The sequence below is a fragment of the Pelodiscus sinensis genome, chromosome 21, assembly GCF_052426305.1.
Source record: "Pelodiscus sinensis isolate ZL-2025 chromosome 21, ASM5242630v1, whole genome shotgun sequence".
Taxonomy (NCBI): Eukaryota; Metazoa; Chordata; order Testudines; family Trionychidae; genus Pelodiscus; species Pelodiscus sinensis.
In genome coordinates, this window is record NC_143072.1 from 17470054 (window position 1) to 17541665 (window position 71612).

The window sequence follows — 71612 nt, forward strand, 5'->3', positions numbered from 1 at the left end:
GCTCTTAAAGGGGCAGGTGACCATTATTTATTTATTTATTTTGCTCAATAACTTTCCGCCCTGACTTTTTTTTTCTTTGCCCAAAAAGAAAAATCCGTGGTGTTCGTCATAAAAAAAATTATTGTTTGGTGTTCCTCGGTCTTAAAAAGTTTAAGAAACACTGGTCTATATGGTGTTTGATCCTGCCACGAGTGCAGGGAACTGGTCTTGATGACCTCTCAAAGTTCCTTCCAATGCTAGGATTCTATAATTTTTGTTGGCATTTATTAGCATGGTTGTCTGCAGTTATAGCCAATGCAATATTTATTCATTCCAGGAAACCTTTGAGAAATGGCCACATCTGTATTTCAGCCAAAGTGATAATCTGTGAGAACTGCAAATTTGCTGTAAATCTGGGTAGTCATTAGTTTTGAATAGGAATCTGAAAAAAGAAAGAACCAAATGGCCAAATTTCAGAAATTAGTGTTTGAGGAACATTCTACCTTAATCTAATATCTTTTGAAGCTTCAAGAGGTAGCCGAGTTGGTGTCCAGTTTTTAGGTACTTAGATACTGTTTGTTTTTCCTATTACATTCCAGCTCGGCTTTCCCCTTGATATTTTTTACCCACTGCCTCTTCTTGTTTTCCCCTACATAAGAACATAAGAACGGCCGTACTGGATCAGACCAAAGGTCCATCTAGCCCAGTATCCTGTCTGCCGACAGTGGCCAGCACCAGGTGCCCCAGAGAGGGTGGACCGAAGACAATGATCAAGCGATTTGTCTCCTGCCATCCCTCTCCAGCCTCTGACAAACAGAGGCCAAGGACACCATTTTATCCCCTGGCTAATAGCCTTTTATGGACCTAACCTCCATGAATTTATCCAGCTTCTCTTTAAACTCTATTATAGTCCTAGCCTTCACAGCCTCCTCTGGCAAGGAGTTCCACAGGTTGACTACACGCTGTGTGAAGAAGAACTTTCTTTTATTAGTTTTAAACCTGCTACCCATTAATTTCATTTGGTGTCCTCTAGTTCTTCTATTTAGGGAACTAATAAATAACTTTTCTTTATCAGCCCTCTCCACACCACTCATGATTTTATAGACCTCTATCATATCCCCCCTCAGTCTCCTCTTTTCTAAACTGAAAAGTCCCAGTCTCTTTAGCCTCTCCTCATATGGGACCCGTTCCAAACCCCTAATCATTTTAGTTGCCCTTTTCTGAACCCTTTCCAAGGCCAAAATATCTTTTTTGAGGTGAGGAGACCACATCTGTACACAGTATTCAAGATGTGGGCGTACCATATTTTATACAGGGGCAGTAAGATATTCTGGGTCTTATTTTCTATCCCTTTCCTAATAATTCCTAGCATCCTATTTGCCTTTTTGACCGCCGCTGCACTCTGTGTGGAAGTTTTCAGAGAACTGTCCACGATAACTCCAAGCTCTCTTTCCTGATTTGTCGGAGCCAAATTAGCCCCCATCATACTGTACGTATAGTTGGGGTTGTTTTTCCCAATGTGCATTACTTTACACTTATCCACATTAAATTTCATTTGCCATTTTGTTTCCCAATCACTCAGTTTGGTGAGATCTTCTTGGAGTCCCTCACAGTCCCCCCTCTCTCCCATTTTTTCCTTCCCCTCCCCCATCTCTCCTATTTATTTTAGTTCTGGACATCCAAAACTCTGGTCATCTGAAGAAGTGGGTTGTGCCCACGAAAGCTCATGATGCCATCTACATGTTTTGTTAGTCTTTAAAGTGCTACCAGATTATTGTTTTTTAAAGTTTATCCTAAGATCTATTGTCAGTCCCCAAAATAGCTTTAATAAATCACTGAGACCTCACTTAAGAAGTTTCCACTTTGGGTTTTTTCCCCTCAAAAATTCATGTGGAGTGAACTATGCAGAGGTCTCCATAGCCTAAAAAACTGAAATTCTGTGATGTCCTATTTAGCCTTCATGGTAATAGAGAATTAGATCCCTACTATTGCATTCTAGAAAACCTTTCATGCCCTATTAAACTTCACAGTATTCTGAGCTGTTTCTGTAGTATTGGTTTCAACCCTATTCAATTTTATAGGATTTTTCTGATGGGGGAAAATAACTGCTTAGGAGTATTTTTTTAACATACTAGTGGAGTTGCAGTTGTATTGTGAGCCTAAAACCACAACTGCGGCTTTGAAATCTTTGGGTAGAAAGCACTGACTATAGAAACTCAAAGGCTGTGTCTACATTGGCACCCCTTTCCAGAAAAGGGATGCTAATGTAGACTTTGGAATTGCAAATTCCACGGGGGATTTAAATATCCCCCGCGGCATTTGCATTTACATGGCTGCCGCTTTTTTCCGGCTTGGGGATAAGCCGGAGAAAAGCGCCAGTCTAGACATGATTCTCTGGAAAATAAGCCCGTTTCTGGAGGATCTCTTATTCCTACTTTCAAGGGCTTATTTTCCGGAGAATCACGTCTAGACTGGCGCTTTTCTCCAGCTTATCCCCAAGCCGGAAAAAAGCGGCAGCCATGTAAATGCAAATGCTGTGGGGGATATTTAAATCCCCCGTGGAATTTGAAATTCTGAAGTCTACATTAGCATCCCTTTTCTGGAAAGGGGTGCCAATGTAGACATAGCCAAAGCGTTTAAGGTTGGAATTCAGTTTCTATTCTAATTCCTCTTTTCATACGACACTTATGTCATTCCTCAACTCCCTCTTGTGCTAGGATCTTCCATTTTTGTTTAAGGGATATAATTTTTGATTTTGGAAAATATGCTTAAAATCTGTTGATTCAGATTTGACATCCTTGCTGATGAGAAATTTGGCTGATCATGTAAAAATTAAAAAAAGATTCATAGATTATGACTCACTGCAGGGTTCATTATTCATTTTACTGCTTTACTTCACAGGGAGCGTGTTTGCAAACTTTCTAAGCCACCTGCGGTAGGAAAAGTTTCCCTTCTTACTCATGGTGCCTTGTTGACAGCTTCCTTCACAATACAGCAGTTGTACAGCCTGAATTTCCACACACACAAAAAAGAAATTATGAGGGCAGGCGGGATATGCGTCAGAGAATGTCCCCAAGATTCACAAATAAGACACAGTAGGTAATTATTGCTTCCCTAATGAGAAGGGCCAAAGACGGAGGGGGGCAAAAAGCAGACTACATAAAGGAGCATGCAGACCTAAATAATCTCTGGGGTATGGGGGTAAACCAAGTTCTGGGGGGAGGGGTACACCAACATATGAGGGGAAGCAACTACTCCTATTGCCCGCTGATCTAAGAATGAAGCCTCCGTCTGTGTGTGCTCTATAGACTATGTCAGTTTTCCTCATGTGCCAGCCAGCCAGAGATATCCTAAGCAGACATCTCCTTGATGGGCTAAACGTGACAAACGGTGTGAAGGTGCATAGGGGGGTAGACTGCAGTCCAGCGCATACACATTCCACTGATTTACCTCTTGGCACTTTACAGCTGCTGTTAAACCTTTTTGGCTGCTAATGGATGGGGATAGCCATGCCACAATGAGTCAGTGCATTTCCTAACACACTTCTGCACCAAGGAGACGCCCAGTCAGAAGAAAAATTGTACAGTGGCTTTTTTTTTTCCATCCGTTACTTCTGCATTTGTGCCTGCAATGTAGACAGACGGGAATTCCAACCTTGCTGGCTGGTGATGGGATTTTATGTTATTGCTGCATTTCTGAACATGACCCATGCGTTTTATAATGCGCAGACAGGAGTGGAAAGACTTCACTGTTTTAGGAGGACGCTATGTTCCTTCCTGTCTCTCTCTCTCTCTCTCTGGAATCAGACTTCTTTCTTCACAGCTTTCATTCTCACTCACAGAGCTTCAAGTTGGGGAATTTCCCACTCATCGAACTGTTACAAACATGCAGCATTACACCAGCTGGCCTGGCTCTGAGGATGAGCATTGGTGCTAGGCTTCTGATCAAACTGCATTAGCAGGGCTTGTTTTTCAGCTTTTACCACCACCCATGTTCAGGTATTAGTTTTTGTTTGTTTGATGTTTCCAGAAAACTGAAAGGTGCTCAATGAAACCCTGTCCCCCTCCCCCAAAAGAGTAGAAAATGTTTATTGAGAATAAGAAAAACCATTTTTCATTGGGGAGGAGGATTTTGAATTTTTGACCAGCTCTACTTCTCTCACAGATGTCAAAAGAAGATGCAGTGGAACAAACTTAGAAATTGAAGAACAGCACAGGTCTGCTCCAAACCCTTTGACATACATGGAAAGAGGCTCATTGACTTCAGTGGGTTTTGGATCAGGCTCCAGTCAGGGTCCATGTGGTATATCTGCAAGAATGCTGAAAGAACGTCAAAGTGGCTGAACTGCAAACAAATAGATGTAATCTCTCATTAAAACACCGCTATACAAAAGCATTAGACAGTAGCAAATTGGTACACGTATTTTTCAAAGGCTCTGGGCGTGATCCAGGAAATTATAGACCTGTGGAAAGTTGTCTGAAGCAATGATTAAATATCAAATTATGAAACAGATGCTAGGACAGCACATTAGCTGTACAAGAAAATTGTACCTCGCTAATCTTGTAGAACTTTTAGAATGGATCAATGGATTTTTTACACCCTCACTTGATGTAGTTATACTGAAGTTATTCTGTAGCAGTTATGGCATGAGAAGCCAAGTGCTGTTATGGATCAGAAATTGCTTAAGGGCTTGTCTGCACAGTGTCACCCAGGAAAATTAAACCAGATTAGGTAAAGGTGTGAATTTGAAGTGGGTTGGTTAAACCACATTACATTACTACATGGAGAGAAAACTTACAGGACTGAATGCTCAGTTTTCATCATGGCAAAATGTTAACAGTAACAGTGGGATGCTACAGGGTTCTGTATCAGGATTGATACTGTATAATATATCTGTGCTGATCTGGAAAAGGGAATGAAAAATGAGGCGGCAGCATTTGTAAATGCCACAAAATTATTTAGATTAGTCAGAACTATAGGGAACTTCGGGGAAATCTCACCCAACTAGCTGAATGGGCAGCATGCTGGCAAATGAAATGCAGCATTGAGGACTGCCATTTAGAGTGAACAAATGAGGAAATACAACTGTTCAGTTCAAACAATAGGAGAAGATGTGCAACAGGGCATTATTACCATTTTTAAATGAACAGAATTAAAAGGACTCTGAAAATAGCACAGGTCCTCAAGGACCTCTTAAGTCCATTGGAAACAACTGCACTCCAACTGCTTGGAAACCTGCACTCAAACCAGAAATGCTTGACGACGATCTGAGAATTAATGTGGGAATTTACAATTGACTGTACAGTTCAAAAAGGGAGAGCAAAAATAGCATTCCCCCATTGTGCACGTGAACAAAACAGTGTCTCACATTCTGTTCTCAAGCCAGAATCAGCATAAACCCAAGTCCATTCTTCTGATGGAAGTATAGTTTTGGAAGGGTTGTCTAGCAGTTAGAGCAGGGGGAGCTGGTAGTCAAGATTCTGGGGCAAATCACTTCAGCTCTCCATACGTCCGTTTACATATTCACAAGTAGTGTTTTTATAGTCACATCACATGATCCTTCCTAGCAGAAGGGTACTGATTGCCCTGGCTACTTGGATCACAGCAATCCCCATGGTAGATTTCCCCACTACAAATTGAGCCCCGACTGACCAGCAGCTGTCTGGTGTTGCAAGCTTCCAGAAGGCTATTGTCACTCACTTCTCAACTCTCTGAGCAGGTCTCATACTGGTACTGCTGCGCTTCCAGGCAGGGATAAGCCATTCACAAAGTTCCATAAAAGTGGCCATATGCATGCAAAAGTTTTCCAGCCAATGGTCATCATCGTCCCATAGCCGCATCACTGTGTGGTCCCAGCAGTCTGTGCTTATCTCACAGCACCAGAATCAGCATTCCCCTGTGTCAACAGGATCGACTGCCACCAGCATCTGCCAGTTGCTCCACTTAGAGGTTTCATGCGTGTGGGTTTTCGTGACCTCCTCACATTTTTCCTCGCTCCGGCAGACTCCTGGCTAAGCTCTGGACATTTCACAGCATAACGCATGAGGTATTGGCAATGTTTGCCACAGCAGTGTGCAAATAAGTGGGGTCCATGCTTGCTGTGCTACGGCACCTGCATGGACAACCAGGGGGAAAAGGGTGTAAAAAAAAATTGTTTGCCTTTTCTTTCAAGCAGGGAGGGAGGCAGGGTGGAGCTAAGTGCATTATGGGAGGCTGATGAAATGTACCTCAGAACTACCTACGGCAATGTCTAGTAAACTAATCTACATGGCTCTGGCGACAGAGCCATGTAGTCTAGACATACTCAAAGAGTGCTGATTACACTCTTGGGATAACACCCATGGAGTGCATAGAATTAAACACTCTGGCTGTGTCTAGACTGGCCAGTTTTTCCGGAAAATCAGCTGCTTTTCCGGAAAAACTTGCCAGCTGTCTACACTGGCCACTTGAATTTCCACAAAAGCACTGACTTCCTACTGTAAGAAATCAGTGCTTCTTGCGGCAATACTATTCTGCTCCCATTCAGGCAAAAGTCCCTTTTGCGCAAAGCTTTTGCGCAAACGGGCCAGTGTAGACAGCTCAGATTTGTTTTCCGCAAAAAAGCCCCGATCGCGAAAATGGCGATCGGGGCTTTTTGCAGAAAAGCACATCTAGTTTGGCACGGACGCTTTTCCGCAAAAAGTGCTTTTGCAGAAAAGCGTCCGTGCCAATCTAGACACTCTGTTCTGAAAATGCTTTTAACGGGAAACTTTTCCGTTAAAAGCATTTCCGGAAAATCATGCTGATCTAGACGCAGCCTCTTTGTAGTGCTGCTACCATCCTCCTTCTGGGTAGCAAAGCTGGGCCAAAACAGCCACTCTGCATGGCTTAGCAGCGCTCCTTGGATTGCAAGGCAGTTTCAAGATTCGGCAGCTCTCTGCAGCTTCATTTGCCGTGAAGAGGTTCTTTGCCTCTTAAGGGTGGAGCAGCATCGCAGCAAACACAAGAGGGAGTCACTTTGCAAAGTAAGCGAGACCAGTTCTGTTAAATGATTTTCTTGTTGGTTTCTCAACACACTACCATAAACTACACCTAAGTCACAGATAAGGAAATCCATCGTTAAACATTTTCCCCAACAAGGAAACAAGATGTATTTCTGTGATATTATTTCTTTGGCACTAGTCATCAAGCTTAGAGATGCTCTTGTAACGTACATAAAACATAGACATTGACCCTGCAGAATTAATGATGGTTGAACATTAAATAAGAATACAATATAATTCAGTTCAGCATCCCTGGGGGATGCTGCTTGGTGACATTAAACTTTAGATCAAGGAACTGCCAAACAATGAGGAAGCTGGTCAAGAAAGACCTAACATCAAGAGTGAAAAAGCTAAAGTATTGACTGGGGCTGGAGGGGTCTTAAAGATGCAGTACAAGAGTCGCAGAAGGCATGCACACTTTTAAATACAGGAAGACAAGAAATAAACCACATGGCAAAGGGGCAAAACTCAAGAGTTTATCGGCGCCAAACAAATATCCGTTGGAAGAGGGAAATCCAAGCCACTAGAAAGGAACAGGCCACGCATAAGTCTGACATTAGGAGACCCAAGATGGCATTTAAAGAGCAAGTAGCTAAAAGTATGAAAAGGAGCACCACTACAGCCCTTCTAGTCCTGCAGTGTAGCCACAGAGCTGTAGATGAAAGTTGCTGGTTGAGACACTACTCAGAGTCAATCCATGCAGCCCCGTTACCTCCTATCTTAATGGATAGGGCTTTATAGCAAAGTGAAGAGCCAGAGGCAGCAGTGCTGCAGAGAAACTGAGCTTCACTAATCAACATTTGCAGTGAAAGGGTAGCCACACAGCCTGGACAAGGCACCCAAAGTCTTGCCAACGCCTGCTCATGACTCAGTGTAAAGCCAATAGGAACTTCTGGGAAACTCTCATCTTGAAACACATCCCAAGGCTCTGGCCAACAGTGCAAAGGGGACGTTTCAAGAGGGGTTGCGTGTTCCTTGATCAGCTTGTGAGTGACGTGCTGCCCCCTCCCCCACCCCCCAAGCCACAACTGTCCCACCCTGGGCGGGAAGGGACACAAAGCTGGAAATCAAACCAGTGCTTCCTCCCTTGGCTGGCAAAGCTCCTTGTCTAACCTCGCAACTGGTTTTAAAAATAAGTATTTGATTAGCAGAATATCGAGACACACGTCCAATAATAACGTCATGAAATGGGTGTGGGTTGCATTGTAAACCTCGAGGGCCATGTCTACACTACAGAGCAGACTGAGGCAGCCGCACAGGCAATCTTCCAGGGCTCAAATGTGCAGGTCTAGTGCAGACATGCAATTCGAAAAGAGAGGGAGCTCCCGTCGATGCCCGAAGTCCTGCTGCTATGAGGAATAAGGGAAGTGGAAGGGAGAGTGAGCTTCCTTTGACTTCCTGCAATGGGGATGTGCCAAAATTCGAGTTAAAGTGCTTCAACTTCAGCTACGCAATTAACATAGCTGAAGGTGAGTATCTTAATTTGAACGTATCCCCTAGTGTAGACCAGGAGTAGCTGTGTGACTCACCAAACAGGACAATAAGCATTCGTTAAGGTAGCTCATTCTGCATGCAAGGTGGCTCATCAAGGCATATGATTGCATTCCTAACTCCTTCCTAGAAGGGGAAACCTGCCCATGAACTCATCCAATCCGCTTGGATTCTGGAGCAAAAGGGGTAAAAAGGCCTGACCAGAAAGAACTGAGGTCTCTTTATGCTGTTGGGATGCTGAGGGGCAAAAATAAACATAAGCAAGAGAGCCCCATGCTGCTAGTCATGGGTCAGCTCTGAAGGATGCATAGACCTGCTGATGTTACCTTTTTAAAGCGCAGACTGTAACGTGTGTGTCTGTGTTTCCTGTTATCACCTGGTAAGTAACTCTCATTGCTGTTCTCGGTGAATAAATATTTAGTAAGTTGGTTACAGAACTGATGTTCGGTGCTGTCTGGGGTTTGAGTTCTGAGTACAATTGACCTGAGGTACAATTAACCTGTTGTGGTTTTTGCTGAAAAGAGTCCAGCTTGCCTGGGTGCCAAGTAGTGGGGCCAACAGCCCTGGGGCAAGGTAAGGAGGCAGCTCTGTACCCCTGAAAAGGGTGGGGCCTTGGGCAGACAGCCATCATCACCATTCGGACTGTGGCATGTGTTCTTCCCTCTCAGCGCCGGGCAGAGCGGCACTCCAGCGGCAATTCAGAGGCAGCCAAGGCTCCAGCCACAGTAGCCGCGGTGGCAGCCTCAGGCTCCTCTGAATAGCCGGGCCCTGGGGCAATTGCTCCCTTTTCCCCCCTTGCCCCTTGTTTGTGGACATGGTGCCAAGACAGACTGGAATGTCAAGGGGGCTGTCTGAGACTCCACTTGCAGGCCTAATAGAGCCTGAAGAGTTTTCACTTGGTGGAATCTAAGTACAGAAATCACGGTGCCTTTGGAGTGTCTGCCCTGAGGCTGGTATTCTCACTCGTGAGCCAGTCCAGACAGCGAGACACACCCTCGCCTTAATTACGGCTTCCCTCAGAGAGCCATAAACCAGAGACGGGAATCCCACATCCAGTCACGCAATTGCCCCATTCAGCTGCGCTGCCTCATTATCCTTCGCACTGATGGCCGTCTCCCCCTATGAAAAGCAACTTGGGATCAATGTTCAGGTTGGCGGGAAACTCCTGCCAACACAGCAGGTGTTCGGGTTCAAATGATTTTCAGCATGAGACATACCAGCTTCTCTCTCACGCTGCTGGTCTAGTCTCCCGCCTCTCAGGATTCGGGTTTTTAAGAAAACGACGCTCCCAGGTGTAGTGGTTACAAAGAACCCCTCAAGAAAGTGAGTCAAGTGTAAGTAAGAGGAGTGTTCAGGGAGCCTAGCATGACAAGGGGCAACTAGCCCCATCTATCTGAGGTCAGATGCCAAGTGACAAACAGCGTTGCCAACTGTTTCATTCCTTGTGTGAGAAAGAAGAAGGTGGGTCAAAGTGCTGCATGAGTTAGTGAGTGATATCTTAGACTGGGGCCAAAGGCAGGTGGCATGTGAGATAAATCACTATGTTTTTTTTTTAACCCAATCAAGATTCAGCTGGTGGAGCCTGCAGGTGTAGATTTTGAACCTCTGCATGGAGTAACAGGAATAGCACTTCATTTTCATGACTTGCATGTGCAGGTGTGGTTTTGCAAACAAAACACAAGGAACTGGGAAGTACCAGCTGCTTTCCCTCCCTAAAAGGAAACCTGTGATAGCTGAACGATTTTTGTTTCGCTTTATTATTTAAATGTTGAGTACAACACACGCGGGAGTATTTCTGCAAGGCAAAAGCACTTCCTTTCCCAGGAACACGCGGCATAAACAACCACTCCCACGCAGACTGAGAGAGGGATGCTGTCTGTACCATATCACTCCTGGGCTATGTCTAGACTGCAAGCCTCTTTCGAAAGAGAGCGTCTAGACTGCACGTTGAACTTTCGAAAAAGCGGCTTGCTTTTTCGAAAGAAAGCATCCAGTGAGTCTGGATGCTCTCTTTCGAAGAAGCCCTATTTACATTGAAGAACGCCTTCTTTCGAAAGAGGAACTTTCGAAAGAAGGCATTCTTCCTCGTGAAATGAGGTTTACCGCCATCGAAAGAAAAGCCGCGTTCTTTTGATTTAATTTCGAAAGAACGTGGCTGCAGTCTAGACGCAGGGGAAGTTTTTTCGGAAAAAGGCTACTTTTCCCGAAAAAAACCCTGAGTCTGGACACAGCCCTGGTGCCCACACAGGCTGAGGGAAGAGAAGACCCAAGAAACCACAGTGGGCATGTCACCTGATACAGCAGAACACTTTTTAGGGAGCTGTTCAAACAGCTGCCTGGAAAGTTATTTCCTTCATTTCTGGCGCTGTGCTTGAGGCTTTCTGTAGGCAGATTTGGAGCTGAGGTTGTTCCTATAAAAGTCACACAACGCTTCTAGGTGACTTCCACGGCTGGAGAGAGACAGCGCCGTAAGCAGCCTCTCCAGGCGCTATCCCAATACTGACTATAGTAATAAGGCAGATGAGCTTTCTACACAAGAACACACCCCTCTTAGTAACATCTTTTGCTGCTTGCAGTGCAAAGGGCCCCTCCCCCCCCCCCATCAGGGATGATGGCCCCATTGTGCTAGCACTGTAGACACACAGACCAAAAAAAGTCAATCCGGTCTCAGACACACAGTACAAAAGATCTGCTCTGATGATCTTATTAAAAGTGATACATGGCAATGAGGTTTCTGATGGAAGGTATCTCCTCTCCAGACAGGTAACCACTGACTTTCAATCAGGAATGAACTCCCAAACCTAATGAACCTAACTGAGCTAAGATTTCCCCAGAGCAGTGGATGGATGGTCTTCACAGAACCAGTGAATTGAAGTTACACCCTTTGCGCCCTCTAGTGGTCAGTTCACCAAACTAAAGGGCAATCTCGCACAATGCGAGCATCCAAGAGGTTGACCTAAGTTGCCGTCTACGATCCTACTTTCTTCTAAATGATTCTATTACCACGTAGGGCAGTAATTCTCAAAGTATGGGTCGCAACCCAGGACTGGGGCCTGGAAGGTCAGTGCCTGGGTCTGTTTGTTGCCGGGTGACCGTGCTGTACCCTGGAAGTGGCCTGCAACAGGTCCAGCTCCGAGATGGGGGGCTCTGGGTATCCAAGCACTGTGTCCGTCCTGAGTACCAGCTCCCCACTCCCATTGGCCAGCTTCTGGCCAATGGGAGCTGGGGAGAACAACATGCAGCGCTGCTTGCACACCTCTGTCTAGGACCTGGACCTGCTGCTGGTCACTTCCGGGGCACCACCTGGTTTGTGGTACAATGAAACCTGCCTTAGCACCCCTGCAACACTGCTGACTGGGAGCTGCTGGAAGTAAGTCTGTGCCCCAATCCCCTGCCTCCCCTCCCCCTCGCCATTCCCAGCCCCACCCCATAGCTCATATTCTAGTCTGGGTCATGAGAAAAAAAGTTTGAAAACCACTGACACGGGGTGCCGCTAAGCGATAACACTTTACATTGTTAGGCAGCTGGTGCACAGAGATGACCGCCCATCACGCTGACCAGCATTGTCTCACTGTTTGCTGGTTCTTCCCAGCTGCCTTTTTTGCCATCTCTTGTCTCTTGTACTTACAATTTTAGGATTCTTGGAGCAAGGTTCAACTCTCTCCCCAGCATTATGTATGTTTGTACAGCACCTAGGACAAAGGGAGTATTGGTCCATCTTCACTGGGAATCCTTAGGGCTACCACAGTACAAATGAACAACAAACGTTTTCAGGTAACCAGCTCCTATCCTGGTCCTATACGAGACAAATTCTGTTCTCAGTCAATAGTGTTAGTTACACCATGTGTAACTTTTGAGCAGAATTTGTCCCTGCATCTCCTAACAAAATAGAAATGAAGACGAGTGTGATTATTTTGTACATATGTCAATGATACACAGCATCCAGTCTAGGGACAGGGGCAGCACGAATTATGTCCAAGGTCTTGTGATTTTACAGCCTTGATTTTTGGGCCCCCAAGTTGAGGCATTTGAAAAGGGTCTGAGATTCAAAGGGTGGGTGCTGAGTCCTTGATGAAAATTGGGTCCTTTTAAGGCATCTCAAGTGCCCACCTAAAAACCGAGGCATCTCACATCACCGGTCACTTGGGAAAATCTTGGCTTGTACAACTGCAGGCTGCATTTCTGCTGCTGGGGCGTGATTTCTTCTAAATGAATTTCTTAACCTCTTCCAAGCATTGCAGTAGACTGGAAATAGCTCTGTTGCATTTCTTCTACGGCTCAAGGTTGCCTTTTCTGAGGGAACAGTTACTCAATGCAGCTTATTTGAGTAATTTCTATTGCTGCTATTGCCTTGCCTTCCAATTGTTGCGATACCAAGCACTATCAACAAGCAAACAACACACACGCTGCTTGAACAACACAGCCCAAAAATCTTCCGCTAGGGTTGCAAGTCATTACATTTCCAGGAGCCAAATACAAGCAAAATGTATCCAAACACTTGCAGAGTGCTCTGAAGGCTGCAGAAGCAGCAAGTTCCAAAGGCACAGGATGCTTTACTGCGAAACAGAGGCGTAGCGAGGGTGTTATACGCCCGGGGGCGAAGGCAAAATTGGCGCCCCCCCCCTTCTCCCCCACCGCCAAACCGTGGGGCCCTGAACCTGGTGCACGGCTGAGCCCGACTCTGGGAGGAGTGGGGGGAACTTGTACCGCATTTTACCCAAACCCCTCCAGTTTGGGGCTGGCTCCCGCATGCACTAACTGTCTGATAGAGGTGGAGGGTGTTGGGCTGGGGGTAGAGAGGCAGGGAAGAGGTAGCTCCAGCAGGTGGCGGTGGGCAGAGGAGGAGCAGGCGAGCAGAGGGATGACAGGGGGAGTGTAAGGCGACTATACTGGCACCTCACTAGTGTGGCACCCAGGGGCCACTTCCCCTCCCTACCCTCCCCACTACACCACTGTAAATAATCCACCTTGTAGGATATTTATTGTTTAATGAATTACTTATTTTACTAACGACAGACATATAAATTATAAAGTTTTGTCGTTTACATTCTGTTAAATATTTTTTCTCTTTCATTTGTTCATATCCCATTCTCATTAGGTTCATGTCTTTTACATAAAAAATATTTAAATTCTTAAATATGTAAGTTTTATAAAACACGAGATAAATTAATGTTATACAACCTAAATATGAATTTCATCACTATATTTCATTCAAGCATTTAAAACCACTTTTATAGCAAATGAGTAACACATTGCTTTAATGAATAAAAAGTAAAAAAGATTCTGAGCATATCAAATGTATTGCAATAGAGAGGTAGCCGTGTTAGTTTGACCTTGGTAAAACAAAAAGAAAAAAAGTTATGTCATACTTTAAAGACTAACAAGATACCTAATAAATGTATTGTAAGCATCTGAAATGCTTCCTAACTGCCCATTTACTTACCTAGTTAACCTAATTGTTTTTCACATTATTGCACAGCGAAAAACGACATGAGAGTTATGAATATTAGAGATTAACATACCTGTTAAAATAACGCTCTGAAAAATGTTTAAATAAAGCTCACACACAACACAAGAATCACCCTCGCTTTCTTGAAGGCACTTGAAGCAATAAGTAGCCTAAGGCTGAGGATACCCTGCAAGTGTGGCTTTCTGTCTGCCATGAGGGCTTTTTCCTTCAGGCTGCCATGAGTAAAGGAGAGAGATCTCTCTGAGCTGCTCTTCCAAATTTCACACAAGCCATTCAACTGAAGCCAGAGATATGAAGATTCAAGGCCAACTTTGCCTTGAGCAGACTGCCTCTCCAGGTGTCAGGGCCACATTACGACTTTCGTGGGCCTTAGGCACTTTTGCCTTCGTAGGCCCCTGCCTCCGTAAAAAAAAATATTGAAAATTATTTTTGATATAACTTTAAATACTTCAACATTTTATTTTTTTTCTGTTTTAGGCAAAATGTAATAGATTTTCGTGGGCCCTAAAAGCTTCATTTTTTTTCTGACGTGAGAAAAAAATTACAACATTTTCTTCGACCCTAAAAGTTCATTTTTTTTCTTCTGATTTTAAAAGAAATTAAAAAAATTTTGTGGGCCCCTAAAAGTATCATGGGATAAGGGAACTTTCAGAAAAGGCTTTATTTTCCGAAAGATCCACGTCTAGACTGGCGCTTTTTTCCAGCAAAGCTCCATGCCGAAAAAAAGCGGCAGCCATTTTTATGCTAATGAAGCGGGGGAGATTTAAATCCCCGCTTCATTAGCAATTGCGATACGTCTAATTTGCATCCCTTTTGCGAAAAAGGGATGCAATCTAGACGTAGCCATAAAGTATCTGAAATTTTCACAGAAGCCTGTTCTATTTGCTTGACTATAGTCTACACTTCTTTTTATTTCAACAGAACAAGTTATGTATCATATACAAAATTTAAAAGTACCTTAAATTTATATTTAAATTAAAAATTATTTTATGAGTAAATAATTTTACACATCAAATCATTGTATTATATTAAAACAAGACCTGAAAAATATTATAAAATATACCTAAAACATAATCTATTATGTTAGATTATAAAATATGTTAATTATATTGTTATAATTATAAATATTATAAAATATACCTAAAATATCATCTATAATAATAAATAATTACAACTTTCCAATGGAATTACATTTTCTTTGGTGTCCCTGAAAGCTATCCGTTTTCATGTGTGGCCCTCAATGGGCTTCAAGTTTGACATGCCTGATCTATATGTTTGTTAGTCTTTAAAATGTAATCAGATTATTATTTTTTAACGTTTTTCCTTTTGTTATAAAGTATCTTTTATTTAAAAAAATTATAAGTAACCCCAATGCACCCACCTCTCCCCCCAGAGCCAGCCCCTCGCCAGCGTCTCCCCATCCCAATGCATGCATGCCTCCCACAGACCCAGTCCCCAACCCAATGTACTCACCCCTCCCCCTGAGCCAGACCCCCTAGAACCTCCCTCCGAATGCACTCGCCCCTCCCCCTGAACAAGCCCCACCCCCCAGCACCGGGAACGTCCCCTCCCCATCAAATTCTGTCTCCCCCCCACCTCAGAGCCAGGCACGGGAGGAATGGAACAGCCAGGTAAGGGATTCTAACCTTTAAAGTGGCCGCTGCTGCCACCCAGCCCTGCTGCTTCAGCTTAGTGTGTAGAGAGCTGGGAGCACTTAGCCAACTCCCAGTCTCTGTTCAAAAGCATCACGTGGGCCAGAGCAGCGTGCGCTTCACTCCCAGCCCAGCCCAGCGCCCCCTAGCGTGGCACCCAGGGGCAACTGCCCTGCCCTTCGCTACGCCTCTGCTGAGAAAGTTCTGCAAATGGCTTCCCTGTTGCAGTGGTATTTTCAGGGTTAACTGGCTGGCGGTATATGCGAGATTTGTGGGCATGGAAATGGTGACACCATTGCAAAAAAAGCAAACATGATTCTGGGATACATTAACCGGAAGGTTGTGAGCAAGACATGAGAAGTCATTCTTCCGCTCTACTCAGCACTGATTAGGCCTCAGTTGGAGTACTGTATCCAGTTCTGGGCACCGCATTTCAAGAAAGATGTGGAGAAATTGGAGAAGGTCTAGAGAAGAGCAACAAGAATGATTGAAGGTCTAGAAAATATGAGCTATGAGGGAAGATTGAAAGAGTTGGGCTTGTTTAGTTTAGAAAAGAGAAGACTAAGAGGTGACTTTATAGTGGTTTTCAAGTATCTAAAAGGGTATTATAAGGAGGAGGGAGAAAAATTGTTCTCCTGGGCCTCTGAGGATAGGACAGGAAGCAATGGACTTAAATTGAACAAAGGGTGGTTTAGGCTAGACATTAGGGAAAACTTCCTGCCCGTCAGGGTAATTAAACATTGGAATAAATTGCATAGGGGAGTTGTGGAATCTCCTTCACTGGAGATAGTTAAGAACAGGTTAGACAGATACCTGTCAGAGATAATATAGATAGTGCTTTGTCCTGCCGTAAGAGCAGGGGACTGGACTCAATGACCTCTTGAGGTCTCTTCTAGTTCTAGTGTTCTATGATTCTATGGAGACAAGTGGCCTATCTGGAGATAAGGGATATGGATGTGGCTGCCTAGGGAAGAGAGGATCTAGTGTGGGCTGAGTACCCATGGGAGAGGAACCCTAGAAGCAGTCACGCCCTGGGAAAAAGCTTGTGCTGAATTTTCTTTTCTTTTTTATAGAACCCAAACAGTAGGAAATGAATGAGGCTTGGCTTAGAATGGGGAACATGAGACTTGGCACACTAAGTTTGCTTTAGAGCATGGTGTCTGATGTTATGCAGGAGATTAGACTCAATGGGTGCGTCTAGACTGGCAAGATTTTGCGCAAAAGCGATTGCTTTTGTGCAAAAACTTGCCAGCTGTCTACACTGGCCACTTGAATTTGCGCAAGAGCACTGACTTTGTAATGTACAAAATCAGTGCTTCCTGCGCAAATACTTTCACGCTCCCGCTTGGGGAAAAAGCCCTCTTGAGCAAGAATACTTGTGCAAGAGGGCCAGTGTAGACAGGGAAGAATTGTTTTGCGCAAAAAAGCCCCGATGGCTAAAATGGTGATCGGGGCTTTCTTGTGCAAAATCGTGTCTAGACTGGGCACAGATGCTTTTGCGCAAAAGCACTTTTTGTGCAAAAGCATCCGTGTCAATCTAGACACGCTTTTGTGGAAATACTTTTAACAGAAAAACTTTTCCTTTAATAGTATTTCCACAAAATCATGCCAATCTAGATGCAGCCAATGTGATCAGAATGGGCCCTTCAGTGGAATGAAGGCATTGCTCGGCTGCCAGTGAAGTGAAGGGGTTTTTGCCATTGGTGATCTCAAATGTGGCAACAGGTCTTCTCTGATAAACTTAGGCTAATTCAGAACAGGTTATAAAAGCACCAAAGCTGGTGAACTGAAGGCTGAGCATTTCACACAGCCCTTTAAACAATGCCAAAGGACGGTGTTTACATTCCAGTGATTCCCTCCTTCCATTTCCACCCAATCTGACCTCTCACTTCCAGTCCTCACGCAGCCTATCTATGCAGCCAATCCTCCCTTTTTTAAGTCTTTCCACCTCCCCTCCGCTGTCTGCCAATATGCTTCTTGCAGCATCAGACTTGCTGGAATACAGCCAGTCTGCAGCGCGTCTGTCTAAAGCAACACTGCTCCCCTTGGGACAGGGTATTTCAGCGTTCCCCAGGCAGAGGAGAACAAAAAGGGTGGGTAAAGAAAGCCAAATGGCAAATTAAATTTAATGTGGATAAGTGTAAAGTAATGCACATCGGGAAAAATAACCCCAACTATACGTACAGTATGATGGGGGCTAATTTGGCTACAACAAATCAGGAAAGAGATCTTGGAGTTATCGTGGACAGTTCTCTGAAAACTTCCACGCAGTGTGCAGCGGCGGTCAAAAAGGCAAATAGGATGCTAGGAATTATTAGGAAAGGGATAGAAAATAAGACCCAGAATATTTCACTGCACCTGTATAAAACTATCGGACCCCCCACATCTTGAGTACTGTGTACAGATGTAGTCTCCTCACCTCAAAAAAGATATTTTGGCCTTGGAAAGGGTTCAGAAAAGAGCAACTAAAATGCTTAGGGGTTTGGAACGGGTCCCATATGAGGAGAGGTTAAAATGACTGGGACTTTTCAGGTTAGAAAAGAGGAGACTGAGGGGGGATATGATAGAGGTCTATAAAATCATGAGTGGTGTGGAGAGGGCCGATAAAGAAAAGTTATTTATTAGTTCCCTAAATAGAAGAACTAGAGGACACCAAATGAGGTTAATGGGTACAGGTTTAAAACTAATAAAAGAAAGTTCTTCTTCACACAGCGTGTAGTCAACCTGTGGAACTCCTTGCCAGAGGAGGCTATGAAGGCTAGGACTATAATAGAGTTTAAAGCGAAGCTAGATAATTTCATGGAGGTTAGGTCCATAAAAGGCTATTAGCCAGGGGATAAAATGGTGTCCTTGGCCTCTGTTTGTCAGAGGCTGGAGAGAGATGGCAGGAGACAAATCGCTTGATCATTGTCTTCGGTCTACCCTCTCTGGGGCACCTGGTACTGGCCACTGTCGGCAGACAGGATACTGGGCTAGAAGGACCTTTGGTCTGACCCAGTACGGCCGTTCTTATGTTCATTCGCCGCTCAGAAACCACTCGATATTGTTAGACAAGATCTTAAAGCTCCAGTGAGGCCCTAGATCCTTAAAATTTCCCATGTTCTGCTGGATGGGGAGAGTCATTATACAGAAAATCAATGTTATAAAACCCTAGTAAGGAAACCTCCCCAAAGGCAGGTGAAATTTTAAGGCAGAAGGATGTAGCTAAATCCAGCATGGGTGGAGCCCTGCATGGATACAAAGTTTGTATCCGAATCTATGAATGCAGATACCCTTGGATATAAAGAAGATGTGGATGTGCAGGGCTCTAAGTATGGGGTGAGCCCGTTCCTTGGACTCAGAGTTTTCCCTGGCTTGAGTGCTTATGAAATGCTAGCTCTGGTCTAGGACGTATGTGTGCGCTTTGCAGAATCGGATTTTATTAATTTATATATTTATTTATTTTTGCAATTGTGATGGATACGATCAATGTTTAAGCTTTTTTATAATTTTTATCCATTTACATTTTCAGTCATGGCAAATCATGGGGAGACGGAATGAACATGATTCTTAAATGACAGGAGGTATTGAGATTCAAGCAATCAAGGCTTTCCCCGTGCAAAGTGTCAACATCCCATGTCAAAGGAGACAAAGTAAATACCCTTAAAAATCAAACTAAGTTTTCAAGCAGCATTCGCTCTTTTTACTTTGTGTCTCTGTACATTTCCATGATTGTCGATGGAAATGCTGTTGCATCGGTTTGTATGTACACAGTGAAACTGGCCAAGATAAACGAATCCGTCTAAGCCCGTTTATGTGATGTTACTTTCCAACCCAGGGAACCACACCAAATCCTCTGCAACTAGGATGAAATCCTGCTAGTACAGGAAAGAGCTAAGGTAGAAGAGTGCAGGCTACACAGCTCAGGGTAAAAAAGGCTTACTGTGGGCATCCATACCCTACTGTGCGGCACGTTTGCTCACTAGGGTTACCCAGATAAGCAGCCCCTCAGGGGACACACTCATAGTCCAGCAAGGGGGGTGACAGCCACACCAGGCCTCAGGGAAAAGTGTGTGTGTTGGGGGACAGCTCCATGTTCATGGAAAGGGCAGGACTTTGGGTGAAAGGGGCAGGTCCAGTGTCAGCCGGCCCCCAGCGCTGCCAAGAGCACACCACTCCAGCTCTCCTCCTAGTCCTTACAGTCATCCCGAGTGTGGCGCACAGCACTCTAGTGACGATTTAAAAGACCTGAGGCGGCCAAGAGCCGTAGGCCCTTGAGAATCACTTGGGGCTCCCAATAGGCAGGCCTGCAGTCCAGCATGCTAACCTAGTGAGGCGGTCAGAATCCTGGCTAACCCGCTTCCCGCTCGAGACCAGAGCAGGAGAACAGGGCAGGATTTGGCCAGCCGGCTGCGATACTGAAGAAAACCATTATCTGAAGGCCTCCCTGACAAACCTACTGGAGCAGGCATTGTGTATCTGAGGAATGCTGCGGGGGAATCCAATAAGAGGGTGAAAGAAGTAAAGATTGGCGGGAGAGGGAAAGGGGGGAATTCTACTGTCTGCACACTGGGGCCAGGGGCTGTGAGGAAGAATCCCCTCCGGCCCCATGAATTCAGAGTGGCCTTCTCTTGTTTCACAAAATTGGTTTATCTGTGGCACTGCATCACACTGTTTTGCTGAGCCTTTCATTGAGAGGCCTAGTGGATAATGCACTAGACTGGGACTCAGAAGACCTGGGTCCTTTTCCTGGCTCAGCCATGAGCCTTCTGAATGACCTTGAGTGAGTCACTTCATCCTCCCGTGCCTCAGTTTCCCTGTTTGTAGGATGGGGACTCTTTCCTTTGAAAGTGCTAGATATTGTTAGAGCTAGCGATGCCACCATTCCTATAGCTATGTTGCTATTGTGTGGGCAGCCATTCCGCACACATCCAGGCATTAATGTTCACAAACGGCTAAAGAAAAGGAGCCTGAAAATGGTTAGCTAAACACACAGGCACTCTAGTTACATGTGATGGGAAATCTATGACCCAATCATACTTTACACACGCCATCATGTTCATTGTTAGGTATCAAAACTGCTTTATGTTGTCACCAAGCTGCATTTTGTAGATGGGGAGACTGAGGCACAGAGCAGGCCTGTGACTCATCCAAGAGGAGCCAATGAGACAAAGACAAGTGCAAGATTGAAACCTATGCCCCAACACCCAGTCCTGTGCACCACCTGCTGGCCCAAAGATAAACACTCTCGTGTGGAATCATATGAATGACTTTGGCATTGATACTACTTGGATGATTTAAGGCTCCGTTCATCTCGAATTTGAACACATAAATCGAAACATCGGCTCAAGCACTTTAAAAACGTTACTCAGTCATGCCTTATTTTTATGAGCTAGTAATGCCAGTCAAAAGCCCTGAGGCTTTACTGGCACAGGAGTTTTCCTGATTCTGGCTGCCGGAGCCTGTGAGACCTTTGTACTGCATGCCACTGGGTTTGCTCTGTTATGCCTATTGGCTTTACATTACAGGTAGGAGCTTTTGTGTGCAGGGACTTGTGGCGATGACATGTCTGAAATTCAGCAGTTGTACAATAAAACCCCAGACGGTCTGGGAACTGCCCCCTCTGCCTTGCACAAACATTGCAGTGAGACAGTAATGGGACTTTGGGGAGATACCCCTTGGTCATGAACATGGGGGTAACCCTCAGAGAACAAGGCGGGCAGCAGGAATTAAAATGTCTGGGAAGGGAGTTAAAATGCTATGAATTCATTCGGAACTCAGACCCTAATTCAATAGGACACTTAAGCACACGGGACCTTAAACTGAATGACCATGTTTCATCTTAAGCAGAGTCCAGAATGCTTCAGTGCTTTGCTACATCAGGGCTTACACCAGCAGGGATCTATACAAATTTAAAAGTCACAGAAATCACTCCTAAAAGCTGTAGAGAAGGATTTCCTTCCTACTGAATTTTTTAATTTTCCTAGAGCATTTCATAGAGAATTCGGTGTCTCTAGATGAAATATTCAATAGATGGGTGATCCATCCCTATTTCAGTCTAGAGGGCTTTCCTGTAAAAGGGTTGGTTTAATAAATCAGCTCCAAAAAAAACGTCACAGACACATTTTAATGTGATAATTTCCTGATTACCAAAGACACAGCTGGTCAGGGTATGCTCCGATGACTGACTGAAAAATCAGGAACTGGGATGCGTTGCATACTGTAACAGAGTATTAGCTAACATCAGCCACTCCCTTTCGATCTGACACAAAATTTATTCCAAATTCAGGGAATTTCCCTTTACAGCAGTATCCATGTATGTTATCAGCCGTCTGCTTTGCATACAGAATCCCAGCAGAGTATAAAAGTGTTTGCCTTGCAACAAGGGCACAGTACTGCTGAGGTTAAGGGAAAGAAACATTGGCAGAGGAGACGATCTCCCAGCACACTTGGAAAAACTTCTCTCGAAAGCAAGGTAAGGTACATGTCTGTGTGACTGAGCAGCCTGCCAGCCAGTTATAGCTGCTTGCAGCTGGAATAGTTTTACTGATGTTTGATTCCCCCCCTCCCCTTTACTAACATCATAAGTTGTTCTTTTCTTAATTAGTTTCCTGTAAAAAGCTGGCAGAGAACCTTTACCCTCCTTGTGCTATCTTTAAGAATTCCTACAAGTCAGAGCAGTGCTACAAAGGTTCTTTAAATTAACCCTCTTGAAAAGGATCTAAGGAATCCAGGGACTAATTTTTGATCACCTGCTGTGCTAGAATAGCTAGGACAAAACTTCCTAAAACTTTTCCATGGAAGCTGCTGCTCTTTGGATCTCCTGCTCAAAATCCCAGCACAGCGTCCCAACCTAAGACGTCTCCACAGCAACTATAGCGTTATTTTTAAAAATTCAGATTACCCTAACAGATCAGATGTTTGTAATAAATGAACATGTGTTTAGTTAGGTTTGTATTGTAATGTGTTTGAGTTGTTTCCAGTTTGGTAACTGCAGATATTTTTGTCACACACCTTTATCTTCCCCTTCTGTTTTACTTTTATTAAGGGCCAGAATCCAACACTCCTACACTGACTAGTATCTTACAGCACAGGTAGCTGCATTCTTTTTAGTAAGGCTACTCATCACGAATGGGGGTTTCAAAATCAGGCTCTGAACTCTACATTAAACTGCTTTGATTGTGAGCTTTTGGAGGTCTCCGTTTTTTATGTGTACAGTGCCTGACACAACAGAAACCTGACCCATAACGCGGGCTCGCAGGTATCACCGCAATAAAAAATAGTGAATAAATCTTTCATAACAGAAAAAAGAAAGTTTTCTTTCTTTCCTCATCTTTTGACCTTTTTGCCTACGGTCTTATACAATGCAGTAGCTTCCTTTTACCCATCAAGTGTCTATTTTCCCCCTTCTTTGCTTTGGGATCAAAGATTAGCTGAAAAGCCCACATCCAAAAGGATGGCAAGACACAATTGGGATCAACCATTGGCAATTAACAGAGCATTGTCCTAATCTGACTTATTGGCTCCAGGGGTTATAGAGATGATATAATATTTATAAAAATCTAGAACCCATGTATAGAACCTGGAACCCATACACCTCACCTTCCGTTTGACTCTGGCAGCCTGTGCTAGTTATTCTTCCTTTAATTCTCTGGAGAAGAACGGGAATCTTTGTTGTGTGAATGACACGGACCCAGTGTTGAGTCTTATTTTCCTGCACACAGCGGTTCAAATAAAGGGGAAAAAATGTTTGCGATATCCAACAAATTTCTGAGAAACACAAAACTAAAAAGAACTCTAGTGTGTGTTTCTGCTCAACTTAGAGCACTAATGTGTTTTCTAGAACCTAATTATGCTCTGAATTTCATTCAATCTGAGTATATTTGGAATCTCATTGCACAGATTTGTTTTATATGGGGTATCCTAGGAATAGACTGCAGAAGTAGAATAAATCAGGACTACAGCTTCTAATTGGCATAGAGGGCCCCTAATGTATTTGGTAAATATTTGCTACATGGTTTGGGCCCGATTTACTGATTTAGCACTAAAATGGTGGTTGGGGGAGGGAGATGTGTTTGCTGAAAGAGAGCCTTAGCTGGCTTTTTAACTTTCCATTATAGGGTACTAGCACATTTTCCAAGTATTGCTTGGGTCCTTAATTCAATGAAAGCGGGGGGGTTGGATAATAAAAGGAATATGAGCATTCTTTATTGAAATGATAGTATTTTTCCAAAATACAGTGTTATTTTTACAAAGTTATTTTTTTATTTTGGATTTCTTAAAAGGGGATTGTCAAAATTTGTACGTTTCATATTTTTAGTGCATTTTACAATGGGAATTCCATCAAGTGTATTTTTTTTCTTTATCTAACTCTTATCATTTGCTATGTTTTAACAAAAAAAGGCTATAGTCCATTTGGTTTCCAGTAACATTGTCTTCTAGTTTTCAAACCTTAAGCATTGATTTAGCTGTGCCAAATTTAGCTACTCCAAATTTCTCTGTTTTATCCCTTTTCTCTAAGGTTTATTGAGAATCAATCCTAGTGCAGGGTCATCCTATTTTTCTGGCTCATCTTGGTTCAGTCATTTTTGCTCAGTTCTGTCAATTTTGAGGACTGTACTTGATTGGGTGATTCTGTCTCTTTTCAGTTTGGTTTTTTGAGACACCATCCCTTTCCAGGCACAGCCTGTTTTCCTGGCACAACCAAACCTTAGCCTTGCTTTAAGTTATGATAAGAGGAAGCTGTATCCTGAATTTGGTGGACCGAGCTCTTACTGTTTAGGAGGAATTCTTGATCAAACAGACAAACTCTTTCAAATATATAGTGGATCAATTACAGCAGGTCCATAAAGCTGTGGAGTTCCCTCATCTTATCAAAGAGGGAGATTAGTCTTTGGTCACTATATAACCATTGCTTCATTTGCACTCACCTTGCCACGTCTGAGTCCAGCACCTCCGGGCTTGTTACATCAGTTAGGAGTGTAAAAAAATCGCATGAACCCTGGCATCTCTTTTGTTACAACTTCAGCACTGTGTGTAACCTCCTTTTCTTTTCTCTCTCCAAAGAATCCGCTCGTCATCTAAACCATATTTCAGGGCTAGGAAGCAGCAGGTTAATTAAGAGACCGAAAATGATGTGCCCTTGGCAGTTCCTATTCAAGCCCCAAACCGGTAGGAACGAGTCCCACAAAGAGAAGGATATAAACAATAATGTGGAAAAAGCAGCCATGGAAGTTCACAGGTAAGATTTCTCCCCTCTCAATCTGACTCTTCCTGTTTTCATACACTTTCCCTCCTTGGAGAAAGAAAGATAACAGGAAAGCACCATCAGCTTTCAGAGGTACAAGTAAAGACTTGCCAGAGCAATCATTTTAAAGGAAAAAGTTGAAGGGGGTAACTAACTGTTCCTACAGGCTCTTCTTCTGCAGTTGATTCAGATGCTGTAAATTTTACCTTTCCCTTGTGACACACACTCACATCGACGTGACACAACATCCTGCTTTAAATGTCAAATTTCTCTTCTTAATTGTTTCTGCTTTCTATAATGTATATAGTGGTATATGCGATGGATGGCAAGCTCCGTGTGTGGGGGTCCATGTATATGTGTGTGTGTGTGTGTGTGTGTGTGTGTGTACATGTTTTGTGGACTTTGGAAAAGTCATTTATTAACCCTGTAATTGTATTAATTAACTCTGTAAAGTATTTTGGACAGTTTACATGGAAGATAGTATATAAAATAAGTCTGCATGCTTCTCAAAATGACCGTCATTTCAAAGGATTTCACTCATTTCGGTGCCTACATACCGCACACACATTCAGGAGGGCCCCTTGCCCTCCCTCCTCATTTTTCACTATTATTGTCGTTGAAAGTCAATTACATCATAAATACAGAATTCTGAATCTGACACCCGGTAGAGTGTTGCTCACCAGTCAGAGTGAAGGACACACAATCTGGTTCTCAGATAGACATTGTCTAAGGGCCATTCCCACCCACCAAAAGCTGAATCTGTTGCTCCAGGTTTTCCAGACTCGTTCTCGTCTTCTCAAACCTGGCATCCAAATTTAAAGGAAGAAAAGAGTTCAAAAGTCATTTTGCATTAACGCCCTTCATTTCCTGCATAAGAAAGCAAGCAGTTTGCTTAATGCACCATGACGTTGGCCCTTCATACAGCTGTACCCTAAGGAAAACAGATCTTCTAAACATTTTCCTTGTCTTTGTCCATTTCCCATGATTAGTTCACAGTTGTAGCTTTTTGATGTATTTCCTTTGTTTAGTTTATAGCAGCGGTTCTCAACCTTTTACATTCTGGGACATAGCAATATCAATTCGCAGCTGCAATCCCACTACCTATTTCTTATTTCTTTGAGTTGGGAACCCATCGCTTATTGAGTTGGTATTGTTTTCAGACACCTTGTTATGCGCCTCTCTACTCATTCCACAAGTAAATGGCAATGAGTTAAAAAATGAAGGCTCTTGAACTAAATCAGATTCTGCTTATTCATTTCAAAGCTTCGTGAAAAACAAAGCCACCATGCTAAATGATCTGAACAAGATACAGAATGAGATGCTGCATGCCATAACTGCAGAAGAGGTGAGTAGAGACTATCTATTTCTTGCCTCAGTATTGGATGCTAATGCTTGGTGAATTTTTTTAGCTGAAACTCCTCCCCCTCCCCACCACGCTCTCCCTTACACAAATAGGGTGCGTCTACACTGCACCCTAAACTCTAAATAGCTTATTTTGAAATTTGGTGTGTCTACACAGTGCCAAATTTTGAAATAACATGTTATTTCGAGATATCCCTTAGCCCTCGTGGAACAAGGGTTACCAGGATGCCGAAATAGCGCATCTGTTATTTCAAAAAATATTTCAAAATAATGGGTAGCTTATGTAGACACAGCAGTGTAGACATACCCATAGAAACAAAACAAAAACCAGTTACAGTGACACCAAAACGTCAGGTCCGTTTCACCACATTGTTTATTTTGTGATTACAAAACCAAACATTTTTTTTAAATTTCCCGTGGCATTTTTAAAATGGATGTTTCAGTTTTTCAGTTTGAAATGACTTGTTTCAAAATGTTCTATCATTTCATTTAAAAAAGATAAAAATACGTAAAAATGGTCTAAAATCAAAACATTTTGTGCAACCCATATTTTTGCTTCTACTTTTCAATTCATTGTAAGTTTTCATTTTCAGTGTAACCTGAAACAATTTGCCCGTCTTTTTAATATCACCAGTGAACCAAACACATTTGTTATTTGCTCAGCTGTCTTGACAGAAGGTACTTTCTGTGCAAAGCTTACAGAAGTACTAACAAGTTTAGTGGTTGGAGCAAGGCACTATGAGTGCTTTCAGATCCTTGGAAGAAAGATGTCATAAAAGTAGAAAGGAATTTGTGTTGGGAATTTGTAGTGTGCCTAAGGGAGTTAGGTGCCCAACACCTATTCCAAAGGGACTTGAGTGTCTAATTCCCTTAGGGTACATCTAGACTACAGGCTTTTGTCGACAGAAGTTTTGTCGACAGATACTGTCGACAAAGCGTCTGTCGACAAAGAGCGTCTAGACTACATTTAGTTCTGTCGACAAGCAAGCTGCTTTGTCGACATGGCAGTGTAGACGCAAAGGACAGTTTAGATGCAATAACGCCTTCTGTCGACAGAACTCTGTCGACAAAAGGCGTTATTCCTCGTAAAATGAGGTTTACCACCGTCGACAAAACTGCTGAGTTCTGTCAACATTGTGTCGACAGAACTCAGCGGTAGTGTAGATGCAGGTTTAGTTTTGTCGACAAAAGTCCACTTTTGTCGACAAAACCCTGTAGTCTAGACACACCCTTAGACTCCCTTGAAAAATCCCAACCTTTATTTACACACATGTCCTTTGTTTCTAAGACGATGCAATTAATTGTTTCCCATGGAACATCACAATTGACTCACATTGAGCAATCCCAGAGAAATCAGTGTGGTTAGTTCCAGAGGAAGGCATTGGTCCAACAGAAGGAGACGGTGAAAAATCTGACTCCTGGTTCATTTAGCACCAGATAGGTGGATAAATGCATACTCACCCAAGTAAAGGCTCACTGAGGGGATTAAATGTTCCACAATCTGTCCCTTTAATTCCAGTTAACTATGTAGCAATCGGAGTGGGTCCAAATCTTCCTGGATGAAACTCCCAGAGACACCGTGGATAAATGTAGTCCAGTGATTTCACATCCCATGAGGAATTCAAAGATTATTTGTATTTCCATTTTCTCTTTGCTTAGAAACCTCCACAAAACAAGGTCCAACCCATGAGCCAAATATCGGGATGCCCGAGGCATTTAAAAATCAAAAACTGGGAAAATGGGACCAGCTTCCATGACACATTGCACCAGTCGGCAAAGGAGGTAAGACCATGAAATATCAACGGGCAACTTTCCCCAGCGGGGTGCCATTCCTTGTTTTGACATTTCTCTCTCTTTGCAGGTTCTCAACTGCAGGACCAAGGCCTGCCAAAGCGCCCTCATGAACCCCAAAGGCTTGGTGAGAGGCCCCAGAGACACACCAGTCCCGCCGGAAGAGATTTTACCTCAGGCAATTGAATTCATCAACCAATACTACAATTCACTGAAAGAGTAAGGCTATTTTAACTTCATTCTTGAATTAGTTGAACTATAGGATGTGAGCACCTGAGTATTCAATCGTCATGAGCAGAGCCATCCTTACCCATATGCAGAATACACAGTTGCGAGGGACACCCGAAAATTTTGGGCACCACTGGGTCTTGGACATTAAGACCCGCTGGGTCTTCCTATCGTAGTTCTGTGGCTCTGCTTCCTTGGGAGAGGATCTAGTTAATTTATAAGTGAAAAAGCTTGCCAGAGAGATTAACAGAACATCAAACCCATGAAAGAGCCATTTAAGCGGTAATGAAGTCATTTAACAGACATTTGCCAACCCCAGGTACATACTGTCAGTTTCTGAATTTACTGCGTTAGTCTATGGGACCTGAGTTTAAAATTTGCTTAAAAAACTATTTCATGAGTGTGAAGACCACGATTTACAGATTAACCAAGATGCAACGATGCAGGGGAAAGTGCTTGGCTGTAACCACGAGTTATTTGGTGATATGAAAGATCCCCACCTTCCTTGATGAATAGAGGAGTGGACTTTGAGTGCTTTGTGCAATCTGATTTAACTGTCTCCACCCTCCTCAGGGAGATGTATCAATAGTCAGCTTTGACAATGTTCTCTTAAAAATCATGTTACCATCCGTCCACAAACATTTATATATAAACAAATGTCTCATGTCTGGTGTCTTACCACTGAAAGCTAAAACAGTGCTGGCGTGGAGTAAAACCCAGAGATCAATAGTGTTCCATCTAATCTTTCCCATCCCATATGTGGTTTTCCATCCATGTGTGGAATAATTTTCTACATGCACCGAGGCATGTGCACATGCACCACCAGTGGAAACACAAAGCCTAGCGGTGGGCACACTGCTAATCAGAGAGGTGGCCTTTGAATTTCTTCTGAAGTGATTGCACAAGTTCACAGCTTACAGGGAACAGATCCAGCATTTAGTTTGGTGTGTTCTAAAGGCTCTGTCTCTCTGTGTTTTGGCACCCTTTGTTACATCAGCATTTCCCGTCGTGTATGACTTTTCATAAAGTTGCTGGCCTTTTAGGCAAATTTTTACCACTCAGCTTGACAAAGGGATCTCTTGTTATTCGGATGTTTTTACTGCTTTGAGTGAACACGTGGGAAATGCTGGAACATTTGAGTCAAATTCTACCATTTTAAGGCCTTAGGGATTAACACATAAAAGTTTAAGACTACAAAATACTGAGAAACTCTGAAACCTGTGGGAATTAAAAGTTGCTTAGCACATCCAGGCTGTGTCTAGACTACATGGCTCCATCAATGGAGCCATGTAGATTAGGGTTGTAGGAAAAGGGAAATGAAGCGGCGATTTAAATAATCGCCGCTTCATTTAAATTTAAATGGCTGCCGCACTGAGCAGACAAATAGCTGATCAGCTGTTTGTCGGCTCAGTGCACTAGTCTAGACACTCTGCTGTCAACATCAAAGCCCTTTGTTGACCACCCCATTATTCCTCGTGGGATGAGGTTTACCGGGGCAGTCGACAAAGGGCTTTGATGTTGGCAGCAGAGCATCCATACTAGTGCACTGAGCTGACGAACAGCTGATCAGCTATTTGTCGGCTCAGCACGGCAGCCATTTAAATGTTAATGAAGCGGCGATTATTTAAAGCGCCGCTTCATTTCACTTTACCCAATAATCAAATCTACATGGCTCCATCGACGGAGCCATGTAGCGTAGACATACCCCCAGGGCTTACTCGTCACTTTACAGGATTATGCACTAGGCCCCCTGGTTAGCTACTATGGCGAATCAGATGCTCCTGAATTTAACACACTATTTATTTCAATTTGTCCCACTTTCGCTTTTATGAAAGAAGCTTCTGATTTGCAGATCCTTTCCTCTATTTATGCTGCCCAGAAGGGAACTTTATGATGTCTAATAAGTTCTGCTTTTACGGTGACTTTATAATAATAAAGAAACTACTCTTTGTAGTAATCAAGGGATTATGAAGTCTCATATTACTGAACAACTCACAATTGCTTACTCTTCTGGTTAGCACTTTCAGGAATTCCTTGCATCATTGCATCTTGGTTAATTTGTAAATCGCTTTCTTCTGGTTGGGTCATTGACTCTTAGTTTGATTCTGGTCTTGTATTTGAGCCAGATGCAGCAAACACTGGGGCCTTGTCTACACTAATCATTCCCTCCCCTCACACCCGTCTATCTAACCTACACAACTTCAGCTACACAAATGGTGTAGCTGAAGTCGATGTACTTACCGTGGTGTCCTCTGTAGGGTTGGCAGGGGCTGCTCTTCTGTCGACGCCGGCTACTCTTCTTGTCCTGATGCAGTACCGGAGTCGACAGGAGATCACTCGGAGATCCATTTATCACATCAAGGCAGACATGATAAATTGACCACCAGTGGATCGATTGCTGCAATGTACCATGTAGCGAAGACAAGCCCTTAGGGACATGTGTCCCTTGCATTAAACTCAATACAGACATGATGTTTTCATAATCTTTGTGGACTAATAATGCAGTAAGATGTATATTTGTTACTGATGACAAATTCCCACGTCAGCAGCACAAGCACATGTAAGTAGAGGCCAAATTCAGCCCTGCGGACAGTTACATCAAGGTGCTGAACTTCATCTTATGGTCCTGATTCCTTTCTCATCACACCAGTGTAAATAAGGACACTGAAATCAGCGGAGACCCGTTGGCTCCTGAGAGAGTGATTCAGCTCTGTGAGTTTTAAGGCCAGATTTTCAGAACAGCTCAGCATCCAGATTGTCAACGCTTCTGGTAAAATCCTGATTCATTCCTGAGACCTGACCCCTTCTGAAAACCTCAGCCTGGGATGCAACCAGCTTTCACTGCCAGAAACATGAAGTTAGCAAAATCTCCCTATAGTTGCTGACTTCGCTACTTGGCAGTTTGGTTACACTGATTCACACTGTCATGCTGTGCCCTTGAGTCTTCCGCCTGGTGAAATGCGACACGGGCTCTCAGACGCTGCAGGCTGTTTTCATCCTATTTATCAGCCAGCAAACCAGTGTGTCTCCGCTACGATAAATATTTCCCCCCATATTTTGTCTTCATTTTCTATGTTATCAACACAAAGAATTTTAGAGGCGAGGGCCTTCTCTTTGGTGGGGAGTAGTCGACACACTTTGCTCCAAAGAAAATCCTTTGACTTGAAAGACTCGAACGGAAGACACTTCCACCATCTGTCTGCCAAGGCAGGACTTCTTCCCTTCCCTCCAGATTTCCCATGTTTTCATGGGATTTAACATACCCAATCTGGAAAGTCCATACCTTCCTTAAAAAAAAAAAGTTAACGTGGGACAGAAGAAGGCAGCTTATGCGAAGAATGTTAATGTATTAAACGCCACGGAGATGGGTGCTCAGAAGATCAAGCAGCACCCAGCTTAAAACATTACAGCATAGCATTCCCAGTATGATTTGCTTCTGAACAAGTGAATTCAGCTTTCATTCCTCCTCAACAAAGACAGCTCAGAGACTTGGAGGCCAGGAGGAATTAGTAGGAGTGGACCTCATCTCTCCCAGCAGCGGCCCTGTCTCCCCACACCCATGCTTAGATTATCCATTTCTTTCCACTGCATACAATACTAAGTGGTGGATTGGGGCAACAGAGAACTAAGGCACGTTGGGGAAAGGAGGAGCGAGATGCAGCAGAAAGGAGGGGGATGCTGGGGAGCAGTTTCCTCTAGGACACAGACTTGCCGAGGACTTGGAGACGTGGCAAACATTGTCGCCATTGATGGCATATTATGAGTAGATGCTGAAGTATGAGGCCATCCCGTTTCTCTTGCAACATCCCTATGTGCTGGATCAGAGCTGGCAAGGACACTGAAGTGTGGCAAAAGCCAACCCCCACTATCCAAATCCTCTGCTTTATGAAAGCCTCCCTTATAATTAGAGAGCTTACGTTCTGCCCCCAGTTACACCCGTGCCCCCTCTTGATCCCGAACTTAGTCACTAGGGAATATTTCTGCAACCGCCTGTGTGAATGACATTCGTTCTGCCTCTTCATTTTGCTTCATGGATTGTTTCCTATTCCACAGGCCGCAGCCAGAAGAACACCAGGGGCGAATGCAGTCGGTAACCGAAGAGATAGAAACAACCGGCACCTACCAGCTGACGAAAGATGAACTTGTCTTTGCAACCAAACAGGCCTGGAGAAACGCGCCGAGATGCATCGGGAGAATACAATGGTCCAACCTACAGGTATAGAAACAGAGGGGTAGGTCATCGGCTTCTGTAAAGCAGCCTAGAGACACTGATTTCAACAGACCTATGTCAAGTAATACCAGCTAAGACTGCAGCCTGTAGTTCAGACAGCGCAAACTGTCTCCTCAATCCAGAGCCAAATCAAATAATTGTATATGGTTCAAAACATATTACAAATCTGCTAAGCAACAAGAGGAGATGCATCTCCTGTACTTTACCACAAAACACAGATATATTGGGTCCCTACTTAGACCAGCTAAAAGTGAAATCCCCCTATGTATATGTTGGGTCAGGAGATGAGAGGGAAGGACAGTGTGTGTGTGTGTGAGAATGACAGAGGCACACACAGTGTGACACACAGATTTGCACTGCCAAGCTCCCTCCATCCCCTTCTCTCTGTGTGGAGATAGGGCACAGAAGTGGGGGGAGGAGGAACATCCTCTTCTCCCTCCCACACCCTGCACAGCAAGCAGAAGGCTCCCACGGGGCAGCTCCAAGGTAGGGGGTAGGAGCAGTATGACAGTGGGTGGAGGGGCAACTGAAGTGCCAGTACTTGATAGCCTCTTGGCCAGACGAATCAGGATCACCCATCAGAGGCTCCAAGAGCCACTGGTTGGTGACTATTGCCTTATCCCCTAAGCCACGCCAGAGATAAGTCTAAGCTATTGCTCCTTAACCTTACATTCTGACAGTGAACTGCATAAGAAAAATCATCCTAAACCCTCATTCCTAAATCAATTCTTTTTCATACATTGCTTCTGGGAATATGTAGGTGTTTGATGCACGGGACTGTACGACCGCCAAGGAAATGTTTGAACATATCTGTCGTCATCTTGAATACTCCTCCAACAATGGAAACATCAGGTACTTACTCTTATATCCCAGCATTGGCATTTCAAACTCTAGTTTTGGGCTCTTGACCCAGGGTTACATTCAGAACCCCCCACCCTGCAAAAGCGCTAGGCTGTTTAGAAGCTTTTGGGCCCCGTCTCCATATTTAACTCCCTCCTTTATCCTATCTCATCATATCTTGAAGGTCTGTCAGTTGCTCAGCCCCTGGAGAATGAGTGGGTGTTGGGTTTTTTTAAAAATTTGTTTGCAAACTGTCAGATAGCTAGTACAAGGAACCATGTGATTTGCTGTGTTTTAATGGGAGTTGATTTCTCTGGGCAGATCGGCCATCACTGTCTTTCCACAGAGGACTGATGGGAAACATGATTTCCGTGTATGGAACAGCCAGCTCATCCGATATGCTGGGTACCAAATGCCAGATGGCTCCATCTTGGGAGATCCAGCTAGTATGGAGCTGACACAGGTACATGTTCCAACAGAACTCACCAAACCACCCTTCGTCTTATCTAGCCCATAGACCAGATTTTCAATATGTGGCTCCCTCTTCTAATCCCACTCCCATAAGGTCAAGGGGAGACTTTTATTGTACTTAGTGGATACTTTTTCTCCCGTACCTTTCTGGAGCAGGAGGGAAGAATGAGGGTGGGCAAAAGGGATGGGTGGAGCCTTGACGCCAATGCACCAACCAGCACGTCTTACCTGGCAAAAGGGGGAGGGGCTGCCATGTATTGCTCTTACTCCGCTCCATCCCAGAACAAGGGATGATTGTCTCTGAAACACACTGCCTCTTAGACCTACCTCTGGGGAGGGGCGATTTATGTTCCACCCCCCAATCGGGGCGTGCGATGGCACCTACATGAACATGGCGTGGCTTTAGTTGAACGGGGAATGTAGTTTTTAACATCAGACAGTACGTAAGGAGTTAACCTGTTTTTGTCTTCAAACCCATGGAAAAAAACCCCAAACAAAAACCCACTTTCTTTCCTTTCAGTTATGCATTGATCTTGGGTGGAAGCCCAAGTATGGCCGCTTTGATGTACTTCCACTGATCCTCCAAGCAAACGGCCAAGACCCGGAAATATTTGATCTGCCGCCAGAACTTGTCCTTGAAGTGTCAATGGAACATCCAAAGTAAGCATGATTTAGATAATCACATCTGTGCCGTACCTTGACTACTGGGCTATTGTTAGGCCCAGTTTATTAGTTTGTGCCCTGTGGCAGGTTCCTTTATTAGTTCTTTGTGAGGGTGAAATTATGTTGAATTAACCCCAGAGATAAAATGTATGTCACAGCACTTGAGTTTCATTGAAATTAGCACAGGATATTAGCATTTTTGCAGGACGTATTTGGGGGTTCTTAGATCTGTTTTAGTCCTAGCCAAAAGTACATTGCTTTTAAAATGGGCACAGTCATAATTGTTTGTGTAAAATACTTGTAGGGGGTATTTCTTCTTGCCCTCAAAGCCTTGACTCACCAAAGCATGTAAGCAAGATGAACACTGCTCAGCAAATTGCTTGGATCCTGATTTAGCAAAGCACTGCTCTTTGGGACAACCGTTAACGGGAATTACGCACATTAAAGGGAAGGATATGTTTAAGGGATGGCTGGAACTGCAGCCTTAACATTAAACATGCAAGGAAGCTCAAGCATGTGTTCAAAAGCTTTGCTGAATCGGGGCCCGAGCAGGCATTGCAGACAACAGCCTATGACGTCTATCAGCCAGTAGACTTATTTCTTAAAATCTAGTGGGACAGGTCTGTGCTTTGCAGCAGTAGGTTGAACCCTGCAGATGATTCATGAGAAGGGCCATTATGGTGTAAATCCATCATGTCCAACACACTAGCCAGTAGCCACATGTATTTGGCTGGCTGAGTCTGGCTAGTTCCCTTCAGAACTGGGTGGATGCCACGGGTGTAAATCAATGCGTCTGTATTGCTTTCAGTAGAGTTCTTCTGATTTACACCAACTGAAGATCTGACCCTTGTACATTTCATTTCCTGCTCTATGGAATTCCTGTTTATTACTGTCTAAGGGTGAAAGTCATTTACAGTTTCTTACAGGTGCTGTCCTATTGCAACCTGGGTTCTGCCCAGCTCTTTAAATTGCTCTCTGCTGAGCTCTTGCTGAAGCTACACACCAGGGCACACCTGTTTGCTGTCACCTCTGTTACTATCTTACCTACTGTAGCATTTGCCACATAGTTTATAGTGATTAGCAATGAGCAAATCATTTGAGTTTATTATTTTTCTTTGTCTTGCTTATTTCGTTAAGAGACTGCCCCGTGGTCAATAATTCTTTGATGCTATGCAGCAAGGAATTCTGGATTTTCACATGGCCAGTGAAAAGTTTGTTGTGAACATTTGCAAGCCTGCACTGGGTTGCTTTGTTATGCACAGCAGACAGGATTGTGTCTGTTCCCTGATCGGCATTGGTGGTGCTTAGAAGGAGCACCTGGAGAGGGGTCTTAACTAACAGGTCAACATGTTACTTTTTAAAAGGTATGACTGGTTTAAGGAACTCAACTTGAAGTGGTACACCCTGCCTGCTGTTGCCAATATGCTCCTAGAAGTGGGGGGCCTGGAGTTTACAGCTTGCCCGTTTAATGGCTGGTACATGGGGACGGAGATAGGTGTGCGAGACTTCTGTGACGTGCAACGCTACAATATCCTGAAGGTAATGTTCAAGAGGGTCTTTATGCATCTGTGTAGGAGAGGCAAGGGAGGGCACTAGGTTTGACACTGAGCCCTGCGCAGGTTGGGGCAGGACTCTTGGGCATGCTTCCTGTAAGCTGAGCTCTTAGGTGGAGCCCAAGGAGAGCTTCAAATGCTGCCCAGCTGATTAGCAACATGTGTTTCTGTGCGTGGTGTACTTCTGTACATGCCTTGGTGCATAAGACAAAATTTATTCCACACGTGGATGGAGAAAGAGGGACCTTGTCCATACCCAGTGCTTTCTTAACTGTCTCAATGTGGCACTGCATCTAGTTCAGATCCATTGGGGTCAACACTGGTGGGAGAGGTAGGGGAGAGCCAAAAGAAAGGCAAATCAATTCATTAATGGCCAAAAGCAAAAATAATTAAAAAAAAAAACCTTTCTGCTTTTCTACACTCCTGTGTTATTAGTATTGCATGTGAATGGGGTGTTTGTTTTGATATTGCAAACTCTTTGGGGAAAAGGCTGTCTTGGTACAAGTATGTAGAGTTCCTGGTCCTTGCCTAGAGCTCCGAGATGCAACAATCCAACTAATAATAGGGGACAGCTCCCTTTTAATACCATATAACCCAGAAGAGAAACAGTCCCCACAATATCTGAATACCCCAGCACATTTTTCACCCAGATCTTTGTCCTTTAAGCGAATCTCCCCTCCCTCCATCCAGCACAGCAAAGATGAAAGCAGCTGCCTGGACCGCACCATTACATGGGGTTATCCTAACCCCCACAATGTTTTTTCCGACTGAAGTGCTTACTAATTTGAAAAGTCCTAGCCATGCACAAGCACCCTGCATGGAAATTTTCAGTTCATATCCCTGAGTATTACATGTGTGGTTTTTTTTCCCTCTCTGTTTGCACGTGCAGGAAGTAGGGAGAAGGATGGGTCTGGAAACCAACAAACTTTCCTCATTATGGAAAGATCAAGCAGTGATAGAGATTAATATTGCTGTGCTTCATAGTTTCCAAGTAAGTCAGCCGCCGACCTATGAAGAGACAAACCTCCTGGGTCTGATTCTCCTCTCGCTCTTGGTTTACACTGGGCCCTTTATTAGCAACTCATGAATACAGTGTGAAAGCATCTAGTCTTCCTGCAGCTGCCTGTGGCAAAGGCGATGGGGTGGTGACTTGTGGAAAATGTTCGATCATCCCATTCTAACTGCCTCACTGGGTGCTAAAAGGCAGGTGCTGAGAAACAAGTGGGTTAAACCATAGAAGAGGGGTGGTTAACTGAATTGGAGGTATTATAGAGCTTGCTCGCCTGCAATAAACTGCAGGGGCGCGGGAGGGAGGGGAAACGGTGATCTTCAAATGTTTTAAGCAATAGCGAAAAACGGGACTAGAAAGTGAGCTGCAGCAGAATCCTAATGCTCCATCTAGTGCAGGACTAGTCCAAGATTGTTAGCCTTGGATACATCCGAGTAAGGCCCAGTCTACACTGGGGGAGAAATTCAGTTTAAGATATGCAACTCCAGCTATGAGAATTGCGTAACTGGAGTCAACATACCTTTAACTGAATTTCTGGGGCAGCCCTCAACTGGGAGGCCCATGGGAGAAACTCTCCCATTGACTTCCATTACTCCTCACAACTCCAAGGGGTACTGGGATTAACAGGGGCACCCTCAGTATTCAATTTAGCAGGTCCTTACTAGACTTGCTAAATCAAACCCAGGAAAATCGATTTCCAGAGCATCGATTTTTGCATACAAGGCCTGAGGCATTAGCGGGGTGCTGGAGCAATTTGTAATGGGGCGGGGGCACTGAGAGGCAATTTGTAATGGGGCGGGGGCACTGAACCAAACTGTAATCCTGCGTATAATGGAAACCACTTCAATGTGTGGGAGGGGGTGTTGCAGCATCCCCCACATCCACAGTTCCAGCAGCTATGGGCATATGGTCCCCCTAATATGTATTCCACTAGTGAAAAGCCTTCCACTGATCTAAACCCTTAGATAGTCATTGCACCTATTTGTGCAGGTCCGTGACATGGGGCACAATCACCTTATGTTCTTCTCTATGGAACTCTTTTAGAAACAAAACGTCACCATCATGGATCACCACTCCGCGGCCGAGTCCTTCATGAAATACATGCAGAACGAGTACCGCCTTCGAGGAGGGTGCCCAGCTGACTGGGTCTGGCTGGTGCCCCCGATATCAGGCAGCATTACTCCAGTGTTTCACCAGGAGATGCTGAACTACGTCCTCACACCATTCTACTATTACCAGGTAAGGGCCACCCAATGATCATAGACAACTGAAAAACCACAAAAAGGCCTGTCCTATCCAGAGACCAGAGGCTGTCTGCTGTGTACTTGTGTGGCCACTCAGCAGAGATCCTAATGCTGCCCCGCTGATTAGCAGAGTGCCCACAGCTAGGTTTTTTTCTACCGGTGGTTCACGTTCATACAAGACTCAGTGCACATAAAAATTATTCCACACATGGATGGGAAAAATTAGAGGGAACATTAATTACAGGACATTTCACGCAAAGGGATCCTGATACATGACTGGGGCTCCAGTGCATAGCAATGATGCAAATAAATATCTAACTTGAGCTAAAAAAAACCCATCATTCACATTACCTGCCAGTCCTGGTGCCTGCAAAGTACCATTAACCAACGGCTGCATTCAGTAATTGTAGGGATTCTAATATTTTGGGGGGGGATTAAGGCCAGTTGTTCCTGTTAAGAATATATCATTAGGAGTATATCCCCCAAACAAATGAAAATGCGGTTCGACACGGTAGGGAGGCTGACCCCATATTTCTGATGTAGATGCGAGCAGGATGGGGCCCACAGATTAGAGCATAGATTTAGACTAGCAAAGTAATCTGGCCTTTTCAAGGCACGACTCAAACTGTGCAAAACAAATTGGCTCTGGATTCTTTTAAGATCTCCTACCTGTCTCTTATGTCCTTTTCCAGGTGGATGCTTGGAAAACACACGTCTGGCATGATGAGAAACGCAGGCCTAAGAAGAGGGAGATCAAATTTAGCGTTTTGGCAAAGTAAGTTTCCCTTAGATAAAAAGCTTACTTAGAATACATATGGGATTGGACTGTGAGGATACAAGCCGTCCCATCTTAGGGTACGTCTAGACTACAGGGTTTTGTCGACAGAAGTTTTGTCGACAGTATCTGTCGACAAAACTTCTGTCGACAAAGAGCGTCTAGACACATTCATTTCTGTTGACAAAGCAAGCTGCTTTGTCAACAAAACCCTGTAGTCTAGACACAACCATACATGCAATAACACCTTCTGTCGACAGAACTCTGTCGACAGAAGGTGTTATGCCTCGTAAAATGAGGTTTACCAGCGTCGACAAAACTGCTGAGTTCTGTCGACGTTATGTCGACAGAACTCAGCGGTAGTGTAGATGCAGGTATAGTTGTGTCGACAAAAGTCAACTTTTGTCGACAAAACTCAGTAGTCTAGACACACCCTTAGCGTTAGGGTGTAGACACTCCAGTTCTGGGTTTTTGGTTTGCTTGTTACAGCAACCTGGGTTAATCGAATCATTCAACTCTGGACCCAGATTACCCACAATTTGTGGCTGTTCCTGTAACCCACACACCAACTGGGTGTGGTTCACCATCCCATGTAGAGGCACTGAGACCACTGACCGAGAGAAAGAACAGCCTTCGCTGAGAGCCAGCAGGCTTTTAGCTCACGTGGCAGAGGCTCGGGTCCTAAGTTCCAGTGGTCCCAGGCTTTCCCCCGCGGCTTTGAAAATCAGGGCAGAATGTTTTGGCGACTACATGACAAGCTGCATGTGACTTTTCCCAGGGCCGTATTCTTTGCCTCTGCATTGATGCAGAAAAAAATGGCAGCCCGGACCAAGGTGACGGTGATCTATGCAACGGAGACTGGGAAATCTGAAACACTGGCCAATAACTTGTGTGCCTTGTTCAACTGCGCCTTCAGCACCCAGGTGAGCGTCCATCCATGCTGCATAGCTAGGTCAGGGCAGTTTCAGGCAGAGAGAGAAATCTTTACGCATTAGAGAAGAAAAGTTAAGAAACTCAGGAATACGAGCATCTACTAGATGCTGCAAACAGACCCTGGGAATGTTGAATGCCCGAGGAAAGCAAAGTCTGGACAGTCAGTGTCTTTAGTTTTTGTGTATCTTGCCACTCACTCTTTGTTAATCAGACTATTGTCTCAATAAGAAACGCTATCTGATGCACATTTAATGGCATCTGTCAGGAAAATATCCTGACACTGACACGGCAGCACCTACTCGCAGCTGACACATGCAGTCTAAAAGGGTGTCACAAGGAGGAAGGAGAAAATTTGTTCCTCTTGGTTTCTGAGGACAGGACAAGGAGTAATGGGCTTAAAGTGCAGCAGGGGAGGTTTAGATTGGACATTAGGAAAAAATTCCTAACTGTCAAGGTGGTCAAATATTGGAATAAATTGCCAAGGGAGGTGGTGGAATCTCCCTCTCTGGAGATATTTAAGAACAGGTTAGATAGACATCTGTCAGGGATGGTGTAGACGGAGCGTGGTCCTGCCTTGAGGGCGGGGGGCTGGACTCGATGACCTCTTGAGGTCCCTTCCAGTCCTATTATTCTATGATTCTATGATAATGTGGATTAATGACAAATTCTCACAGTCACGGATGACTTTTATTTCTACCAGTGTCAAAGGGCTCTATGACAGCATCACACTTGGCCTTCAATCAGGTCATTGCTGCTGTAGGGGGGGGAATACAGCAGCTGTTGCAGATGGATCTGAGGACCAGAGAGGGAGTTTATTACTATTTGTAAACTCGGAGGCCCCAGCTGAGAGTGGGGCCCCATAGTGCTAAATGCTGCACATGTACAAACACACACAGAGAGTACTTTCCCTGAGGATTCAGGTCCTGAACCTCAAAAGGTAGATAGATGCCAAACTTCCATTCATTTCAATGGGGGTAGGTGCCTAAATACTGTCTCTGCCTCACAGTCTAAATAGAAAACACAGACATGGGATGGCTGTGTCTAGCTTTCACTGCCTCCCCTCCCCCGGGTTAGTAGTGCCCTGAAAAACTTTCACAGACGGTCTTCATTTATGCCATATAACAATAGCTGAGGAACTTCGTTTCTTCCAGGTCCTCTGCATGGACGAATACAAGCTCAGCGACCTGGAGAAAGAAACCCTCCTTCTAGTGGTGACCAGCACTTTTGGAAACGGCGACTCACCAGGCAATGGCAAGGTAACATTCCACTGAGAAATCTGTGTTAGGGCCCGATCCAAGGTCCAGTGAAAGTGGCCTTCCTTTTATTTTACATTCTCTTTCGGGAGGGTATTGGTGCAACATGTAACATTGTATTTATTTCTTAACAGAAATTGAAGAATGCCCTGCTCATTAAGAAACAGCTGCAGAAAACATTCAGGTAATAGACCAGCGTTTCTTAAACTTTTTAAGACTGAGGAACACTAAGGATTTTTTGTTAAACAAACAAAAAAAAAAAAAAGGGCCTGCCCCTTTAAGGGTGGCCATTTTGAATTCTGTTGTTCTCTGCCGTACACCTCTGACTGCCTCGCAGCACAGTTTAAGAAATACTGTAATAGACTATCCTTCAACGGATAGCGCTGTGCAATGAGAAGCCCTAACTTGATCCTCCCGAGACTCATGCAGGTCTCTTTGTGCAGATATGCTGTCTTCGGCCTGGGGTCCACCATGTACCCGGAGTTCTGTGCCTTCGCTCATGCCATCGACCAAAAACTCGCACAATTAGGCGCATCTCAGCTTACCCCTACAGGTGAAGGGGATGAACTCAATGGGCAGGAAGAAGCTTTTCGCAGCTGGGCAGTTAATGCATTCAAGGTAACTACAGTAGATAACAACCATTGTCCCGAGACCTGTCACAGCTAATGGTTCCTGGCTCTTCACTAGCTACATTGTCCCTGCAAAGAAATTTGGGTGGGGTGGGAAGCTACATACAACACACATAGTTAGTTACTACTAATGAGGGGACCCAGCTGCCCACTTCAGATCTGGATTTCATGTCCCAACATGTTAGGGATGCTTCTTTGGATCCAGAGCTTTGGTTCAGTCCATTATAGTGACAAGAGCCATTTGCAAAAAATGAGGATCTACATCTAGGTCTAGATTTTGACCTCCCCAACATTCAGGAATGATTTGGGACATGGTCTTATTTCCCAGAGCCCAGTTCTGCCACCATGCAGAGAAGTCCACATCGCTGCCTCACCTTGTGTAGCAGGACACACAAATCCTCTCAGTTTTTCTAACCAGATCTTATCTCAGTTGAACTGGTGGAGGTTGGCAGTAATCCCATTCAAGACCATGAAGAAAGCAATTCACATTAGGAATCTGGTCTATGTATTGCACTTGATATAATTACTAAGGCTATTACAATTATTAATGTATATTGTTTAAGATAGATGAGATTGTATGTGATCAGAGAACACTAAGAAATGGCAAAGTTAACCTTCAATCTTTTCTTTTTTTTTTAAAAGGCTGCCTGTGAGGTTTTTGACATACGTGGAAAAAACAGTATTCAGCTACCCAAGGTGTACACTGCAAATGAAACCTGGAATCCCAAGAATTACAGGATAGCACATGACTCCCAGCCTTTGGACTTAACTAAAGGTACTTCTCTTTCTCTCTGTGTGCCCATGTTGCCTAACATAGACACAGGTTTTAAGGAGGATTTAGGAATGAGATCAGCTCTGAGATAAAGCAGGATGGGAGATTTGATGTTCTACCCCAGGGGTGGGCAAAAGGGCCTCCACGGGCCAGATCCGGTTCACCAAGCGAGTGGATCTGGCCTGCAGAGGCCCTGCTGCTCCCCTGCCCTCCCAATTAGGGTCTGGGGGCGGGGGAGCATCCGAAGTCTTCTCAGCTTTTCCCCCGCCCTTTGGAGCGCTGCACTACTTGCAGGGCAGGGGGAGAGCAGAGAAGGCCGGGGAGTTGTATGAAGCTTCCTTTGCACTGCCCTGGCCCTGCGAGGAGCTCGCAGAACTTCAAAGTGCCATGTATTCCTTGTAAGGTGGAAGGAGGCTTCCTGTGCTCCCCCGCTCCCAGGCCCTGATTAGCCTGGGGGTGGGAGAGGGTGCCAAGCCTCTTCCAGGGTATGGGTGCCTAGTAGGAAGAGAGAGCAAAGGGGATCCCCCACCCACAGACCAATCATGGTCTGGGGGTGGGTAGCCCTGCCCCTTCCTGTTTAGGCCACACCCCTTCCTGTTTATGCTCCGCCCCTTCTGGGGTGGCCCTGGACTACTTCAAAAATGTTTCAAGTGGCCCCTGGGCAGAAATTATTGCCCACTCCTGTTCTACCCAGTAGGTAGAAGAAGCTCAGCCCTCATTTAGGTGACTATACGGTCTCTTATTTCAAGTTCTGTAAGACATCCCCAAAAAACCACCACAACTGGCAGCCACGTTGCCAAGACTGACCAATCTATTTTCTGTCATTGAAGGAGCACAAACAGCGATGCAGCATGCTCTTGACATACGTTTGTCTGTAGGTTCGCAGGCCTTCCTTGTCACCATAGCATTTATCTGCTTCCTGGGGCAATTAACTACTCAAAAATCTGGGTCAAAAGCAGCTCAGGTCTTTTCCACAATTACATAAAGATATCAAAGAGAAATTGAATCTCTAACTCTGGGATTAATTGTGGCCTCTTTTCCCCTCCACAGCACTAGCAGACACACATGCAAAAGATGTGATTCCCATGAAGCTCAAATTCAGGCAGAATCTGCAAAGTACAAAATCCAGGTATGGTACCTAAATCTTTTAGATATTTTAATATTTCTTCTGCTGGTAGTTTAAAACTAATCCCGAGATACAAGCATGATTGACTCTGTAGGCATTTGAGAAGGGGGGAGGGTTGAATGTCAGACCATTATGAACAGGCAAATAATGCAAAACATTTTAACACTACCTGTAGAATCTGACAGAAACCTTCCCCCTCGTTAATTCCCCAAATCCAATGGGAATTGCTAGTTAATTCAGAAAAATGTGTCCCCTTGAAAAAAATTGGCCAAAAACACCTCAGGTAACTAGTTTGTAATCTTATTATAATGCACACTGAGCCATAAAATGAACAAACAATGCTCAAAAGGATGCGTTTAAACAATAATATCCGCATTAGAAATAGATTCTGAAAAATACTTCCCTGTTTCCTCAAATAAGCCCCCTTCCTCGTCTTTCTAAATATAGCCTTCTTACAGGAAGCCGTGATGCAATCCATTCATGGCACATCACTCCTCTGGTTACTTGTCTATTTCAGTTAATACATGCTATTCAGAAGATTTGGGGGGGAAAAATCTTACTAAATTTGATTAAGACACTTGACTTAACCAGCTTGCAATTTGATGGAGTCTCCATAAATAGTCAAGTTCAGCAGAATCACAAACTAACCCACTTTGTCTGCCACTTCAGATGTGTATAATTCTGTGCTGCCAAAGGGAAGTCCGGTCACCACAGCCCTGATCGTGTCCTTTTTACATTTCAGCCGCGTTACCCTGCAGCTTAAGCTTTCCTGTGAGACTAATCAGGAAGTTCGCTATTTGCCGGGAGAACATGTTGGGATTTTCCCAGGCAACCGGCCAGAATTAGTCAGTGGCATCATTGAGCGTGTTACGGATGCACCACCGACCGATCAAATCATCAGGCTGGAAACCTATAACGATGGTAAGTTGGCTGCACATAAAATATGTAGCTGGAGTCTTTCATTTATTCCCTTTGTAGACACTCCTCTCAACCAAGTTGTAAATGTTTAGCGACATGCAATCTCCTTAAAACGACACTGAGAGGTGCACAGCCCTTGTAGCTGACAGATTCTTTGGAACGGGTTCTCAAGTAACTGTTTCTTACATTTCCAGGTGGCTACTGGACAAGTGACAAGAAAATCCCACCCTCCACACTTTCCCAAGCCCTGACGTACTTCCTTGATGTTGCTACTCCACCCTCCCAACAGCTGCTAAAAAAACTCTCTCAGCTGGCAACAGAGGAAGGAGACAAAAACAGACTGGATGTCTTGTGCCATGTAAGTGTTAGGAGTAGGCTTACATCAAAAGAGTTCTGTGCCTTGAGACATCAGTGCCCCTGTGATGTATGCAATAGAAATGTAGAATAGCTGTTTTCCATTTGATGTGTAAGCTATGGTAGTCCAAGACCATCCTGGATAATAGGATGGTATTATGGCTAGAGCCCAGGAATGGGAGTCAGGAAATAATGTATGAGACTTCTTATGGTATGAGATTTCCTGTGTGATTCTGGGCTGGTTATGTACCCTTTCTGTGCCTCTTTTGAAAGGGTATAATAATATTTCCTTGTCTCATCATGGGTGGTGAGAATTAATTCATGAAAGGATTCTGAAGTCATCAAGTGGAAGGTGCTGTACGAGCGCACGGGTAGACAGTCTGTTATCCTCCTTGGCAGGCAATTTGGTAAAGCAAAGAGAGAAGAGATTTATAAATCGCTGAAGTACAAATCATTAGTTGGAAGTTCAAGTCCCCGGGAGTGTCTATGGAGTTCAACAGCCGCTCAATAGCTTCCAGGATCAACGCGCATATGCCTACATGGATGTGCTGCAAGAGAGAGCTGAAAAATAGGTTCCCACTTCTACTTCCAGATCCAGGCAGATTCAGTCTGGAGAACAACTTCTGGGAAGTATATCAGAGCTTCCAAATGTTCAGTAAAAGCATCCCAACATTTTCAGATCACTTTCAGTCGGGTTTTAAATAGACTCAGGTTTGAAGGAGTCTCTTTTTATTTGAAGAATCCCTATCATTAGTTTAACACTAGCCTAAAATGTATTCTATAGATGACCTTTCCTATTACCCCCGCTCCCAACCTCAGTGAAACAAAAATGTCTTGTTCACATTTGTGATGGGTTTTGGCTTTCAGAGCTCAGAGGAGTACAACAAGTGGAAGTTTTTCAACAGCCCCACTATTCTGGAGGTACTGAAAGAATTTCCTTCCACCCAAGTCTCCACGTCTTTTTTGCTGACTCAGCTGCCTTTGCTGAAACCCCGGTACTATTCCATTAGTTCCTCCCAGGACATGACACCCAGAGAGATCCATCTGACTGTTGCAGTGGTCAGCTACCGGACAAAGGGTAATTCTTACGTGCATTTATTCTTTTGTTGCATGCAAGTTAGCTGGTACAATGATTAAGTAAACCGGGGGGCCCATGGTGTGGTATAAAACACACTATATTAGCTAAGAGTTTATATTGTGATGCTACTCAGTAAGCTGATACATGCAGAATATAAATGACAAGGAAAATTTGCAGTCTAAACAGGGTCCACTACTGTTGGACCAGTAATAATCCTGCAGCTAATCTTCGGTTTTTAGTTAGCAGACACCCGTTTATGGACACATCAATTTTGTTTTGATGTCAGTTCAACTTCAAAAAAAGTTATTGAATTTTTTGTGGTTCTTCATGGATGCATTTTTCCCTTCCTCCTGTTAGATGGTCAAGGTCCTTTGCACCATGGCGTTTGCAGCACTTGGCTGAATACAATAGATCTCCAGGAGACCGTCCCATGCTTTGTGCGCAGGTGAGTGGATGTGCCGTACAAAGCACCAGTGGGAAAATATCAGTACATACGTCAGCTGCAGCATCAAAGAGTATCCCTAATAATAATAACAGTGTCCATATTTATTGCAAGGCCACATGGCCTAATGGATGGAGCATGAGGCTGGGACCCAAACACACCTGAGGTCTAATCCTTTGTGATTTGACCCTGTGCATGCTTCAGCAAAACAGGGATAACAACGCTTTCCTACATCAGAGGGGAATGGGCAGGATTAGCATTTGCACCATGCCTTGGAAATAGACAGCCTGGGCTACGTGTAGACTGGCATGATTTTCCTCAAATGCTTTTAACGGAAAAGTTTTCCGTTAAAAGCATTTGTGGAAAAGAGCGTCTAGATTGGCACAGATGCTTTTCCGCAAAAGCACTGTTTGCAGAAAAGCGTCCATGCCAATCTAGACGTGCTTTTGCGCAAAAAAGACCCGATTGCCATTTTCACGATTGGGGCTTTTTTGCACAAAACAAATCTCAGCTGTCTACACTGGCTGCGCAAAAGGACTTTTGCCCGAACAGGAGCAGCATAGCATTTCCACAAGAAGCACTGATTTCAGACAGTAGGAAGTCCGTGTTCTTGCAGAAATTCAAGCAGCCAGTGTAGACAGCTGGCAAGTTTTTCTGCAAAAGCAACTGCTTTTGCAGAAAAACTTGCCAGTCTAGACCCAGCCCTGGTGTAACCGTTGATTTCAATCTAACCCCGTGGAAATTCAGGCCACAGATGATAGATAATTGGTGAGCAATATTCGGGGTACTTAGTAGCAATGGATTTACCCCATGCTGGTTTTTTCATAACGACATGATTGCTTTTTATTGACAGCGCGAGCGGATTCCAGCTTCCCAAAGACCCCTCCACACCCTGCATTCTGATTGGCCCGGGGACAGGAATTGCTCCATTCAGAAGCTTCTGGCAGCAGCGTCTCTATGACTTAGAAAAGAAAGGTACAGTGGGAATCACCCCCTCAAGGAACACTGCCCCCAGGGGGCGCCATTCACCCAGAAAGGTCCACTGCGGGATACCGTTTTCACTAACTTGACGTACACGTGGCATGGAATTCACCCTCACGACTCAGCAATATGGGGCGCTGACGGTGGATTGGAAAGAGCAGGGTGAGCAAGAGACATGTACAAGGGCTGTAAGAATAGGGGCTGGAGGAGCGGGGAGAGCTAGCCAGGAGCAAGGAGCGTAAAGACATCCACCAAGCCAGAAGAAGCTTTGAGAAGAGATGCAAAACAAAACAAAAACAAAACCCCCACAATACAACAAAACAAGCCCCCCAAAAAACAGCAACTGCAAAAAGCCCCCAAAACAAACAAAAAAACCCCCAGCCCTGCCTACTTCCCCTCTTCTTTGGCATGTCTAATACCTTCATTTGCACTGGAAGGGAGCAAATCATGCAGCCTCTTGCACAGGGGTCATAGCGTGGAATAGCTTTCTTTGTGCTCTTACTACCTACCCCCGCTGGGGAGAGGCATAGGGTTTCGTTTACACTCCACTTCAACAGGAAACTGGGATTTTGCTGTGTGGGATTTTTGCCTATTCATTTAAGACAGGTGTGGGATACCTAAGGCCTGGGGGCCGGATGCAGCCCCTGGTTTGCCTGGATTCGGCCCCCAAGACTTGGGACTCCCCCCCACCTCCCCGCAGCAATGGGGAGTCCTCGCTGGCACTCCAAATCCCCCCCGCCCATCCACCGTAGGGCTGGAGCACACAAAATCTACTAGCCTGGGCCCCCCTAGGATCTGGTGAGGGGAATGTGGGGAGCATCTTTCAGTCAGGAGCCACATTAGCGAGGGTTGGTTTTTTTTTGGTTTGGTTTGGTTTTATTTGCTACTTATGTGTGGCCCTAGACTGATTTTTCTGTGGGTCAGCAGCCCCCGACCCCCAAAAAGTTCCCCACCCTGATTTAAGCCAAGTAGAGTTTCTGCTAGTGACATTTTGTAAAGTTAAATTATGCCACACGTATTTAAAGTCAGACCTAGCTCTCTCTCTCCCTCTCTATCTCTCTGAAATCTACAGAGGGTAAAACTGCTTGGAAAATTGCTTCTTGTCCTCGCACTGCATGAATAACTGCTGAGACAAAATTTAACATTAGCCCAATTATGGGCAATTACAAAGCCAAAACCACTTTCCAATGTTTGTTTCAGGAATTAAAGGCAGTGGCATGACATTGCTGTTTGGCTGCCGGCGGCCAGACATGGACCATCTCTACAGAGAAGAAACTCAAGACATGAAAAGAAAAGGCGTGTTGAAAGAGGCCTACACAGCATACTCCCAGCAACCCGGCCAGGCTAAAGTAAGCTTCATTCCTCTGCCTTCTAAGAAGGGGGAGATAGATCCCCACAGCTAACCGCTGAGTGCAGTGTAAAGTTCTCCTTTGAAATGGTTCGGTATTTTGTTTCTACTTATCATGCCTGAGTGAAGAAAGTCTCCAGGCCTTTGAAAACTATGAGAATCGTGCCTTTGACTTCAGTGGGAGCTAGCTGTATATAGCCAAGCTTTACATTATTGCTCTATGGAAAGAAGATAACAAGAACATCCAAATTCAAGCGTCAGATGGAAAATCGTGAAGTGAAAACTTGTTCAACCCCCCCCCCCCCAGTCCTAAATGTCCCAAGACAAGTTCAGACTTGGAGCTAGAGCTGCACATTAAACCCCTGGGGGGCAGATGCTGACCTCAGCTCTAATCACTTTGCACCATTTTGGTGACAAAGGGAGCCAGAAAGCAAGCAGAGCAATCACTCTGGGCATTCCCTCCGCTGAGGAGAATCCTTGGCTGGCAACAATATGAGGCACCTCAGCCTCTCTCCCTTTGACTGCTGCTGTAGGAGGGCATGCCAGACATGTCCCTAAGCGAGTGATTGTCAAGGCAATCTGATTGGCTCCTAGGGGCTGTGGACAGTTGTGTGTCGGTTAGAGCCACCTTTGGGCTGCTCTAGCTTATGTAAAGATCTGACTCCGCTTCCAGCTTAGGCTTAAGGCCGTATCTTCCCTCTGCTCCTGTTCAGACTGCAGTTTGGCTAGAGTGAGGGAGTCAGAGCCATAATGTGGAATTTGGGTTGGTTTGCGCCAAATCTAGATAACCCATAAGCTCAAACAGCACTAAAGGAGATCCTATTTGACCTTTCCCCCACTCTTCAGGTCTATGTTCAAGACATTCTTCAAAGCAAGTTGGAGGAAGAAGTGCACCAAGTCTTGCATGAAGAGGAAGGGCATTTGTACATCTGTGGGGACGTGCGCATGGCCCGGGACGTCGCCCAGACCTTGAAGGAGATGTTCGCGAAGAAACTGAAATTGACAGAGGAACAGGCTGAAGACTACATGTTCCAGCTGAAGGTAGGTGGAGAAGCCAAATGCGCCCTCTCCCCAGCTCACAGTAGGCAAGGGTAAAGCTAAAGTGTGAGGCGTGAGTTAAATCAGACTTCAGTGTAGTGACCAAGTGCCAACAGACAGGGTAGCAATTATATCAAACGCTAGTGTATAAATGTGTCAAATTCGGAATTAAAATGCAAGACCTGATGATTCATTTCAGTTTCTACATGCGCCTGTTCAGCACGCGTATGGTGCACGTACTGATTACAGTATTGACCCCTAAACTGATTCCCAATATCCTGCCCAATTTGATCATGGATTTCCAAAGGGACAGGATTTGCCCATAATAGTTGGGTCAGTGACAGGCTTTGCAACAGGACCTGACGGTCAATATTTTCAGGGCACAGGGGACTGGCTGTGAATTGAGAAGGGAAGGAACACTGCGTTTAGAACTCTAAGCCTCCTTTGCTGGCTGCCTTGGGTTCTTGGCCTGGTGCAAAGGGACAAGAACTACAAATTTCAGCTTATCTGTGAGTGCTTAGGAGTTATTCCTACCACCAAAAGCTCACCACCACGGATATGGCTACACTGCTGTTTTTTTGTGGACGAAGATATGCAAATTGCACTCACATTTGCATATCTTCTTCTGAGTCTTCTTGCCGAAAAGGTTTTGCCACTATTTGGCCCTGTGTAGAGGGGGGCCAAATGTCGGGAAAAAAACCTCTTTCGCAAGACCCTGTAAAACTTGATTTATGAGGAATAAGGGGTCTTGTGAAAGAAGGTTTTTTCCAACATATGGCCCCATCTACGCAGAGCCAAACAGTGGCAAAACCTCTTCCTCAAAAAGAATAGGAAGAAGATATACAAATGTGAGCGCGATTTGCATAGCTTCTTCCACAAAAAACCAGCAGTGTAGCCATAGCCCACGTGTCAGTAGCACGATCCCAAAGACAATGAAAAGTGAGGTGCCAGTTTAGTGTTAAAACGCGCAGTCTTACCCTGCATTGCCCGGATGCTTCAGGGAAGGGGACTGGTGGTGTGGAGATGCAGGAATCAGGGCAGGATCTTAGGGATGGGGAGCAGGGCAGGCGGCTGGGTGAGGTTTGAGAGGCGAGGAGGGGGGTCAGGGTGGGGAGCCCCATCTGGCCAGGACTGACTTTCTCCCCCACAGGCCTCCCCCATCCAGCAGGGTCTTCTTTCCCTCTGGTGCAACAGTGAAAGGCTGGGGGAGTGGCTGGGAGTAGGGAGGCTACTTACCTGGTCTTGTGGCCGGTAAGATGGCGGCGCACTCTCGTGACGGTACAACTGCCCCCAGTGGTGACACTGCAGGATAGCCCTCCCCTGCTCTTGCTGCCCCCAGTGGCCAGTCTGCTGTATCATGTTCCTCCGCACAGCAGGCCCCGCCCTTCCCATGTTCTGGGAAACAGTCCCATTCCTGGCACAGCCAAACCCTGACCTTGCTTTAAGTTACGGTAAGAGGAAGCTGCCTACCAAATTTGGTGGCCCAAGTTCTTACCATTGAGGAGGAGTTCTTGAAGAAATGGTCTCGCTGACAGACGGACTCACAGACAGACACACTTCAAAATACATAGATAATGGGACTCCAGACTGATTTTTTGTGTTCTGTGTCTGATTTTTACAGAGCCAAAAGCGATACCACGAGGACATATTTGGGGCTATGGTTCCACATGCCAGCAAGAGAGATGCAAGAGCTTTGAAACCCAATAGTCCAAGAACCACTCAACAGTGACTGTTTTAACCAGCATTTGACCATTTGTGATCTTTTTCAAATGGCAAGGGGCCAAATTATTCTTCTGAAGCATGTCACGGCATGCACATACATCTTATAGCAGAGTTTACTCTGAGCCCTGGTCTGCAATAGGACTTTATTTCAAAATAACCCCCCTTGGGTCAAATTTATAAGTGGAGTGTCCACACTACCATAGTCCGTTATTTTGAAATAATGGGCCGCTTAATTCAAAATCGGTACTCCTGCTTTTCATCAGGAATAACACTAATTCCAAAATAGTTATTTTGAACTAGCAAATTTGGGTGCTCCGGTACTGCTATTTCAAAATAACGACTCTTCAGAATAATTCAAACTAATTATTCCTCACTGCTTCCTGGGGCTCAAAGTCCGAGGTAGCGTATCCACATTAATAAGGCCTGTCTCAGACTAATTTTGATGCTTCCTCATAGTGAGGGCATGCTAGTTCAAATGTGTTAAATCGGGAGTTAAGTCAAATTTAGTCATTTTGAAATAGTTTCCTACTGTAGACATGGCCTTAGAGAAAACCTGACTTTTTATTAATTTAATTAAGCCTGTATTGCTATTTATTCTGAACCTTTTTATAATTATAATAATAGTTTGGGTGCAATTTATTTTTTAAATGCAAGCCAGGAGAGGATAAATGCCTTGTAGTTACAGGAATAAGATCTGTTCGTAAGGGAAAAATCTAGATTTTTATCCATGATTTAGAATAACAAATTTTTGTGCAATAGATTGTTTATATGTGTATGTATTTATATTGAATTGTTGTACTGTCTATATAACATTCCTTTTACGAGGAAGTCACTGTACAGTTGTTGCGCATTGAAATGCTGGTCATGCTGATGATGTCAATTTGTAGCAAAGTTTCCCAGGAAGAAAGATCATCCTGAAATTGAAATATTTGTTGCCTGTCACCTAAAAAGTTGCAGGCACAAAATCTGCTTCATAGGATGATTCTCTGATCTGCTGCCGTTACAGAGCCCATGGAAACACAGCTCAACAATGCATAAGCACTTTATATGTTTTGAATTCTGTATTCCTCTTGGAACAATACTGTTTTATAATAAATTATGCCTTTCTAGTGAAAAAAAGAGTGTGATTGTGAACTAGATTTGAGTGGGTCACGTACTATTGATTCAAGTCTGCAGAGAGAGCTGTGTGGGTGCCCGGCTGGACTTCAATGGGAGCAGAATTGGGCCTTAAAGAATTTAGGGAACCCCACCGCCCATGCAGTATGCCTCCCTACGTAAGATACCTACTTGGCTCACGTATGGGATTACAAACCCCAAACGTTCAGAAGATCGTGTGCCAAGTCCCCGCAAAATCATGAAACTGTCTTTAAAAGAGGTTTTAAACATTTATTCTTATTTGCCTTCTGATTTTTTAACCCTCTTGGTCCAACCTTTCTCCAAACCCAAGAGGTCTATAAACGAAGTGAGATTTTACATGTTATTGCTTGCCTCGGGGAGCTAGAACTGTAAGAAAAAAACGACCAAATATTGTGAGTCTACAATGCATACATGCTACAGCAGGAAACGTTTAATTACAAGGTCAGAAAGCATGAGGCTGCTGAGACAGATGAAAAGCCAATGGTACAGGCACAGTATATCAGACAGAGGGCAAATAGGGAGTAAGAAATGAAGGTACATGGCAAGTGTTGGATCCAGCTGTTACCAAATATACACACGCCCATCCATATAAATTCAGAATGCTTCACTCAGCAGAACACAAGTGGTCCACTCAGTTATTTTAAAGACACCTTTCCCTCTATCCCCATAATAATTGTATGGAGGCTATCAGGCATTTTTGAGGAGGGGGTAGGAGACATCAGTTGGGGTCATTTATTCCCCTGCAGAACTCACCTTCTGGCAACAAAGTTCTCCTTCAGAATCCAAAGTCCATTCTTAGAGAAATGTGAGCATCAGTTGAATTACATGGGCATGAAAACCAGGAGACCCTGACAATAGGCTCTAACATATTCCCTATCCTGAAGGAAACAAGATGGTGGACAGCCTGAATCCAACACTTCCTCCACAGTCCTTAGGTAGCGAGGGGCTCTCTCTCCACAAACCCTTCTTCCCTGCCCATCTTCCTTAAGGCTTTACCTACAACTAGGGGGTGTCTCTTCCATTAAGCAACCACCCTTCTACACCAACCATCATAATCCTTTGATTTGCTTTTTAAATGCTTACGTTTACTGCTATCATTCAGAGAGGGTCATAGTCCACTCATCTGGTGGGCCTCTCCGAACAATGCTATGATGGCATTCACATCAGCTTGCGAGCGGAATGTAGTGCTGTGATGCAAGTCATTGTCCTGTACTGGTGAGGAATTATTGAAGGCTTCCTCTTATGGGAACATGCCCTCCGGTGTCTTTGTTAAGCCAGAAGAAGAGGCCCAATTGTTTCTGTTGCAGCACAGTGGTTGCATGATTTTCCCCCCACTGAGCCTGTCAGGCTGTTTGAATGTGGGACTTTTCTCATCTTAATTCCACCATTCCAGAAACTTCCCATTAACGGGGAGAGGAAACAGGGTGATTAAAGAAAGGGCTAGGAAGCCGAGGTGATTTCTTCTCATTCATTGTGAATTGGCTTCTTATATAAACTGATCCTGACTGTAAATGAAGTTCCAGCGGTGGTGAAAGCAATTATGACAGGCTTCAGATCAGTCTGCACAGGAATAAATGGAACAGATGAAGTGTAGATGTGAAGGCCAATGGATAGTTATTGTATTTCAGGCTAAAAGCCAAAGTTCCATTTGAGACAGCAACATTATGGAACCTCTCTTTTTTTGAAGTGCTAAACCCGTTCAAACAAATTTATTGTCCGATTACTGAGTTCATGACAAACCCCATTCAGCAAGGTACGAAAGCACATACAGGCAGTCCCTGGGTTACGTACAAGATAGGGACTGTAGGTTTGTTCTTAAGTTGAATCTGTATGTAAGTCGGAACTGGCATCCAGATTCAGCCGCTGAATCTGGACACCAGTTCTGACTTACATACAGATTCAACTTAAGAACCCCAGGCGTCCCCAAGTCAGCTGCTGCTGAAACTGATCAGCAGCTGATTCCAGGAAGCCTGGGGCAGAGCAACTCTGCCTCGCGCTTCCTGTAGTCAGCCGCTGGTCAGTTTCAGCAGCGGCTAACTTGGGGACGCCTGGGGTAGAGCACCTCGGGTGCTGCTGGGTTGGTCCAGTAGCGCGGCCACTCCTCGGCGCTACTGGACCAACCCAGGAGCACCCTAGCTGCTCTGCCCCAGGCGTCCTGATTCAGCCACTGCTGAAACTGATCAGCAGCGGCTGAATCAGGACTCCTGAGGCTGAGCAGCTGGGGTGCTGCCGGGTTGGTCCAGTAGCGCCAAGGAGCGGTGCTGCGGGACCAACTGGCAGCGCCCCACCTGCTCTACCACAGGCCCCGGGCTTTGCTCCACATCTCCCTCGTCTGCTGGGGGGGGCACTAGCTGCGTCCCCCCCCAGCAGACCAGGGAGACGCGGAGCAAAGCGGCGCAGGACCCGGGCCGGACCTGGGGCACTTCCAGATCAGCTGAGCAAAGCGGCGCAGGACTCGGCCCGACCCGCGGCGCTTCCAGCTGATCTGGAAGCGGCCGCGGGTCCGGCCCCGGGTCCTGCGCCGCTTTGCTCCCCGTCTCCCTGGTCTGCTGGCTCCCGCAGCAGACCAGGGAGATGGGGAGCAGCTTTTCTCGCCCCGGAGGAGGCGGGCGGCGGGACGAGGCGTCCCGCCGCTCGCGTCCTCCGGGGCGAGAAAATCCCCGTTCGTAACTGCGGATCCGACATAAGTCGGATCCGCGTAACTCGGGGACTGCCTGTACATTAATGAAGCACAAGTAATGCCTTTAAACTCAGTGGGCCTGTTTGCATATTAAAAGTTACACGTCTGCTTAAGGACCTTGCAGATCCCAAGCCCCAAAATTAAGTCAAGAGTTTAAGCATCCAACTTGCATCACCTAGAAGGAGACTGATGCTCTGAAAGTGCTGAACCTTCAACTTCTGAAAACCAGGAGTCTCGAGCTAGGCAGCCTCAAAAAACCAGAAAGAGCAGCCCACGCCTGTTGTTCCAAATCACAAAGATCTTGGCTACCATCTCACACATACACATGTCCCTACAGAGTCATTCAGATATACACCGCCCTTCCTCCACGCTAACGGCAAACCCTTTCTTTCCTTTCTCTACTGGGAATTGTTCAGGAAGGGAAATTTAGTGATGAAGGCCCGCCGGGGACGTAAATGATCTGGCTTCAGTTCCTGGCTCAGCTACTGACTTCCTGTGTGATCATGGGCAAATTGTTTACCCTGCCCTGGCTCATTTCCTTCTCTGTAAATGGGGAGGATACTTCCTACCTCACAGAAGGGTTGAGAAGATAAAACACCACCAGTGATTGTGGGGTGCTCAGCTGTTACAGTGAGATAGTTACTTGGATAGGACATGGAACATGTCTTAGCTGTAACTTCAATGTTGTAGGGCTATGAATTCCTCCCCAGCCCCAAAGCTAGCCAGTCACTAGGGAGAACACACAAGTCTCAGGGTCACAGCAGAAAAGGATAGGGCTTTTAAGATCAAGCTTCCACAGAAGGCCATAGATTTTCCCTTCTCCCCATTCTCCAGTGGCAGGTGGCATCCAATTCCCATGTCTCAGGGTGTATCTAGCCGACAGGGTTGTGTCGACAAAAGTGGACTTTTGTCAACAAAACTATACCTGCGTCTACACTACCGCCAAATTCTGTTGACATAAAATCAACAGAACTCAGCAGTTTTGTCAACGGTGGTAAACCTCATTCTACGAGGAATAACGCCTTTTGTCGACAGAGTTCTGTTGACAGAAGGCGTTATTGCATCTACACTGTCCTTTGCGTCTACACTGTCATGTCGACAATGTAGCTTGCTTTGTCGACAGAACTGGATGTAGTCTAGACGCTCTTTGTTGACAGAAGCTTTGTTGATGGTAGCTGTCGACAAAGCCTCTGTCGACAACAGCCTGTAGTCTAGACGTACCCTCATAGTGCCCAGAGCTAGGCAGGATAGAATGGGAACTCCCTCCTGCCTCTGTAGCCCAAAGACAACCTGGCTGTGTCTACACTGGCCCCTTCTTCGGCATAGCCATGCTAATTTAGAACTTTGGAATAGGGAAATGCGCGGGGGATTTAAATATCCCCGGCGGGATTTAAATAAACATGGCCGCCGCTTTTTTTCCGGCGTGGGGAAAAGCCGGAAAAGAGCGTCCAGACTTGAAAGTAGGAATAAGAGGTCCTCCGGAATAGGGCTTTATTCCGGAGGATCGCGCCAGTCTGGACGCTCTTTTCCGGCTTTTCCCCAAGCCGGAAAAAAAGCGGCGGCCATGTTTATTTAAATCCCGCGGGGGATATTTAAATCCCCCATGCATTTCCCTATTCCAAAGTTCTAAATTAGCATGGCTAGTCCGAAGAAGGGGCCATTGTAGACGTAGCCCCTCACTTTAGAGAGCAGAATGGTCTCCATGGGAGTGGTGAACATCACCTTCACGACACACAGCCTCAATGACTACAACCAAGGCACTAACTCCATCATTCCACAAGGCACTTGTCAAGGAGTCACTTGAACCAGGTACCTCATGGAGCCAGCTCGGTGGAGGCATTACAGAAAACAAGTTAACACTGAATGGAAAAAGCTAACCACCAGGGTGTTTAAATCCATAATCTTACACATGGATTCAATGCAAATACTATCAAGATTAGATCTCTGCCCAGGCCTCATTACTTGAGTTGGAGCAGGGAGGGACTGCCCTGTCTGGTCTTCACCCAGAACTGGCCACTAGTGGAAGGAGGCGGTCCTTTTTATCGGGACTGCCACCTGCTGGCATTGTTGACATCAGAGGACCAATTCTCATTGGTTCAGCTTACAGCGAATCATGGGAGGGCTATCTAGGAAGCCCCTGGAGGTTCAAACTCACTGCTCTTCTTACACAGCAGGACAACATCATGGGGAGCTGGAGATGTTCTAAGGTGGCAAAGAGTGGCAGAAAGGATGAGGATGCATTGGAGAGGGTCCAGCAGAGGGCAATCAAAATGATTAGGGGGCTGAAGCACATGAGCTATGAGGAGAGACTGAGGGATTTGGGCTTATTTAGTCTGCAGAAGAGAAGAGTGAGGGGGGATTTGATAGCAGCCTTCAACTTCCTGAAGGGAGGTTCCAAAGAGGCTGGAGAGAGGCTGTTCTCAGAGGTGACGGATGGCAGAACAAGGAGCAGTGGTCTCAAGTTGCAAAGGGGGAGATCTAGGTTGGATACTAGGAAAAACTATTTCACTAGGAGGGTGGTGAAGCACTGGGATGGGTTGCCTAGGGAGGTGGTGGAATCTCCACCCCTAGAGGTTTTTTAAGTCCCAGCCTGACAAAGCCCTGGCTGGGATGATTGAGTTGGGGTTGGTCCTGCTTTGGGCAGGGGGCGGGGGCTCGATGACTCCTGAGGTCCCTTCCAGCCCTAGGATTCTATGAGAAGGCTGGTACGCCCCATCAGTGCTGGACAGCCTTGGTTCCACTCCAGCACAGCACATAGGACTATGCATTATTTTAAGCATGTGCGTTATCCAATTGACGTCACAGACAATATTTGGTGCATCTAGGCCCGGGTGTTTAGTGTCTTGGGAGACACAACCCTTAGCGTAGGGTCTGATCCAAAGCCAGTCGAAGGACATGTGAATCCTTTCTGTTGGCTTGAAGGAGCTTGTGACCAATTGTTTTTACCAGTAAAATCCTTGGATCAAGGATTGTGGGTTCCTGTGTGTTTGTTCAGCACTTAACACGGGGGGGGGGGGGGGGGAGGAGGTGCGTGTTAAGTGCTGTACAAACAAATCGGGCTTTCTTGCACAAAAACTTGCCAGCTGTCTACACTGGCCGCTTGAATTTGCATAAGAGCACTGACGTTCTAATGTAAGAATTCAGTGCTTCTTGCACAAATACTTTGATGCTTCCGCTCATGGATAAGCCCTCTTGCGCAAGACTACTTGCGCAAGAGGGCCAGTGTAGACAGACACCTTAATTTTTTGTGCAAGAAAGCCCGGTGGCTAAAATGGCCATCGGAGCTTTCTTGCGCAAAAGTGCATCTATACTGGGCATGGATGCCTTTGCGCAAAAAAAGCACTTTTTGTGCAAAAGCATCCGTGCCAATCTAGACGCTCTTTTGTGGAAATACTTTTAACGGAAAAACTTTTCCGTTAAAAGCATTTCCACAAAATCATGCCAGTCTAGACGCAGCCAAGGAGGCTTGGTCAGAACTGTCACCTCTCGCCACTATCACAACACAATTTGGGCATGGCGACCCTAGGAAACTATTTCAAAATAACTGAATTGAAAATAACAACTCCTGAAATAACAAAAATCAAAATAGCGTGTCCACACTACGAGGGAGCCTCAAAATTAGTTTGCGACAGGCTCCATTATTGTGGATGTGGTATCTCGCCTTAGAGTCCCAGGAAGCACTGGGGAGCAATTATTTGGAGTTACTCTGGGGAGTGGTTATTTGGAAATAGCAGCGTCCACACTAATGCTATTTCAAAATAACAATTTTGAAATAAGCATTATTCCCTAAGGAAAACAGGAATAGCGATTTCAAAATAACCAGCCTGTTACTTTGAAATAATGGGCTTGATAGTGTGGATGCGCTGCTGAGTATTTCGAAATAACTCCCTAGTGTAGACCAGCGCCCAATTAGTAATAGCACGTAATTATGAAGTCACTATTTTCCCTTCACCCATTATAACCTTGTATAGGTATGCCTGGCATACCTAATTTTAAAAAACTTAAAACACAACAAAGAGTCTAGTAGCACCACAAAGGCTAACAAAACATGTAGACCAGGCATGTCAAACTGGCATGTGGAGGGCCGCTTGTGACCCAATCGAAATTTTTTGGGGCCCACCAGAACATTTTTATAAAAGAGTGAAGTGCGGCACGCTGGCCACTCGGCGCACATGGCCGAGTGCCTGCTCACAGCTGGCCGGGCTGCTCTGTGTCGCAGCAGCTGCTCATGGCCAGCCAGGCTGCTCTGTGCACGTGCTTACGGCCGGCTGGGCGCTCTGCACTGGGCTTTCCAGCAGATGCTTATAGCTGGCCGCTGTGGTCATGCTGGCCCAGCACCTCAGGCAACAACGTCAACTCTGGGACCCAGGTATTAGGTTGGGTGTGCCTGGCTGTGGGGGAGTGGAGGGTCATTGGGTTAGAATGGGGGTATGGGAGTGCCCGGCTCTTGGGGAGATGAAGGGGTTATTTTGTTAATATTTTGTTATTTATTTATTTACTAGCCAATTAGCCTGTCATAAAACGGGATTTTCAGGTCTCTCCTCCACGTCCTATTCCCTTTCTATCTCTGTCTTCTCTCCTGAGCCTCCGGTCTCTCGCTCCGTCTCTCTCTCTCTCCCCTTCTCCTACTGCCTCCCCCTCTCTCCCTACCTCAGCTCTCCTCCATCTCCTGCCTCTCTCTCCGTCTCTCTTTCTCTTCTCCCCCTCCTGCCTCTCGCTCTCTCTTTCTCTTTTTCTCCTCCTCCTGCATGGGGAGCGCAGAACCCAAACGGCTGTTTGCGCCGCTTGCTCCCGCACGGCAGCCTAGCAGAGCGGCTGCTTATGAGCTCCAGCTACCCCCCTGCACCGTTTCCCTTCACCCCAACACTGATCCTGCAGCCTCCCAGTTGTCCTCCACTTCCCCCTCCCCCTCGTTCCCCCACTTCTCCCCGGCCAGGGGGCGGGGCCTGGAGCCGCTGTCACGCCACACGTCACTGCCATGGTACTTGGCTGACTTCTGCGCTGCTCAGCCGGGCCGCCACGCGGGAGCAAGCAGTGCAAGCGGCCGTTTGGACCCTGCGCTCCCCATGCAGCATGGGCCGTCCAGAAGGAACAGCCAGCATTTCAGCAACAGCGCCCCCCAGAGGGAACAGCCAGCATTTCAGCAACAGCGCCCCCCAGAGGGAACAGCCAGTATTTCAGCGTTACAGACTCTCAGACACTGGGCTACTATACATATGACTAGCCAATTAGCTTATCATAAGACGGGATTTTCAGGTCTCTCCTCCACATCAGTCTTCTCTCCTGAGCCTCCAGTCTCTCGCTCCATCTCTCTCTCTCCTCCTCCGACTGCTTCCCCCCTCTCTCTCAGCTCTTCTCTGCCTCCTGCCTCTCACACAGAGGCCTGGCTGAGCGGCGCAGAAGGCAGCTGAGTGCCACGGCGGGAGGCGAAGAGGGGCGGGGTGGTGACGTTCACAGCCAGGGGGCTGCTGCATGTCACTGCCCTGCCCCCCTTCCCCTCCCACTGTGGTGCTCGGCTGACTTCTGCGCCACTCAGGCGGGCCGCCGTGGGGGAGCAAGCGGAGCAAGTGGCCGTTTGGGCCCCGCGCTCCCTATGCAGCATGGGCCACCCAGAGGGAACAGCCAGCATTTCAGCAACAGCGCCACCCAGAGGGAACAGCCAGCATTTCAGCATTACAGACTTGCAGACATCGGGCTACTATATATATGATTCCCAAATAAAACTCACAAAACATATATTAATTTTATATCAATAAGTATGTCAAATTTTTGCAATTGCTTGAATAATTATATCTTTATGCAAAAAATCTCAAACTTACAAAGTATCTGAAATTTTCAGATGCCTGTTCTATTTGATTAACCATGTCGATGCTTGTTTTTATTTCAACAAAACAAGTTATGTATCATATACACAATTTAAAAGTATCTTAAATTGATATTTAAATTAAAAATTATGTAAAATTAATTTTAAAATTATTTAATATGAGCAAATAATGTTACACGTCAAATTATTGTAATATAAAATAAACCTAAAACATAATCTATAAAATAAATAACTACAACTTTCCAACTAAGTACATTTTCTTTGGTGGCCCTAGGGTTGCTAGGTGTCAGGTATTGATGCCTTCTGCCTGGTACCTAAAATACTTTTTTTCTTTTTTGGTCAATCCATCTGGGAACCCTAGGTGGCCCTGAAAGCTATCAGGTTTCATTTGTGCGGCCCTCAGTAGGCTTCGAGTTTGATATGTCCGATGTAGATGGTATCATGAGATTTTGTGGACAAACCACAAGAAAGTCACAGATTTGAGCGTTTGAATCAAACACAGTTGAGTTTGTTTTCCTTTAATGGAGACATTTTTTTAAAAAAAGGCACAGGAGACACATGAGAAAAATTCCAGTTAAATGAAAAAAATGTGCTGACATATAACCATCCAATCCATCTTGGGCCAGCTGAATATTGGAAAGGACTTTATCTATCCCAGGTTATTCTCAACTAGAAATATGCTTTTGAACTTCACTCAACTTTGCGGATGGAAAAGGAGCCTTGCATGTTACAGAAAACAGGTGTTTTTTTATGAAACTAGGTTTTACAAACTTCCCGAGTCCTTTGAAATGTTAGCAACACCAGCCGCTCCCGGAGGATCCCCTGCCCTAATTAGCAGCCCCAGGTGCTTCCTCTTGGTAGCCATGGGAATTAGAGCTTGTCATGCACTGCCACCCTTTGGTGGGCTCTGTGTATTGTCTCTTTCACCCTGCACACACACCCCCTCCTCCTGCCGTCACGCCTGAAACTGCAGCTTCCTGCTTGAGGCTTGGAGGGTTGCCAGATGGTTTATCAAAAAATACCGAACCCGTCCCCCTCCCCCCCCAAAAAAAACACCAGGAAAAAATTCTGTCGAGGAAAAAAAAGGGGGGAGACCAAAGTTGTTAAGCAAAGGTTGCACCACTCCCTCCAGTTTGGGGCCACACACTAACCCCCAATGCACCCACCCCCTCCCCCTGAGCCAGGCCCCCCCCAGTCTCCCAATTCCAATGCACTCACCCCTGCTTCAGACCCAGGCCCCCCTAGTACCCGCCCCATCCCAATGCACTCACCCCTGCCTCAGACCCAGGCCCCCCTAGTACCCGCCCCATCCCAATGCACTCACCCTTGCCCCTGAGCCAGGCATCCCCAGCACCGGGAGCTCCCCACCTCAATTAAATTCCTCCCCCCCACTCCACAGAGCCAGGCACCGGGACGGTCGGGTAAGTTCATCTGACTTTTAAAGTGGCTGCTCCTGTCACCCGATCCAGCCACCTCGGCTCAAAATGTGTAGCGGGAGAAATCATGTGGTCAGCTCCCGGGTCTCTGCTGGTCACGTGGGCCAGAGCAGCGTGCACTCCGTTTCCACCCCAGCCCGGCGCCTCCCCTAGCGTGGTGCCCGGCACATGCCCCCTCTTGCCCCCCGTCACTACAGCTCTGCCGAGCTCCCCCACCCCCACCAGACGTGGCAGGGGAAAATTGTCCCCGCCGGGCTTCCGTCCAAGGGAAACAGGAAATACCGGACATTGCACATGTTGGGTATTTTCTGGTTTTTTTTTTTAATCGGACAGAGCCCGCAAATACCAGACTGTCCGGGTGACTACCGGACACCTGGCAACCCTAGTGGCTTGGTCCTCTGGCCCAGTCGCTACATTCCTCGCTTTCCAGAGAAATCAAAGGCCTTCTGGACCAGCTGTGGTCTGCCACACTGTGCCATTTTCCAGTTCCTGGTAGGGGAACCAGGTCTGCCCTGTACACTGGCTTCCAGCACAGGGGTTCGCTAACAAGCAGCCAAGCTCTGTGCAGCCCTACCCCTTGCTGCTATTCCTCTCTGCTTTTTTCCTGCTTATCTGTTTCCCCCTCTTTCTGGGTTTGCCAGCCCAAGCGCCCTCTTCCCAGACCCAAAGCCACGGTAGATAACTTCCTTGTAGCCTCTTGCTGATCACCATGTCTGGAGTTTATATAGGGCCCGTCTCATCTTGCCAGCTGAGCCCCTTTCCAGTTAATGGCCTGCGCCCATCTCCTCCTTCAGGTGCAGGCTGGGCAGTTAATTGGCCTGCCTCACCACTTTCACCCCTCCAGTCCTGTGTGGGTGGGGGGGGAAGGTTGCTACTCCCCATGCCTTATGAAAATTGGCTGATGAATATGCATAACTCAAACATGCTTTCAGAGAGATAGTCACGTTAGGCTGTAACGAAAACCAACGGGTAGTCCTCTGGCACCTTAGGGCACGAATAAACTACCTTCCTCTTTCAGACGAGGAATGGAAATGAAGCCGATCGAAAATTCAAATGAAGCACGGGTTTACAAATCGCGTGCTTCATTTGCATAATCACTTGAAAGCGCTTTTTAAAAAAAACACCTTTTTCGAAAGAAACCGTACTCCTGAAAAAATGAGGGTTTTTTTTTTAAAGGGCGGGGGGGTTATTTTGAAAAAAGGGTGGTTTTTTTTCGAAAGAACCACATCTAGACTGAGGTTTCTTGTGCAAGAAAATCATGTTGCCTGTCTACACTGCCGTCTTGTGGAAGAACTCTTGCGCAAGAGGGCTTATTCCTTGTGAGGTGAGGAATAACTCTTCCGGAAGAAGCCCTGTTTTCTGACACTGTACTGTATATTTACTTGCGCAAGAATGCGCGTGCAGTGTAGACACCCGGCAAGTTTTTGCACAAGTACAGTTGCTCTTGTGCAAAAAAGCCTGCAGTGTAGATGTAGCCATACTGCAGCAGTAGCCTTAGAGCAGGGGTGGCGTGGGGCTCTTCCCCTCCTTAAAGTGCAGCTCGCGAAGCTGCCCCTGCACCTCTAGAAACGGCTTCCGGTTCCCTGTGCTCACTGGATGCAGGGGAGCCATCTGGCACAGCAAAGCAAATTGGCACTGGCAAGATGGCGCCGGCCGATAGGGATCCTGATGTGGCAAAAAAGCCAAACTGGAGGTTTTTTTAAAAGGGCAGTGTCCTTTTTTTTGGCTCGGCCGAATGCGGCTCTAGGCTTTTTGCACAATATCCAACACTATTTTGGCTCTTTGCCTGTAATGGGTTGGCCACCCCTGCCTTAGAGTAAGAATCTGCATGCATCACGTTTCTTAGTACAGTATATTAGAATTGGCTGGCATTTGGCTTAGTAACTTTGATCTGTCTGGTTTCACTTTCAATCACTTACATCCTACTTTTTATCGTTTAATAAAAATACTTTTGTTTATTATCAAGCCCCGTATAAATAATTGTTACTTGGCAGGGAGGCAACCACCGTGCAGCTCTCTCTTTCACTGATAAAGAGGGAGAACTTCTAAACTTTCTCTGTGTAAAACTTCAATACAGAGTAAAATGGATTTATCTGGGGGTTTTGGTCCTCTTTGGGGGGCTGTTACTCCAATTCTGTGCCTTATCTGGGGGAGACTAGAGTTTCTGGCCCAGAGGGCAAGATGGTAAGACACTCTAGGGCAGGTGGGCAGGCTCAGTAGCATGAACTCAGTAGCACTGAGTGACAATCCCAACGGGGCCCCTAAGATCCAGCACATCACAGGATGGACACCCCATCACATACCCTCTACCTCAGGGATGGGGATGCCTCTCTCCTTGCCTCTGCCTGGGCTGTGCCCACGTGTTGTCTCTCCCTTGTTCTGTTTCTGCCACCCGGAGAGGCAACTTACGCTGATCCTCCCGCAGCTCCTTCACTTGCCTCACAGGATCCCCAGCACCATTTCACTCAGATGCTTAGTGCTCCCTGTGGCTTGCTCCCTTGCATGTTAGTTCCTATGCCTGTCTGGGCTCCTCCTTCCCAATCGCCTCATGTGTTACCGCCTTACTCCCCCCTAGTGGTATGAGGGAGGCCCATCTGCAAGGTCCTTGGTCACTGCTAGCATGTCTAGCCAGACAGCCTCTGGCATACCCTGGATCCTGGACACAACCCCCTTATTTCCTGTTTCACTGGGGGTCCTGCCTTCCCCTTCGCTATTCTGCCCTTTCTGAACAGTGCGGTGCCTCTTCAACCTCCCAGCACCTAAAACAAACCCTCTGCCTTGGCCTGGGAGTAGGCCATTCTTTGGCCTTTTCTTGTCTAGTCCCCGTTTTTGGGCTATCCTTCCCCTCACAAGCCACCTCACCACAGGCAAAACAGCTCCCCCCCTCCCCCCTGCTTCCTATTCTCCCCACGGATTGAATTATTTCAGGCTTTCTTGTTTTCCTTCCTTCTGGGTAAGGCTTCTTGTCTCTGCAGAGGTGGGGCACTCTTTTTGAGCATCCCCTTCATCTGCAGGCATAACGCTGCTTTGGCTGGGCCCACAGCCTCCTGGGCCTGGTATCACAGTTCCCTGTGAGCTGTGTAATTGAGCGGCCCCTCAGGAGAGATTCAAATGCTGCCCAGCTGATTAGCAGAGTGCCCACAGCTAGGCTTTGTGTTTCTCCTGGTGGTGCCCATTCATACACACCTCGGTGCACCTAAAATATTATTCTGCACATGAATGGCAAAAATACGCACATGGATGGAAAAGATTAGAGGGAACATTGCCTGGGATCTCTCTTCCTATCTTGCTCCCTCCAGCCTGTACTCATTTCTTCCTACAACAGCTGACATACATAACCCTGCTGTTCAGCTAGCCTGTTCAAATAGCTGTACAGGTACCAATGTGCCTCCCACTGGGTATGTCTACACTACCCCACTAGTTCGAACTAGCGGGGTAATGTAGGCATACCGCACTTGCAAATGAAGCCCGGGATTTGAATTCCCGGGCTTCATTTGCTTAAACTGGGCACCGCCATTTTTAAAACCCCGCTCGTTCTAACCCCGTGCCGCGCGGCTACACGTGGCACGAACTAGGTAGTTCTAGGCTTCTTAGTCCGAACTACCGTTACTCCTCATTCCACGAGGCTTCATTTGCAAGTGCGGTATGCCTACATTACCCTCCTAGTTCGAACTAGGAGGGTAGTGTAGACATACCCACTGTCTTTGCACGTTCTCCCGTACTCACCTCAGCAGGTGAGTTCACCCCTGCTCTTTCTCAGTTCTCTTCTGCAGGCATGTTGACTCTGGAGTCCAACCTGGGAGGTGATAGGAGCCTTCTGCAGAAAAAGGTTCTGCTCCTGCAATTCCGTTGTTTCTTTCCCTTTTTCTGCAATGCCTCTCCACACTTGGGAGAGGAGGCAGGGCCAGGGTGGAGCAGGGGCAGGAAGAGGTAGGGTGAGATCTTGGGGGACGGGCGGAAGTGGGGGCAGGGCTTGGAGCAGAGGGGTGGGTCTAGCACCTCTCTCCCCTCTAGTAAGATGAGAAGTTGGCACCTCTTCCCCAGTCACTGAGCTAGCTGCAGGAATGACGTGATGGAATCACATGGGCTGTGTTACACGGACGATCAGATCACGTGATCACAATGTTCTCTTCTGGTCTTCATCTTAGAAGGCCACCCCAGCACCCTAACTCAGATGTGGGGCTCTACTACAGGTACACGGGCAGGCTTGTAAGAGAAGTTACAGAATGTGCTTAATTGCTTGGCTCCTTGGCAAATTACAGCGGAGCAAGCCAGGAGATCATCTGCAGCACACCACCTTGCTGCTCTCAGTAAGGCTACGTTTACACTGCAGCACTAGTTCAGGACACCCACCAGAGGTAACCCAAAATAGCTATTCCGCATCTTGAGCATGTCAGTTATTTTGCATTATAACGGGCTCGCTATTCCGCCATCCCTGCAAACCTCACTCCACAAGGAGTAAGGGACGTTTCAGAATAGTGGTTTATTTAGAAATAAGTGCTGTGTAGAGAGCGCCAAATTACGAAATAAGCTATTTCGAAATTAGATCGAAATAAGGTAGGCAATTTGCATAGCTCAAATTGTGTTGCTTATTTCAAGCTACAGGTGCAGTATGGACGCACCCTAATGGCCCAATTTTCCTTTAAGCTGCATGGCCGTCTATCAAAGGCCATGTAGGTGCTCATGTAATAATATGGGTTTTCTGTAGCCATATTGGAAGGCCTGTAGCCATATTGGTAGGCCAAAAACAAAAGCCTTCTTCTTCAGCCAGACTGAAGAGCAGCAGCCATTAGCTGTAAAGCCTGGAGTCATACTCACATTCCATCTAAATTGCATTAAAATAGTGTCACACCAGCCTGTGAGAAGGAGATCCTGTCCAAATGGCCCCCCGCTTTCACCAGATAAAGAAACAGATCTCAGGATGGGACAGAGAAAATGTAGTTAACAGCATTTCGACTGGCAAGAAACTGTTTACCAATAGTTGTGGTTGTGGAATCGGCAGTCTAGGATTATTGTCCTCACTTTCCTATTGTTTGTCTGTGTGGTCTCTGTCTGGTTTGTAACTGTTTCTGTCTTCTGCATAATTAATTTTGCCAGGTGTAAATCAACTAAGGCGGTGGGGTCTGATTGGTTAGGTAATTCTGTTACGGTATGTTATGATTGGTTAGTAAAATTATACTAAAATAATTGGTTACAGTAGAGCTAAGCAGGACTCAAGTTTCACTATATAAACTGGGGTACAAGGAGGAGACCAGGAAGAAGAAAGAAGGAAAGGAAGAAAGGAAGACCAAGAAGAAGGAGGGAAGACTTGAAAGAACTCAGCTCCAAGACCCAGCCTAAGATCAGAGCTACTACGATTCTTCTGCATGACTTTGCTTGGCCAACAGGGGAAGTCTGCCTGCCTGTATCAGGTTTGGGGAGTATGACCCCGTGTGCTTAGCCTGTGTATTCTCCATGCTTGGGAATTGTCAATAAATAGAGAATAGGAATATTACTGTGTAAGGCTCTTTCAGTGGCAAAAGATCCAGCAAACCCGCAGGAAATTCCATCCTGAGCCCTAGGAATCGGGTATGAGTCGGTGTGTAAATTAACAGGGTTGTACCTTGAGCCCCAGGAACTGGGTAAAGGTGTTTGTCCCTAAAGTGTGGAAGAGATAGAGAAATTTGTATGGGGAACACTCATGGCTGTGACAGGACGTTGCCTCTTCTCTAACCACAGCCCCAGATCTTTCACATCCAGGGCCAGGCCCCAAGCCCAGGTACTGCTGTGGGAAGAGGGTTGAGGGGTGTCCTTTATCTCTGACATGGCCCTAAGGCAGCCTGTACCAAACTCCTCATCGCTGGGCCACCACAGAACCCACACCCCCAGCTGGAGCCCTTCCCCTCCCATGCACCCCAGTCCTCTGCCCCAGCCCTGAGCCTCCTCCCACCCTCCAAACCCTTCGCCCCACCCAGGCCACACATCACCTCCACATTGGTACCCATAATGAAGTTCATTCTGCACATGCACTGGTGCCAGCCCCTGTGACTTCTGCTACTGCGCAGGAAAAGTTGCAGGACTTTATTGTGCGCCAAGCTGGTGCCCTGTCGATTCAGCCCCTGGCTTCCCACCACAGTAACTTGCCAAATAGATATGCCCAGAATCTGTAGCCACCAAGAAGAGAGTACTCAGCCCTGAGCACGAAAGCTTTTTCACTGTGTTCTCACGACACCAACATATTTTCTCCTCCAAATGTTTTAATTCTTAAGTGTAATCATGTGCCTACAAAAGGAAGGAAAATAAAGCATCCTCATATGAAAAAGGCTTTATAAATGAACTACATGATCGGAGCAAATATAAAGTTCTAGCAAATAAAAACCATGCAAACAGCGTGGGTTGGTACTATAGAAACAGCAGGATTGCTAGGTAGAATGAAGTGGTTATATATAAAAAAAAGAATCCTAAAACACTAGGGCTGCATCTAGACTGGCATGATTTTGCGCAAATACTTTTAACGGAAAACTTTTTCCGTTAAAATTATTAGCGCAAGAGAACGTCTAGACTGGCATGTGCCTTTGCGCAAAAGATTTGCTTTTGCGCAAAAACATCCATGCCGGTGTAGACGCTCTCTTGCGCAAGAAAGCGCCGATGGCCATTTTAGCCATCAGGCTTTCTTGCACAAGAAATTAATGTTGCTGTCTACACTGGCCCTCTTGCGCAAGAATACTTGAACAAGAGGGCTTATCCCTGAGCGGGAGCATCAGAGTATTTGCGCAAGAACCACTGATTTTGTACATTACAAAGTCAGTGTTCTTGCGCAAATACTCACAGCCAGTGTAGACAGGTGGCAAAATCATGCCAGTCTAGACGCAGTCTAGAACTAGAAAGGACCTTGAGAAGTCATTGAGTCCAGTCCCCGGCCCTCACGGCAGGACCCAGTACCATCTTTTAGACCATCCCTGAGAGATGTCTATCTACCCTGCTCTTAGATATCTCCGGAGACGGAGATTCCACAACCTCCCTAGGCAACTTATTCCAGTGTTTAACCACCCTGGCATGTAGGAAGTTTTTCCTAATGTCCAATCCAAACCTCCCTTGCTGCAGTTTAAGCCTGATGCTTCTTGGGCTTAAATTAGAAACTTGATTAAATGTCAATAGCAAATTCCCCAGCAAGCTGCTCCTTTTAAGAGGCGACGCAGAAGCTCACTCTTATTTAAAGCGTATGTGGAATTTCGTCTTTAAACTTGAACACAGGTCAGCAAAACATCGCCCTCTATTTCCAGCAGGTTTATCTGCTGCAGGTTAGGAACTCGATGCTTGTAGTCAAACTGGTGTTGTCCATTCACAGCCACCTTAAAGCAGTGAGCGTCGCATACAATCCAGATCTGCAAACCAAAGGGAAAGGGGGAAAATGAGTGAAGAAACCCCACAAAGAGACCTTCAGAAATGAGGGTGAAAAAAAATTAAAGCTACAGGGAAAACTATGTCAACAGCATAAAATATTTGCCCTTTTCCCTCTGTCTTAAAAATACTTTTTGCAAAGCTGTGCTTGTAGCTCATAGTACTCAACATTACAGGGCAGCGGTTCTCAAAGTGTGGTCTGCGGGAAACTAGTGGTCCATGAACATCTTGCAGGTGAGCCTTGAGCTTGGGGGCTCACCACCCCCCTGCGCTGGGGGGCTATGCTAGTGCTCCAGCCCTTCCTCCCTACAAGGTTGGAGCATCAACGCTGGCTTCCTGCAGCGGGGAAGGGGAACCTCATGGACCGGATCCGGCTGGCAGGGGAAGGAAGAGTCTCTGTACACTGCTGCTGCCCTTTCAGCTGGGGGCATGGTAGCCCAGGAAAGCTTTCCCCACTGCTCCCATTGGCTAGATCATGACCAATGGGAGCAGCGGGGGTGATTCCTGGGAGCGCAGGAGGCACAGAGCCAGGTAAGCACCCCTTATGCTCAGACCTTGCACCCCCTCCCACCAAGACCCACACACCCACCCTGCTCCTCCTCCCCCAACCCCTTCTCTGCCCTCTCACCCACCCCCTGCGCCCATTTTGTCATCATGGGTGGTTGGCTGGTGGCACACTGAAATGTCTGCATTGAGTGAGGTGGGCTGCAGCTAAAAAGTTTGAGAACCACATCTCTAGTGCTACAGGATGTCATTAGATGTTTGGCTGCACGTGTGGTTTCCACCAGCCTGGCATTGGGATTTTCTGGTACTACCCTTCTGGAATGTTTTTGCGCCCACTAACATTTTAGGAATGTGAGTTTTTGCCGTATCAGCCCTTTTCTTGCCAGATTCTGTGAACAGAGGCCTTCCTTGACCACTCATTTAGCACAGACCTTAGGGCTTATGTCTCAGGATCACTTCCTATAGCACAGGAGAGTGTGATCGGGTAGGCTGAGCACTGGACTGAGCTCAGGAGCTCTGGAGTTTAATTAATGGGTAGCAGGTTTAAAACTAATAAAAGAAAGTTCTTCTTCACACAGCGTGTAGTCAACCTGTGGAACTCCTTGCCAGAGGAGGCTGTGAAGGCTAGGACTAGAGTTTAAAGAGAAGCTAGATAATTTCATGGAGGTTAGGTCCATAAAAGGCTATTAGCCAGGGGATAAAATGGTGTGCTTGGCCTCTGTTTTTCAGAGGCTGGAGAGAGATGGCAGGAGACAAATCGCTCGATCATTGTCTTCGGTCCACCGTCTCTGGGGTACCTGGTGCTGGCCACTGTCGGTAGACAGGATACTGGGCTAGAAGGACCTTTGGTCTGACCCAGTACGGCCGTTCTTCTGTTCTTATGTCCTTATGGAGTTCTGATGCCAGCTCTAACTGGTTTGCTGTGTGGCTGTGGACAAGTCATTTAACCTCTATGTTTAAGATTTCCCATCTATAAAATGGGGTTATCGATATTTTCTAACTTATTCCACAGGGTCGAGGAGAGGACTGGTTAGCTGATGGGGCTCCACA

The 71612-nt window shown here is 45.8% G+C and overlaps 2 protein-coding genes across 2 annotated transcripts in view; one reads left to right on the plus strand and one right to left on the minus strand.

Annotated features, from left to right (window-relative positions):
* The first annotated feature begins 21910 nt into the window (after positions 1 to 21910).
* Positions 21911 to 52732, plus strand: NOS2 (nitric oxide synthase 2). Its single transcript, XM_075904848.2, has 27 exons — positions 21911 to 22068; positions 24660 to 24834; positions 26104 to 26185; positions 27862 to 27984; positions 28064 to 28212; positions 32275 to 32437; positions 33213 to 33304; positions 33614 to 33755; positions 34284 to 34423; positions 35791 to 35965; positions 36869 to 36970; positions 38033 to 38227; positions 38925 to 39007; positions 39786 to 39930; positions 41092 to 41196; positions 41328 to 41377; positions 41637 to 41811; positions 42465 to 42597; positions 43645 to 43723; positions 44463 to 44641; positions 44833 to 44996; positions 45860 to 46070; positions 46428 to 46515; positions 47366 to 47487; positions 48694 to 48842; positions 49688 to 49882; positions 51501 to 52732. Exons 2-27 carry the CDS (start codon positions 24725 to 24727, stop codon positions 51606 to 51608), a joined length of 3459 nt encoding a protein of 1152 aa, XP_075760963.2. The 5' UTR covers positions 21911 to 22068; positions 24660 to 24724; the 3' UTR covers positions 51609 to 52732.
* Positions 52733 to 68893: 16161 nt separating this feature from the next.
* LGALS9 (galectin 9) overlaps positions 68894 to 71612 on the minus strand; it is a 19830-nt gene continuing 17111 nt past the window's right edge. The window contains exon 8 of the mRNA XM_075904847.2: positions 68894 to 70042. Within this exon, the coding sequence (XP_075760962.2) occupies positions 69896 to 70042 (147 nt within the window). The 3' untranslated portion in view covers positions 68894 to 69895. The remainder of the gene's footprint in view (positions 70043 to 71612) is intronic.

Coding starts and splice junctions, on each gene's coding strand:
- NOS2 (XM_075904848.2), top strand. CDS start 24,725: ATGATGTGCCCTTGGCAGTTCCTATTCAAGCCCCAAACCGGTAGGAAC. Junction 28,213..32,274: donor TACTACAATTCACTGAAAGA/GTAAGGCTATTT, acceptor CCTATTCCACAG/GCCGCAGCCAGAAGAACACC. Junction 44,642..44,832: donor GCTGGAAACCTATAACGATG/GTAAGTTGGCTG, acceptor TTACATTTCCAG/GTGGCTACTGGACAAGTGAC.